Source organism: Leptinotarsa decemlineata, unplaced genomic scaffold (assembly GCF_025532065.1).
Source record: "Leptinotarsa decemlineata unplaced genomic scaffold, Ldec_3_MD MMD2_tig00078363_RagTag_RagTag, whole genome shotgun sequence".
NCBI lineage: Eukaryota > Metazoa > Arthropoda > Insecta > Coleoptera > Chrysomelidae > Leptinotarsa > Leptinotarsa decemlineata.
The window spans coordinates 2143331-2215419 of NW_027412728.1; the positions used below are offsets into that span (position 1 = coordinate 2143331).

The 72089-nt window shown below is 35.4% G+C and overlaps 1 long non-coding RNA gene across 1 annotated transcript; it reads right to left on the reverse strand.

Annotated features, from left to right (window-relative positions):
• Positions 1 to 13270: 13270 nt before the first annotated feature.
• On the reverse strand, positions 13271 to 15249 carry LOC141487087 (uncharacterized). The gene is made up of 2 exons (XR_012468192.1): positions 14740 to 15249; positions 13271 to 13972 (listed from the first exon to the last, which is right to left on the reverse strand). It is a non-coding gene; the product is annotated as an uncharacterized lncRNA (long non-coding RNA).
• Positions 15250 to 72089: the final 56840 nt, after the last annotated feature.

The following is a 72089-nucleotide window of genomic DNA, read 5'->3' on the forward strand; positions in this document are numbered from 1 at the left end:
AATGAACCGATATTCCACACCGATGCTATTATTCTTGATAAAATATGTGACAATCTTCCCAATTTCCGCATTGAATACAAATCATGGAATCATATTTTGAATTTGCAACTTGCTGATCCTAAATTTTATTGTCCAGGGAATATTGATATTCTTCTCGGGGCAGACGTCTTCTCTCAGATCATATTGAATGGAAAAATATCTGGGAAGTGTGATGAACCATATGCTCTGAATACAGTTTTAGGTTATATTTTAATAGGAAAGACCAATAACCACCCGCCTGCCATAACTTCTTCTTTTTTTTGTGAGGCTTATGCGCCTAACAATGTAGAAAAAATTCTCAAATCGTTTTGGGAAGTAGAGTCTGTTCCTGATACCCCACACAATATCTCTGATGATATTGCTTGCGAAAAAAGTTTTGTCGACAACGTAACTCGAGATGAAACCGGTCGATATATAGTTGCATTGCCCTTGAAGAATGAAACGGTCCAATACCAAGGTATTCGTGACCTTGTTGTCACTAGGTTTTTATCATTAGAACGCCGCTTAATCAAAAACTCGGAGTTATACCAGCAATATTCTGCGTTTATGAAAGAATATTTAGACCTTAATCATATGGAGCTGATCTCTAGTATGGACATTCCATCCACATGTTATTACATTCCACACCATTGTGTTTTGAAACCCGATAGCACGACTACAAAATTGCGAGTGGTATTCAATGCCTCAGCAAAGTCTTCGAATCAAATATCGCTCAATGATAATTTATACACTGGTCGAAAATTGCAACAAAATCTTTTCAATATTATCGTCAATTTCCGCATTCATCCTTACGTATTGTGTATGGATGTGACAAAAATGTATAGAATGATTCTTGTTAATCCTTCTCATCGAGATTTTCAAAGAATCATTTGGAGATTTGATCCCAAATTACCGCTACAAGATTATCGTCTTCGTACTGTAACTTACGGTATGAACTGCTCGCCCTTTCTTGCGCTCAGAACACTTGAACAATTAGTTAAAGATGAAGGTGGTACTTTTCCGCTCGCTTCACTCGCACTCAGTTCCACCGGCTATATTGACGACTTCGTGATGTCTATTCCTACCTTTGAAAAGGCTCACCAACTCAAAACTGAAATTATTACCTTATTACGAAGAGGAGGCTTCGAACTTCGAAAGTGGTCTAGCAATGACCTTTCTTTGCTCTCTGATTTGCCTCCCTCTTATTTGTCCAACGAACCGCACACGTTTTCTGAAGATATCGATTCTTGTCTGAAAATTTTGGGATTGCGTTGGAATCCTTCTGCTGATTGTTTTTCTTTTATTGTCTCTGCAATTCCAAATCGTCCTTGTACTAAACGAACAATTTTATCCGAATTAGCTCGCATATATGATCCCTTAGGATTCATTTCTCCAGTTACATTTTTTTGCAAACATCTCATTCAACAACTATGGTTGTCCGGTATTGGTTGGGATGATATTCCCAATAATGAAATTATTCGTATCTGGAATCAGTATCAAACTGATCTACCCGTTTTATCCAGTCTCAAAATTCCGCGGATGTTCACAAACTCCCAAGCAATCGCTTATGAAATTCACGGATTTAGCGATGCATCTGAGAAAGGATATGCTTGTGTTATTTATCTGCGTTCTTTTGATGCCAATGGACTTAATCATGTTAGCTTCGTATGTGGAAAGTCCAAAGTTGCACCAACTAAGAAAATTACTATTCCGCGTTTGGAGTTATGTGCAGCCGTTTTATTAACGAAGCTGATTTCATCAATCATTTATCTTATTACACCCCAATTAAATCTGAAACGTGTTTACTGTTGGTCCGACTCCCAAATAGTGTTATATTGGATTAAGGGTCATCCACACCGTTGGAAGACATTTGTATCAAATCGTGTGACATTCATCAGGGAGAAAGTCGCTCCTGAACATTGGTATTATGTAGATACCACCAATAATCCGGCGGATGCTGCTTCCAGAGGTTTGTTACCCCGTCAGATGATATCACATTCTATGTGGTTCACCGGTCCGCCTTTCCTTAAAAAACAAGATGAATGGCCTAATTCGCCTTCTCTGCCCCTGCACCCCCGGTGGAGGAGGAAAAATCAATTCCATTATTTTTAACCTCTAGTAATGACCATGTCATTGATATTTTATTAGAAACGCATTCTTGTTTCAGATCGCTACAAAATGTTCTAGTTTACTTGCTACGTTTCATCAACAATTCGAAAAAACCTTCTCAAAAATTGTTAGGCTCAATTTTGCCTTGCGAGCGCCACAACGCTCTTGTTAGACTTGTTCGACATGTCCAAAGTATCCATTTTTCTGTAGAAATCGAAAGTAAACGTTTTTCTAAACCTTTGAGAAAACTTCAAGTTTTTTTTGGATTCTGAGGGAATTTTACGTGTTGGAGGTCGTCTGAAACATGCCTCCCTCTCCCATTCTGCCAAATATCCTATGTTGCTTCCACGTTCAAGTCGTTTGACTATACTTTTGATCAAATATTTTCATGAGAAGTTTTTTCATGCAGGTTTTCGCACGACTCATTTCCTTCTGTCGCAACAATTTTGGATTTTATCTCCAAAAAGAGCTATCAATTCAGTTCTCTCTCAATGTATTCCATGCTGGAAACAAAATCCTAAGACTTTTCAACCCCTCATGGGGAATTTGCCTATTTCTCGAGTTTCTCAAGTTAAACCATTTTCTCACTCAGGTGTCGATTATGGGGGACCCTTTTCGATAACTCTCAGTCGCCATCGTGGTGTGAAAACAATAAAAGCATATTTATGCATTTTTGTTTGTTTCGCTACCAAGGCGGTTCATCTTGAACTTGCCAGCGATCTCTCTACTGACAGTTTTTTAGCAGCTTTGCAAAGGTTTATTGCACGTCGTGGACGTGTATCCCATATTTATAGCGACTGTGGCACCAATTTTTTAGGTGCCCAGCGTCAATTACTCCGTTTGCTCGAATCTTCAGCGTCTCACGAGAATATTGTTTTTCATCCTACTCCGGCAAGTGCACCTCATTTCAATGGGTTATGCGAAGCCGGAGTAAAGAGCGTTAAATCACATTTGGCTCGTGTTATCGGCCAACAAATCCTCACCTACGAAGAATTTTATACCGTGTTAACATTAATTGAATCCATCTTGAATTCGCGACCCTTAACGCCCATGAGCGCCGATGTTGATGATCTCAACACTCTCACTCCCGGCCATTTTTTAACTATGGAACCTGTCTCCAGTCTACCGCTGCCTGATTATTCTGATGTACCTCTGAATCGTTTAACGAGATGGCAACTATTACAACGCCTACATCGGGATTTCTGGCATAGGTGGCATAAAGAATATTTGCACACTTTGCAGCAAAGAGGTAGGTGGTTGAATGGCGGTACTTCCCCTCGCATCGGTACTCTTGTACTTATCAAAACTGATAACCTTCCCCCATGCAAGTGGTCGCTCGGTCGTATCTCCAAATTGCATTTTGGTGATGATCAAGTCGCGAGGGTAGCAACAATTAAAACAACGCATGGTACCTTGAAGCGCCCCCTGGTCAAGTTGTGTCCACTTCCACTTGAATAGTACACGACTTTTCACTTTTCTTTTCAGCATTTTTGTTTTATTTGATGTTTTGAATATTTATTATTAATTTTATTCAGTTATATATTAGAAAATGCCTTCTGCATTTTGCGGGCCAGTAAATGTTGCGGAACGGCTAACATACTCATTTTTATTTTCTTAATTTGCCTCACCCTGTACCCTCAAAACGACTTCATTATGATTGCGCCCTCTGTGGTGTGTTGGAGCGATGAAAAGGGACGAACAGTGTTGTTGTATTGTTCTTCTATGTGGTTGATTGTCCGCCATTCTCGACTGCCCAGTTCAACTGTGAATATTCGTTTTTTTTTGCTGATAATATTTATGTTTATCACACCGCATAATATCGTGCTTCTTGATACACGGACTAGCTTCGACCACAAGAACTGGTACCAATCTCAGGACTCTGATGAGACAGCCGCAATCCACTCAAGGTAAGTCGTCTTTGAGGGATTTAATTTAACATTTTGTTAAGTATCATAACGGTATACAGTCCCTACTGTTCCTATTACCGTTCCGTTACAACAGCCATAGAAAAAGCAAATCTACTAGCTGAACAATTTGCGTCCCACTCCACAGACGATTTTCTGGAAAAAACACCACTCATTATTCCCACACCAGAATCCACAATGCCGGAAATTACTTTTCAACAGCGTCTAGTAAGGCGAATTTTGAAACAGCTCAATATCAACTGCTGTGTATTTCTATTTATTTGAGAATAAAACCCGCATACTTAAGGACATACTTTTATTCCAAAATCTTGACTTCCCTAAGCCAGTTCACAAAACATCCACAGCCATGGAACACACACTCTCGAAAACTTAACACTTCCTTCCTTCTTGAAAAACAATGTTATACATAATTCACAGATCTAATCGGCTGGGTTGGTTTACTAATCTACCAGATCGTGTATTCAGACCCTTTTCAGGTCTCACAACTTCCGAAGGAGAACGGTCAGCAGAGAGTACTCTTTTTGGACTAGCACCAGCAACATTTACAGGTCTATTTGAAGAACTTCCAGCTATGTTTGTGTAATTACTACAACTTGAGTTGCTCAATAGATTAGGGTCAGGAACATTATTTTCTACAGGGATACAATTGGGTAAGATGGATTATTTCGTCATATTTGGTTGTGTTCCAGTGTTAGTAAGAAAATAAAGACTTGTTCAAATATTTCTTTACTCTCTGAACTAACTTTTCTGCAGAGCCATTACATTGGGGGTGGTAAGGAGGGGTTTTGTCTGTCTGTTCTGTTCAAAATCTGTTTTTCCGTTAATCAGCTGCCGCCCCCATACGAACGACAACTCTCATTGATACTCATTGATACTATCAATGCAATTAGCTTGACAAAAACTTACAAATTCATTCGCGTCATAGGGTGGACCATTATCTGATACTAATTCGAATGGCAGACCAATTGTGCAAAAAATCTCTTTCAACATTGAGATTGTTTCTTTAGCAGAAGTGCCGTTTTTCATGTATTTTATATCGAGCCATTTTGACTTTTGATCTAATAAAATCAAAAACGTTCGGCCGTTTTTTGTGAAGAAATCGATAAATACTCGATAAAAATAAGTTGGAGAAAAGGGCCATGAAACAAGAGGATTAGTATTAATCAGGTTTTGATTTCGTTGGCAAACATTACAGCAACTAATGAACTTTTCAATATCACAACTAATGCCTGGCCACCAACAATATGATCTTATCAACATTCTTGTGCGAACTATGCCAGTATGCTGTTCATGGAAAAGCTCCAGAACCCTGTTACGTAGTTTTTCTGGGATGACAATTCGACTACCCAACATTAGACAATTTTGTTCAATTGAGAGTTCTTGTCTTTTTCTAAAATAAGGTGTGAATTAATCTTCTACTTAGCTAGAAAATCCTATTCTGGTAAAATCTAAAATTTTAACTAAAATCCGCTCCTTCCTAGTCTCATAAGCAATATCACCTGCGTTGAGGGGTATTTCATCCAACAAGTTGAAAGAGAACAGAGAATCTGTGATATCGGTACTACTGTCCATAGGTAATCTGGACAACCCATCTGCGTTAGCTATTGAGGAACCTTTTCTGTACTCTATTGTGTAGTCATAACCAGCCAAAGTTATAGACCATCTGGTAATTCTGACTACCGCTGATATTGGAATTACTTTATTACGTCCAAAGATAAATTGAAGTGGCAGATGATCGGTGATTAAAACAAATTTTCTTGCAAAAATATACTTATGCTGCACTGTTTGGAACCTTTGGTGTAGTAATGAATATTACTCGTGTTAAAAATAACGATTTGGTGTTGGGAAAAAACTCCAGTAATATGCAAAAATATACTTGTGAAACTTTTTTAAGCCAAACATAATTGCTGAAGCCTCCCTTTCTAAATTTGAATATTTTTTTTCTGTTTGTGATTAAGTACTTGAAACAAACATAATACGTCTTTCTTCCTTGTTTATTCTATGACTAAGCACCGCATCCACTCCGTTTCCACTGCTATCACAAGTTTTGGGTCATAGTGAATCAGCACGCTATCAGATGCAACGAGTTCTTTGCCCAAGTTGAAAGCCTTCTGACATTCTGACCAGTTTGACTCAAAAATGTCTCCTTCTTTACATAAATCATATAAAGGCTTAACCTGTGTGGATAACATGAGTTTACATTTTTCATAGTTATTAAGTAGACCTAAATACGATTTGAGTTCTGTTACGTTGGTTGGTGTTGGCGCATTTTTTAAACACAAAATCTTTTCATCGGTAGGGTGGATTCCATGTTGATCTATAATATGCCCCAGAAACTCTACATGATCTTCAAAATATTTACATTTATTTTTGTTAACCTTAACGTTAAATTCTTGAAAACACTCAAGTACTTTGAATACATTTTTGTAACAATGTTCTAAAGTTTCTCCAAAAACCAGGACATCATCAAGATAAGCTTTACAGTTTGATAATTCTGCTAAGATGGTATCCATGACATTCTGAAAAATTCCTGAGGCCGCACTAATACCATAGGTCAACTTGTTATGAGAATAGAGAAGACCTACATCAGTGTTTGTAGTTAACTATTCTTTAGATTTTTCACTCGGAGCTGTTGATAAGCTCCTTTGAGATCTATTACACAAAAACATTTTTGCCCACTCAAACAAGCAAAAATATCCTCAGGGATGAGTAATGTACAATGATCTTTTTCCAAAATGGTATCTAGTGTTTTTTTAAAGTCTACACAAATTCTTATATCTTCTGAATATTTTTCAGGAACAATGACTATTGAAACTTACTTTTGAAATGACACCTTGTTTTTCCATTTTCAATAACTCAGCTTCCACTTTTGCATACAAGGCAAATGTTATAGGCCCGATGAAAGATAAGTTGGGTACCTTCCTTGACTTTTAACTCGACTAAAAACTTTCGTATATACAGTGTGTAACAACGAAAACTTAACACAGCCGTTTTTGAATATAAAAAGTAAGATTTTTGAAAAAAGCTCGGACACGTCGATTTCTAATTGAAGGGGGATACCTTTCAGACTAATCAGATTCTTTGTAGTATGCACCCCCTCGGAGGGGTATGTCCGACGACCCTTATTTTAGATAGAGAAAGTAGGTCGAGTGGCACCTTGTTTTGAAGATCTTTCGAATACCTTTACATCTCTGTTGAAAGAAAATTTTTTTTAACAATTAGTTTTCGAGATAATTTGAAGATTTGAAGGTATTTTTATTAAGTTCAACTCTTTTTAAAATAAATCAAATTGTTTTTAAGGTACAATTTACGTTCAGAACTTTCATAAAAAAAATAAATTTTTGCTTTTTATGATAACCTGCTAATACGTGTCCATTTGATTTCGTAAAAAAGTAAGAATTATTTATTTATTACGAGGATATTTTTTTGGGGGATGGGGTTGGTCACCAACCTTACATTTTAGGTGAATTGAATGGCGCTTCCTTATGAAGGTTGCTTTTTGACGTGGATATTTTATGCTTCTGATAAAAAAGTGAATCATACTAAAAGCTTACTTACACAATGAATACAACCTGCTAAATTTCTTGAATGCTGATGACACAGAAAATTTAAAAAAACTGTTTTAGAGTTAATAAATCCCAATAATTGTTTTTAAAGCACACACAAAAAAGTAACACCTAATAAGGATAACTCACATAGGAAATTTAGAGTAAATGTTCAAAATATGCGCTATTTTGCTTCATGCAACAATAAAGATTTTGTTCGAATTTTGCTCTCACATCATTCAACATCTCAGGAGTTATAGCTCGGCATTCATCAATAATTCTACGACGTAATTCATCCAAATTGGCTGTCTGTGTAGCATAAACTTTAGACTTTAAATATCCCCACAAAAAGTAGTCCAGTTGTGTTAAATCTGGTGATCGTACTGGCCATTCAATTGGACCTCTTCTGCCAATCCATTGTCCTTCAAAATGATAATTCAAAAAATTATGCTGGGCATAATGGGGTGGTGCACCGTCTTGTTGAAAATTAATAAATTCATCTTAACATCTTGGGTCCTGTTCAACAATTTCAACTATACGAGGTTGTATTGCCTCTTCAAGAAGTTGTAAATAATTATCATCGGTTAAATTTCCATCAATGAAAAATGGACCTATAATATGATTGCCTAATATTCCGGCCTAGACTTCCAACTTTTAGGGATGCTGGGTATGTATTTCTGCGTATTGTTTTGGTTTCATCCGACCAATAACGGCAATTGTGACGGTTCACGCAACCATTCAAATAAAATGAGCTTTCGTTCGAAAAACAGATGTTATAAAGCAGCTCGGGATTTTGCAATAATCTCAAAACTCCTGTCTTCGGTCAAAATCATCCTCATTGAGTTCATGAACAAGTTTAATTTTGTAAGGATGGAATTTGTGGTTTTTAAGGATTCTCCATGCGCTCATATGGCCATTGATGATAAACCTCTGGTACTTAACCTGAGATTGGCGATGACTTGACCAATCACTCCAATCACATTATCGTCATTAACTACCCTTCTGTGAACATTTCTTTTCTCATTTAAAACCGAACCTGTCTCCCTGAATTTTGTGACCAAATCCAGAACGTGATTTATGCTTAGGTGTTCATCAGGGTTTTGCTCGTTAAATAAAATTGATGTTCTATTAGCATTTTGGTCGTTACCAAAAAATAAAGCAATAACTGAAACCCTTTCAGCAGTAGTGTAAGGCATTTTTAAACAAATAACAATACACGACCCGTTTAAACAAAACAATCAAACGATGTACTAATGAAAACTGGAAGAAGAGGAGTGGGTATTGATTTTAAAAAAGGGATTTCATTCAACAAAAAACTGATAAGAAGAACTGCTCGAAAATTTGTTTATTTAGGCATACAAGTTACCGAGTGGTCTGTCTAATGTATTATTAGCATGCCAATTTTAACCTTAAATTATCTCGAAAACTAATCATTACAAACATTTTCTTTTAACAGAGTTGTAAAGGTATTCGAAAGACCTTTAAAATGAAGTGCCACTCGACCTACTTTCCCTCCGAGGGGGTGCGTACTACAAAAAATCTGATTAGTCTGAAAGGTGTCCCCCTTTAATTAGAAATCGACGTGTCCGAGCTTTTTTTAAAAATCTTACTTTTCATATTCAAAAACGGCTCTGTTAAGTTTTCCTTGTTACACACTGTATGAATTAGGTTGCTCTTCAAACACTTCTGAAAATTTACGTTTGATGTCAGCAACTAACTCATAGCATTTTTTACTCACTCGACTGGCACTGACCTGACTAATTCGTTTTTCTACTTTTATTGACTCGTTTTTATTTAGGACTATTTAGGACTTGATCACTGTCAATTTTTATTTGACGTGTGACTGGTGGACAAAACCTAGACTTACAAATTTGGTTATCTTGACTGACATGCCTTAGATTAAACATATTTTTCCAATTAGAACTGATAATATCAAGCCAATTTCTATCTAATAATGATGTGAACATTGTATCACCTTCCAATACTACAATAGGTAAGAAAACGTATTGCTTATTATATGAAACTTTGACAACAAATTCACCTACAATATTTACATTTTGGCCAGTTACAACCTTCATTTTATATTTAACAGGACATAATACATAAGAACTGAATAACTTTTTATATGTAGATACATGTATGACTGTTTTACACGCATCTGAGTCCACTTCAAAATTCAGAAGCTTGTCTTCAACATTCATGATTACCTTCAAACTGTTTCCTGCTCCTTTCTCCATTTTTGCAATAAATCCCAGTTCTTTGGAGTTTTCTTCGTTTTAAGACTCCTCACCTAACTCTACATCTTCATTAAATGATTTAACAACAGCACTGCGACAAACCCTACTTGTGTGACCTTTTTTGTGATATTTGAAGCACTCCCATACTTTCGCTGGACAATTTTCAGGGTCATGTTTCCCCCCACATCTGTAGCAAGGTTTTACTTCTTTGTACGACTGACCAGGTATTGCTTGTGACTGTGATTTCTTTTCAAATTTGACAGGACCTTTGCTTTGTAGCTTTTTGTAACTCATTTTATTGATGTGTACTGTTCCATTGCCCATAGCTTTCATTTGTCCTGCCTAGCTACATAGCTACCGCTGTTTTAAAGCATTTGCCCAGTTTAATCCATCTTCTGACAACAATTTACGCTTCATGGCCTCTGAACGCAAACCACATACAAATTTATCTCTCGATACCTCATTTAAAAAAGTGTTAAGCTCACAATATCGTGATGAGTTCTTTAATTTTGTGGCATCAGTCTTAATATCCTCTTCTTGCTCCTCCTGATGGGCACTATACAATTTATATCTTTCTGCAATGACTAACCTTCTCGGATTGAAATGGCTAACTAATGTTGTTTTCAATTCATTGAAAGACATCTTCAACCAGACTTTGATTTGACTACTCCTTGAGGTTATTGAACCGAGTAATGACTATGAGGACTGAACTTCCTGTTACTGACACGAAACTTCCGACTAGTGGATTCAACTTCTCTCGTCATCAATAATGCTGAGTATTTTCATTTATTTGACAATGAAAGACGCATTCTTAAGGACATAATTTTATTCCAAAATCTTGACTTCCATAAGCCAGTTCACAAAACATCCCCGGCCATGGAACACACACTCTCGAAAAATTAAGGTAGGTTCACAACATCAACAAGGCGTCTGGCCCTGATGGAGTGCCCGTCATCGTACTTGAAAGTGCGCCCATGAACACGCACCAGTATTTTGCAGACTTTTCTATCTTACAAGAAAGGGGTTTTTCCTTCTTATTGGAAGATTGCTCGCGTTCAGCCTATTCCAAAAAGAGGCAATAAAAATCTTCCAAATAACTATAGACCAGTCGCTTTGCTATCAGTGATATAAAAAGTCATGGAAAAAGTCGCAAACCAATATATCCCCAAATATTTGCAAGGCTTCATTATCTTGAGCGATCATCAATATGGCTTTCGGAAACAAAGATCAACAGGCGACCTTCTATCGTATGTCATTCATATTTGGAATAACGCAATCGAGAAACATGGAGAGTCAAGAGCTGTTGCGCTTGATATTTCTAAGGCCTTTGCCGTGTGTGGCATGAGGATTTGCTGGCCAAACTTCGATGATATGACTTGTCGGATCATTCGTGTATATGGCTCTCCAGCTTCTTGCTTTGCTGACAGCACACTTGTCTCGTTATTCCATTTGGATACCAGGAGATCTGCTACGGAGGCAAATCTTCAGTGGCAGTGGGAGGTTGAATATAATAATGCGGATCTAGAAATGATTTCGAATTGGGGTGAAAGTAACCAGGTTCAATGCAATGCCACAAAAACTCAGACATCGGTTTTCTCCAAGAAGATATATGTCTCCGAAGCGGATATAATATAGTCAGGTCAGACAACTCCGCTTCCTGCTTTGATAAGTTTGTTGGTTAAAATGGACCCCAATATGTCTTGGCACAATCATGTCGCTGGAAGTGCAGAGGCTGCTTCTCAAGAGCTTGGAACACTGTTCCAAACTAGAAAACTATACACACCTCAGCAACTTTTGATGTTTTATAAAGCTCAGGTCAGACCTTCTTTGGAGTATTGTTCTCATGTATGGAGCTCTGCCTCCAAACATACTCTGAAGTTGCTGAATTCCATCCAAAAAAGAGACATCCGCCTGATTGGAGACGTGAACATCACGTGCCACTTCGAAAGCCTGAAACATCGAAGGAAGGTTGGAAATTTGTATTTTCTATAGATACTACTTCCACGGGAGGTGTTCAAGTGACTTGGCACATTTGATTCCACCAAGAGCGGTACATATCAGAAATACGCGACGGACTGTGTCTGCTCATCGTTTTGAGGTTTAACACACTACACCTCGAACTTCACTGTTTAGGAACTCTGAGAGAACTGCGTTATGTGGAATAAACTTCCTAAGAACGTTTTTACAAATGAATTTAATCTCCAGCGATTCAAATCCAATGTGAATCGCTATTTTCCTGTAGTGTTTTGTATTAAAAAAAAACATTGTCTTCCAGCCGTCATTTGAAGGAAAATATATGACAGATTCACTTTTTAACATGCGACCCCTCAATGTGTACAAGGTGTCTCAAATACATCATTGAAGAAAAAAAAGCATAGGGGCAATGTAACTGATATTTAGTGGAGTATACAGGATACGTCAAAATACATCATTCAAGAAAAAAAATATGATAGTTCAACGAGGCTGTGACGTTTCTACGTGCTGTCCCTCAATTCCTGGCTCAAAACAATATGTGTATAGCGCTTCATTTTGGTCATTTTCAGAGCTCCGATCGGAACCGTCTGGAACAACCAACTCGAGGTAGGTGTGATGTGTGTAAGAGCGAGACGATGTATGTGTATATGAGAGGGAAGATGATGACGTCAATGACGTCAATAGCGAAAAATCAAAGATGGCGACATACCAAAAGGGCACTAAACCGTATCTTCGTTAATAATAGTTGGATCAAAGTGCAGCACTTCGATGAAAGAAAAAAATGCAGAACTCATCGATGAAAAGAAAAAAAAAATTGAGGCCAAGAGGGCACTGAGCTGTATCTTCGCTAATAATAATCGCATCGAAAAAAACAAAGATGGCGCAACATATCAGATGGGCACTAAGCCACATCTTCGTTAATGAGAGTTGGATCTCAAGGTAAAGCACATAAAATGAAAGGAAAACGAATGCAGAATTCATCGACAAAGAAAGAAAATACGGTGCCTCGGGGGCATTAAGTTATATCTTCGCTAATGATAGTCGCATTATCACATGTAATACATCAAATAAAAGAAAAAAGAAAGCAGAATTCATGGACAACGACGGTATGTCAAAAGGGCACTAGCTCACATCTTCGCTGGCATAATATGATGTAAAGCATATAAAGGGATCATGGATATTGTAATTAATAAAGAAACGTCATGGCGACATGTCACATAGGCAATAGGTGTTGTAACCTTACCAATCGATGACAAGGGTACAAGTCACCTGTCAACTTAACCCGAGACAGGTGGGTATTTGTGACTAGTCTCAGTGAAGACGGAGGGGGGGGGGTTCTTGGATGATATTTCAAGATTTAGATTTCAAAAAAATAAATAAATGGGCGCCAGGTAAATTGCCTCACAAACACCCTAAATGTGTCAATACCACTAACTTACCAAATGATATGAAACAACAGGTACCGGTTTAAAAATTTATTCCAAACTTGAAACCACTTGTATCTATATGAGGTATAAGTCTAAGCAATTCAGCAAGTAGATTATACACTTTAGACCAGACAAACAAATCATATATTTATATATAGTTCAAAGGATATCGTAGATCAATAATTATTTTTCGGGATTGTAAAAGATTATTCTAGAAATAGACAAGACATATATACATATAAGCACCAAACAGTAGGTACCACGGTTAGAAATGATCGGTAAATTAATGTGGATTCAGCAAAAAAAGAAAGGCATGTATCACAACCTATTCAAAATAACACACCAACCCGAATTTGATGCAGAAATTCAAATGTCGACAACAAGTTATAATGCGTCGCGAGAGCTCAAGCGTATGCGCAATTCAAAAATCATAATAAAAACATTTAATTTCCGCCTTACAATAAAAGAAACGAAAGCACTAAAATAAATCAACAGAAAGAAGCAATAACTTGCGTGAATTCCCACGGTGATTGTAGATGAGCAAAATGTTCTTGAATTGTAAGTGGACTAATGATGATATCGAAGTCTCCGAGTAGCTTCTTTCCTTTTGTGCTGATGACCGTGAACCGTTCCGTATGAAGGTGAGATTAACTCTTCGATAACCTCGTATATGGATTGATCTTCGATGACCAAAACGTCGAAAACTCTGGATTGAAGTTCCGTACAAAAAAAAAACCCTAGGAAAATAATCATCTGTCAAGAACAAAACTTGGACGATATTCCGATATTCTTTATTATGTAATCCCCGTATGGATAGCTATGGGTAGCACATGAATGAACTAATTTCAGCTATCTTCATTGTAAAATATGTACAACAAAATCATCAACAGTTTAATTTAAGGTGGGACAACCCGTATGTACCATCCTATTATAGAAGGACAAAAAAACTATGAGACGATTAGCACAATTAAAAAAAAAATAAAAGTTTTTATCCTTTCTAAACGTTTTTTAAAGCTAATTCACCCTGTATTTACATGACTGTTTTATTTTTTATTTCCTCTCAGAACGTGGCACCAATACTTGATAAACTATTTGAAAAAGAAACCACCTATATCATTCTCCTTGATTTTCATTATCACGTTCAGTTTTCCTTGCTTCCTAATTAGAAGAATTAAAAAAAAATATCTACAATATTAGAATAAAAAAATTATCCATGAGAACATTCCAGAGATCCAAGAAATTATAGAGCCAACTCGTTTGAATTAATTTCTTTCGAATCGAAATTCAGTATTTCGACTGGAAGTAAAAAGAAACATAAAAATACGCCACAAAAACATTACGTGACATTTGCTATATTTTGTTTCTGAAAAATCAAATCTCATGACGGACTTTTCTAGTGTCTCCACACTGATGTTAGTTAGAAGTCATTGATAATAGCCAAAAGAAATTATATCATTAAATCAGCACAACAACGAAATGGTTTATTTTTCGTAGTTCAACGTACCTTCTGAGTTGGAAGGGTTTTTTTCTCTCTTCTGCAACACGGTTGGCGACAGGAATCGTAGGTTTGACACAAATTTTGCCTTTTTGCTTTTCTTCGATCTCCCAAAAAAAACACTGAACAACTACTTTTTCTCTAATTTGGAATCGTTCCAGCAAAAATTCGATGGAATTTCAAGAATGAATTCCGAACTATGAAAATTTTCTAATCCTCAATAAGAGAGTGGAATGCCACAACCAACAATATCATAAGTTCAATATAGGGCATAATTTCCACTAATCTCGGGCCAAGGAATATAATCCTCCAACGGAGTTGTTATCACAAACTTTTTATTCCACGAGCCCTTTAAAATTTTCTTCAATGGCTGCCAGCTACGATCTTCGAGAACAAGGAATTTTGACCTCGACCGGGAGAAGGAATTGCGTTCTTGCCTATTTTGAAAAAGTCTAGTGATAAGCGCGCATGCCCCTCTGACACTTAAGTAGCCCGTTGGCCAATCCGAGATCGAAAATCGAAAATGCATCAATTCAAATAATTACCATAGTCCAGGTAAATTAGTCCAAAAGAAAACATTCGAAATTATGTTCAATATAAATTAGGAAATGTTTTTAACAAATCAGGGTATCATATATCCTCAAGTATTATAGGTTAGTTGGAAAATAAGATTCTTTATACCAAGAATTGGTTTCTTCGAATACTTACTGGGTGAGATGGTATGGTCGAATTGATAATTGAAGCGTGATTTCCGAATAAGGTATTATTTTCTCAAAGTTTCAAGGAGAAAACACTTACCGTACATTTAACCCGTTACAAACACCCCCCTAGCGTAAAGAAAATTTTCCGGGAAAATTTTCTCCAGCGCTAGCTGACTTAAGATCTTTAGCATTCCAGACTCCTTTATAGTTGCCATTCTCATCTCGAAGTTCGTATGTCCACGGAGACACTCTCTTCTTTATATAAAACGGTCCAACGAATTTCGGTGCCAACTTGGCACTATAATATTTTGCTGCATCTGAAAGAGCAAAGTTTTTCCTCCACACTATCTGATTCGGTAGAAATGGTTCATTTCTTCTACGAAGATTATAAACATTAGCATTTCTCTCTGCTGCCGACTGCAGTCTCTTCTGAACCTCTGCGAACAGTTTTTGAAATCCCTCATTTCTTGGCTCTGACGATACCTCGACATTGGTCATCAAATCTTGTGGCCTCTCGTGGTCCTCGCCGTTATGAATCATCGTCCTTCCAAAGTTTATGTATTATGGAGAGTACTGGGTTGTTTCATGTCTTCCAGTCCTCAGTGCACATGCCATCTTTGGTAGATTTACATCCCAAGTTCGATGATTGTCGGATACGTAGATGGACAACATTGTTTTCAGATTACGGTTTACTCTTTCTGTGGGATTTGCCTGGAGGTGATAGTGAGCATTGAATCTGATCCCAACGTTGTACCCTGCAGCCAGTTTCCGGAATTGACTAGATTTGAATTGAGGACCGTTGTCACAAAGTATAATACGAGGTACCCCATATACTAAAAATATCTCTTCCTCCAACTTCCTAACTACGATCTCAATGCGAAAACAAGTGAATATTTGCTGAAGTAGTCGCTCACCACCAATATGAATTTATGCCCCTTATTTGATCGTGGAAAAGGGCCCATTATGTCGATGGATATCATTTCCCAGGGCTTGTTCACAACAGGCTGCGCCGTCATTAAGCCATTTGGACCTCGCAAATCAGGCTTGTGTTCCAGACAAATCGTGCAGCTTCTCACATACCTAGAGACGTCAAACTTCATCTTGGGCCAGTAGTACCTATCGATAAGCCGGTTATACGTTTTAAATGTACCCATATGTCCTGACGTAGGAATGTCATGTGCCTCTCTCAGAACTTGGTTTCTATCTTCCTTGGGTACCACTAATTTCCAGTCATCTCCCCGCATTTCCTAAACCGCTTATTGTTCTTCCCACGTATTTATACAGTCTACCGTCAGCTATCCTCCAATTAGGAAATTTTAAGGGTTGTTCTGCTACCTTCTGTACCATGTTACGCCACCAAATGTCTTTCACTGTATCAACATTGATTTCTAAGGCATCTACAACTGGGACACTACGTGACAAAGCGTCTGGCACGACATGCTCCTTCCCTTTCCTGTGGATAATCTTAAAATCGTATTGCTGCATTCTCACAGCCCAACGAGCTAATCTACCAGAGGGATCTTTCAGATTTTGTAGCCAAACAAGTGAGTAGTGGTCAGTCACAACTGTAAATCTGACTCCTTCAAGGTACGGACGTAGCTTTTTCACTGCCCACAAAACTGCTAAACATTCCCTTTCGGTTGTAGAAAAATTTCTTTCTTGTTTAGACAGTGACCGACTGAGGTAGCATATCACTCGCTCTTCGTCCCCTTGGCTCTGCGTCAATACGGCGCCGATCCCGTATCCTGAGGCATCAGTCTGCAATGTAAAAGGGAGGGAGTAATCTGGACAATTCAAGACAGGAGCTGAGATGAGACTTTCCTTGATTTTTCGGAAAGATTCCGCACATACCTCGGTCCACTCAAACTTTTTACCTTTCTTGAGAAGTGCAGTGATCGGTGATACGATAGAAGCAAAGTCAGGAATGAACCTCCGGTACCAAGAGAACATGCCGACTATTCTCCTCACGTCTCTGATGGTCTGAGGAATAGGTAACTGTAGCATTGCCGATACTTTGTCAGGGTCTACGTGTAACCCTTTCCTGTCAACGACATATCCCAAATATTTCAGTTCGGGTCGACAGAACTGACACTTCTCTCTACTCACAGTGAGTTTTGCTTCCCGTAATCTCCTGAAAACTTCTTCTAAGATAAATAAGTGTTTCTCGAATGTCTGCGTGACGACTACCACATCGTCCAGATACACAAAAACATGTGGTTCTAATTCAGGGCCAAGTACTCGATCGATAAGCCTCTGCCAGGTAGCTGGAGAGTTATGGAGGCCGAAGGGCATCCTCTTGAACTGGAATAATCCGCGTCCAGGGACAGTAAAAGCAGTATACGGTCTAGAATTTTCCGCTACCGGAACCTGCCAATATGCCGATTTTAAATCCAAAGACGAGAGGTAGTGCGCATCACGCAACTTATCAAGAGTGCTCGATACATACGGAAGGGGGTAGCTATCTCTCTCTGTTACGGCGTTTAGCTTCCGATAATCAACACAGAACCTGTACGAGTTATCTTTTTTCTTGACTAATAAAACTGGAGATGACCAACCACTTTTTGACGCTTCGATGATTCCATTCTTCAACATCTCATCCAGTTCAGCATCAATATGTTTCTGTATTATCGGAGACACTGGGTAATAGCGTTGTTTTATTGGTGGAGATTGCGTAACTATAACATGTTCAGCCATATCGGTGCAGCCTAATTGCTCTCCCATCAACTCGAAATTCCGATCAACAACATCCTTCAACCTGACTTCCTCCGTAGGTGACAAAAGTGTTTGACTTCTCAGGTGATCTACTGCGTCTATATGATGTATTTCATTGGAGAAGAACCACTCATTATGGCGTAAATCCGGTACGATCCCCATGGCTTTCCAAAAATCCGTGCCAAGAATCAGAGTATGCTGTAGGCTGGGTACCACTAACACCTTCACTAATTTTACTCTCCCTCTTAAACAGAAAGGAACTTCACATTCTCCAATACTTTGACACACATCCCCATTCGCCACCGTACACGAAACCTTCTTTGCAGAATTCAACATCAATCCAAAATTCCTAATAGTATTCCAACCACTACTTCCCATGATCGTCGCTGAAGCACCCGAATCCAAAAGACCTAACAACTCCGTTGAAAAAACAATCACTTTCAAATAGGGGCGTTCATCATTTTCTGCGTGATCAAGGATGTAATCTAACACTGGTTTTAAGGGTCTGGTCGAATTTTTGGAGCGGACGTTCTCTCTTCGACCTCCTAAGAACGTCCTTGCCCGTTTCCCTTCGAAGAACAGCTCGGACAATTTCTCTTCGTATACCCCTCTCGATTGCAGCCAAAACACTTCAATAATTTTGGAATGGCACAGCCAATAGCTCGATGTCCTGGAGCCTTGCAACGGAAACAAATCACTTGTCGAGCTTGTTGTCCACTATCAGATGGTTCCGAAGCAGCCACATCCAATGCACTCCAATCTTCGGTAACCTCCACGTATGCCAGATCTTTCTCGATAATATTAGCTCTGCGAGATGAAGGTTCAACGTAACTATTGATGATGTCTCTCCTATTCTCAATTCGTCTACATACGTTGCGTAGTTCATCAATAGTGTTCGGTAATGGATCACCCAGACGTTCCTGATAAAAAGGATGGAGGTTCTTCAATAGAATAGCTAGTTTGGCGTCCTCAGTCATCGGACACTTGAGCCGTTTGAAGTAGCTGGACATAACAGCCAGATAAACTCCTATACTCTCCGAAGAATGTTGTGTTCTTCGCTGAAGTTCCTCAAATAAGGCATCCATGTGGTATGCTGAAAGATACTCCTCCCGAAACTCCTCAACAAGCTCCTTCCAGCTATTCACTCGATTACGGCAATCTTTGTAGAATTGGTACGCCTTATCTGCGAACAAATCCATGCCTGAATCAAGAAGTATAGTTTCTGGAACATTTCTTGCCTGGCGGTGTTCCTCAATAATTTCGAAAAAAGCAGTTATGGACATCCCTTTCGAGTCGCCGGTGAACTTCTTGATGTTCCATTTATGTGGGGGCACCATTTCATTCTGAAAATTGGCTGGATTTCCTGCTGATGTCGGATCTGGTGGAGGCCCTCCAGACATTGAAGAATGAGCTACTCCATGTAAGTTTGCGTTAAAAGACTGTATTGCTAGACGAGTCTCAAGTTGAGCTAAAGCTGGTGGAAGATTTGGAAAGTTTCCTGCAATTTTTGCGGCGTCGTCTGTTTTCCCCATGAAATCATTTATCAGCGTTAGTGCCTGAGCATATAAATCGGATTTGGTGGCCTTTTGAGGACCATCTTTTGGTTCCATCCTCTCCAATCTTCCTAATAAATGGGAAATCTTCGTTTGTATCTTCACTCCGTCATTACTATCTTTGGTGCCTTGGAAGTCCGTTAGGAGATTTCTCAGGGAACATAATGTCTTTTCAACAGCTGTCCCATCCTCAGCGAAATCAAATGGATGATCTGGGTAACGTAGACTGTCGCCACATTTTTCCATATTTAAAGCTGTCGTGAGCCTATGGCGCATTTCTTCCACAGTACCAGCTGCCACACCACGAATAGTCAGCTCATAGATGAGTTCATCTTTTTCCAGACGATTGATCACCACTTTCCGTGACATCTTGATCACAGTATATCAAAACGCAACACACCTCGAGAAATAAATTGTGTATGTGAAACACTCAAATGCAAGAAAAAAAGAAAAACTAGGGAATATAGGCGGAACTGAATAATGCAGTTCGCAAATATTATGAAATACTTTTTCAAAAAAAAGGTTTCACTCTAACATAAAAAATTGCAAAAAAAATATATAACGATATTTTATTCTATCAAGCCTTTGAACTAAAGGGCCCCACGTTGGGCGCCAAAAATGTAACCTTACCAATCGATGACAAGGGTACAAGTCACCTGTCAACTTAACCCGAGACAGGTGGGTATTTGTGTCTAGTCTCAGTGAAGACGGGGGGGGGTTCTTGGATGATATTTCAAGATTTAGATTTCAAAAACATAAATAAATGGGCGCCAGGTAAATTGCCTCACAAACACCCTAAATGTGTCAATACCACTAACTTACCAAATGATATGAAACAACAGGTACCGGTTTAAAAATTTATTCCAAACTTGAAACCACTTGTATCTATATGAGGTATAAGTCTAAGCAATTCAGCAAGTAGATTATACACTTTAGACCAGACAAACAAATCATATATTTATATATAGTTCAAAGGATATCGTAGATCAATAATTATTTTTCGGGATTGTAAAAGATTATTCTACAAATAGACAAGACATATATACATATAAGCACCAAACAGTAGGTACCACGGTTAGAAACGATCGGTAAATTAATGTGGATTCAGCAAAAAAAGAAAGGCATGTATCACAACCTATTCAAAATAACACACCAACCCGAATTTGATGCAGAAATTCAAATGTCGACAACAAGTTATAATGCGTCGCGAGAGCTCAAGCGTATGCGCAATTCAAAAATCATAATAAAAACATTTAATTTCCGCCTTACAATAAAAGAAACGAAAGCACTAAAATAAATCAACAGAAAGAAGCAATAACTTGCGTGAATTCCCACGGTGATTGTAGATGAGCAAAATGTTCTTGAATTGTAAGTGGACTAATGATGATATCGAAGTCTCCGAGTAGCTTCTTTCCTTTTGTGCTGATGACCGTGAACCGTTCCGTATGAAGGTGAGATTAACTCTTCAATAACCTCGTATATGGATTGATCTTCGATGACCAAAACGTCGAAAATAATCATCTGTCAAGAACAAAACTTGGACGATATTCCGATATTCTTTATTATGTAATCCCCGTATGGATAACTATGGGTAGCACATGAATGAACTAATTTCAGCTATCTTCATTGTAAAATATGTACAACAAAATCATCAACAGTTTAATTTAAGGTGGGACAACCCGTATGTACCATCCTATTATAGATGGACAAAAAAACTATGAGACGATTAGCACAATTAAAAAAATAAAAGTTTTTATCCTTTCTAAACGTTTTTTAAAGCTAATTCACCCTGTATTTACATGACTGTTTTATTTTTTATTTCCTCTCAGAACGTGGCACCAATACTTGATAAACTATTTGAAAAAGAAACCACCTATATCATTCTCCTTGATTTTCAGTATCACGTTCAGTTTTTCTTGCTTCCTAATCAGAAGAATTAAAAAAAATATCTACAATATTAGAATAAAAAAATTGTCCATGAGAACATTCCAGAGATCCAAGAAATTATAGAGCCAACTCGTTTGAATTAATTTCTTTCGAATCGAAATTCAGTATTTCGACTGGAAGTAAAAAGAAACATAAAAATACGCCACAAAAACATTACGTGACATTTGCTATATTTTGTTTCTGAAAAATCAAATCTCATGACGGACTTTTCTAGTGTCTCCACACTGATGTTAGTTAGAAGTCATTGATAATAGCCAAAAGAAATTATATCATTAAATCAGCACAACAACGAAATGGTTTATTTTTCGTAGTTCAACGTACCTTCTGAGTTGGAAGGGTTTATTTCTCTCCTCTGCAACACGGTTGGCGACAGGAATCGTAGGTTTGACACAAATTTTGCCTTTTTGCTTTTCTTCGATCTCCCAAAAAAAAACACTGAACAACTACTTTTTCTCTAATTTGGAATCGTTCCAGCAAAAATTCGATGGAATTTCAAGAATGAATTCCGAACTATGAAAATTTTCTAATCCTCAATAAGAGAGTGGAATGCCACAACCAACAATATCATAAGTTCAATATAGGGCATAATTTCCACTAATCTCGGGCCCAGGAATATAATCCTCCAACGGAGTTGTTGTCACAAACTTTTTCATTCCACGAGCCCTTCAAAATTTTTTTCAATTGCTGCCAGCTACGATCTTCGAGAACAAGGAATTTTGACCTCGACCGGGAGAAGGAATTGCGTTCTTGCCTATTTTGAAAAAGTCTAGTGATAAGCGCGCATGCCCCTCTGACACTTAAGTAGCCCGTTGGCCAATCCGAGATCGAAAATCGAAAATTCATCAATTCAAATAATTACCATAGTCCAGGTAAATTAGTCTAAAAGAAAACATTCGAAACCATGTTCAATATAAATTAGGAAATGTTTTTAACAAATCAGGGTATCATATATCCTCAAGTATTATAGGTTAGTTGGAAAATAAGATTCTTTATACTAAGAATTGGTTTCTTCGAATACTTACTGGGTGAGATGGTATGGTCGAATTGATAATTGAAGCGTGATTTCCGATTGATTCGTTTAGATGTCAGGAAACATAATTGATTATTTTCCGAAGCCAAGAGAGCCTCAAAACCTATTTCCGTTATATTAGCTCCAACAGGCCGATGTGGATACTCATTTCGAATGATTTCATTAAGTGAAATTCAATAGCAACAGTTTAAATCACAATCGAACCAGAAGGGGCCTTCAAGTTTTGGAGGCGAGAGATTCGGAAATTCACAAGACATGTTTTCACTATCACACTGTCACCACTAAACTGGCTAGGTTGGCGTGAAGTTGTGTGTAGTTGATTGTGGGGTGAAGTAGGGATGACAGATAAGAGATGATGTACAGACGAAAATACAAACATGGTAAACCAGGAGGATGCTGGGGAGAGAAATTTCATGAAACGTAGGCAAAATGATATAAGATTGTTTTACATGTGCAAGAGTGAGAGGCGAACGCCACGACATGTGTGTATGAGTGAGATAGTGGCATTGTTGAAGGTGGATGATGAGAAAGGTGGCGTATTATATGATGAAGCGCTCATTTCTGTCATGAACATCGCATAAAAAATTCACAAAACTATAACGCGCTGAGACGGTCATTTTGATCACTTTTACCGCAGCAAAAGACACGCATTTTTCAAACCCCATTCTTTCAAAAACCTATATGATTTGCAATGTAATATATCACGAAAAATGGTGTGAAAATAAGGACACCTTCATCTCATTACGTAACAGTTTGAAGAAGTAACCGTCCAGAGAAGTTAGAAATTTTCATCTAGTCGAACAATTGTAATTTAATTAATCAAAAAACATTTTCTGTAAAGACCAGAGATTTTTCACTAAGGATATTGAGAAAAATAAAAAATCCGTCTACTTTGGTTAAATCATAATGATTCGTAATAGAGCCATCACGTGAAGGAACAATTTTTTTTTTCGAAGAGATGAAAATTGCTTGAAGACTGTAATTGGCGTCACGTTACTTATGAGTGAGGGTTACAAGATCCGGGAAGGGGTATGGGTTTGAAAGATTCTAACGTAGGGAGAAATCATTCATGATTTCAATAAAAAGTATGGCAGAAATTTTTTATTATTATTTAATAATTCCATTAATATGTTCACAATTACGTATTACAAGTATAGAGACTTTTTACTGTCATCAAAGTTTTTTGAATCTCTATACCACAAATCTATTGATACTTACTTGAGCATTCAATAATTATATAAAAATCTTCTCTCAGCTGAACTTCAGCCAAATACATATCTACTAATAATCATCAAAAGAGGTTAATCGTCAATATCCATAGAGTTTGATGTATGAAGTATGTATAGAATAGTGACCTCAAGAAAACGTGTCGTGTGAATCTGGAAATATATAACGCTTATCATCTTCAGGGCTGAGTGCAATCTTATATTGGGCGATGGAATGTACTTGATGTTTATCGGATCGGATCAAATTTTGGGTGACACTCATATCCTTCCAATTATCTGAGCAATTCACATAATCATCGAACGTAATTTTATTCTGGTTTAATTTTGAGGATAGTCGTGTCACTGAGCATTCTGAATTCATGGAGTGAATTCATTGGAGCCTCTGGAGACACCCTACATTTTCTTTTATGGAAGAACAGGACATTGTCAGTTTGAAATCTTCAGATGATGTGTTTCTGCAGATATTTCAGGGTTTTCCTGCAGCTGAAAAAGCAAATGCGCCACTGGATCAATGAAATCACCCCGGAGTGTTGTTGTTTCATGATTTCATGATTTGTATTACTTTGTCGATGAATGGAATTTCTTCATCACAGAAGATTTGACCCCCTTTGCCTTTTTGGTAACCCCTAAGCATGAGATGATTTGAATAATTTCATCCTCATCATAGCCATCATCTATCAACTGATGCCGCTTCTCATTGATGATATCCGTCGTCACTAATACCCTAGTTGTATACAATTTCGATCTAAGGCCTACGTAATCAGTCATCGAAACTACGTTATTCTCATTTTTCATCATCCCGAGAACCTTTTCATTCACCAAAGAAACGTTGAAGTAATTGTTGTGAGGATAATCCGAAGTATTGAAAAATTTGTGACAATCTTGACATATAATATCATAAGGATTCTGAATGCATATTTCATAAATCGGGCTATCGTTATCGGTGTAGAGAATTACACATTTATTTGGTGCATATAACCGTAATGAAAATCGAATATGGCAGTCTCAGATAGCCTATCCTATTTGTATCGGTTTATTTAGATAAACTTGCAGTTTCCTCAGTTCGACTGCCAACAAAATCTCGTTGAAGATCATTAAATTTTTGAACTCTGGCTTAAAAATATAGACCTCGGCTGCGTAGCGACCATACCATTTGGTGAGGAGTTTGATCTTGACTCATTTTTTAATGTCTTCCATCGTTTTCCTGAATACTGCATTGTTCATGCGTTTGAGAAGGTTTTTCTCAAACTCATTCGTAGCTTTTTTTATGCAACTCTGTATTCAAATCAATAAATCAACCATGGTGATTGGTTGAATGGAAGTACTCGATAAATTTTTGAGTAGACAAGACCATTATCAATGGCCTGTTTGAGGGCGCGATAATGAATCACATATTTTGCTTTGTGATGGAGGGTAGCCATCAATTTGGTGAGCTTTTTCAGCGATTTAGGGGGCTTTTCCGTTTTTGAATTCATATGTTCAGGGCAGTATGGAAAATCCTTGTGCGAATCATGAAGACGTTCAGGATACTACAGATTCAACTTCAAGCATATATCTTACGTCGCTCTCTTCGGGTATTATTGAGACGTCAATATTGGTATCGAACCACTCAAACCTATCATTTGACAGATACTGAGACATCGCCCACCCATATTGGCCTTGTCAAAATACAAGATGTATATGTCAGAATTTTAAGAGTTATGATTTCATTAAAATATTTATTTTTCACATGAGCTCTTCTCATCGAACAAACTTGGTTGAGTCTACCTTGAATCCCTCATTCAACGAATAGAAACATGTTAGGATCGGTGAGTAGTTCCAACTCAACATTGGTGTATTTGAGCATCGCATCCCACTTGAGACCTGGTAGCGTAAAGTAGTGGGCAGGGTCCAGATTATGAGTCCTGAGGCAGCTTGCATGAAATTGTTTGAATACGTCGGTCGGTAACCGGTCGGTTCGACATGGGTGCTTTGTTCACTCACTCAAATCGACCGCTGTGTTGGTCGGTGGTTCAAGCCCCAGGCTGAACGATCTTCTAATTTGTTGTAGAAAACATCAATAGGGGACAATCAAGCTTCACCAAATATATCGCAGAAATCAATATTACCCCCTTCTCAGTAGGTAATTTAACCAAGTCTTCAGGTAACTCAGAGAACTGAACCTTAACAGTAGGAAACTTGTCAAGTATAATGATAACATTCACATATAGCCAGTCTTCAAGTATGCCCACTGACTATGAAAATCTATTGCGGCAGTTGTATCGCCAACAGCATATGCAGGAATAACTTCTGTGAAGGATCCTGCTCTGACACCTGTCGGATATAATCCAACGCCCTTCGTGGTATCAGCCAGGGGAGTAGTTGTTTTCTGATAGGTGTCAGTCCATTAACCTACTGTGTAGGGAAATGAGACTGGCCTGAACGAATATTTCTTAGATAATTCCGTATAATGATAACATATCCGGAGATGAATTCATAAAGTGGAAAGAACAGATGAATCGAAACTGCATTGAAGTATCGTCCACATGTTTCCTGAACGAGATGTACTTTTTTTTGTGATGAGGAGCAGGTCAATCGTACCCCTTATTCCAGATACAATATCTGTGATGACAAAATATGCATCATAGCCACTCAAATTGTGGCTACAGGAACTACATGGTTTCTTTGTAGTTTATATTACACCCTTCGTGCGCGAGGCCGCGATGGGTGTATCTCATACCATGTGATAACATGGTATGAGATACACTATCTCATACCATGTGATAACATGGTATGAGATAGTTATTGTCGCGTACTTTCATGTCTTCAGGAGTGAAGGGCTCTTCGCAGATGTGGCAATGTGTAGCTCTTTGAAACTCAACTTCTTGCTCTGCAATCATATCGATGTCTTAAGGACACCAAAACACTATAGCTATATTTTCAGCTAGTTAACCCATCTCATCAGCGAACCATTGCATACAATTCTCTCCACGATATGCCCTATATGTGGATAGGCTGTCATTGTATGAGCACTTCAAGTAGTAACCCACAACTGCTGATCATCATCAGTGGGCTTCAAAATGAATTCCAAATCGGCGTATACGAAGAAAGTAGCTTTTTTTTAAAAAACGTTTTCATTAGCTTCACCTGTATGTATGTATTTTTGTTTATAACTCTCAAGCTCGGGATCTATATTTGACAGAATAAACATTATTGCTTGATCTATTCGCGGGCAGATGGCGCTGTACGTAACCTCCTTGATATAATTCAAAATCACCTCACATCACTTCATTTGAAAAAAGTATTTTTTCATCAACATGCGCGCCTGCTGCCTCATTTGTAACCCTCCTTTGCACGCGTGCTGCCTTGGGCTTGATAGCTTCCTCTCCGGAATCGGAAAATATAAGTGATAATTTTTCCAAACAATTTACGCCTGATTGATCCCAAAGTTTAGATAAAATAAATATAGTTTGGAAAGACTGCAAAACACGCTTTTATAGCATACGAAACTAAAAAATGAAAAATAAATATAGTTTAAAAAACTAAAGAACAAGCTTTTAAAAAACATCGAACTAAAACGTTGAGAATATTTTTTTAATAAGTTTGAAACAATAACGAACGGAAAATACTTGTATTATTGTGGAAATTTTAAGTTTGCGAAGTCTTCAAAGGTTTTTCTTCCAGTATTGCGTATCCAATTCTGTGTGTAAAATTGTGAAAGCTTCTGAGTCTTTATGGTTTTTGAAATAAACGATTATCCATCCTAAGTAATAGAAGTACATTATGTTCTAAATTGTCTCGCCGCGCGTCTATGCCTGTTACCTCGCCAGTATGTGTTCTCACAAGAATCAAATTGAGCAGAGTTTTTCTTTCGTTGCTGCAGATCACTGATATCCTCATGGATATGAATTGTCATAAAAGAAATTTGGGAGAAATTGACGCCATCGCCAGTACCATCGGTATTCTGCAGATATCGTCAATAATATCAACCAAATTGTACGCCACATTCAACAAAGTATGTATATCAACAGTGTTGTCTCTTTTTCCATCTAAAGTTTCTGGAAGTCTTCTGGTGAGTCTCCTGTCCCACAGCCTACGCAGTACTACATCTTCAGTAGCTAGGTCGACGAGACCGTCAAGGCAGAAGAGGAACTTTGACGTTTTTCGGTGAGTTAGTTTTTATTTCTCGACTTTAGACGATTTTAACTGACTTAAAACCATCTTGAGTTTGGAATAGGATTGCTCCACCGGAATGCGTACTATCTCGGGCAAAGTTCTGGATCATACTGTATAAACGGAGATAATTCAAGTAGGAAATTTTTGTTAAAAAAACTATCGCTGCTGAATGATTTATGAACAAACATGATTTCTGATCTTGTGATATACTGTTTGGAACCTTTGGTGCAGTAATGAATATTACTGGAGTTTTTTCCCAACACCAAATCGTTATTTTTAGAAATCGATCATCTGTACACTAACCGTAGTCTCTTAGAATTAGATAGCTATAGTCTATATAAAAAACTAACATACAGACTAGACGAAAATGATTACGTACAATGGAATGACTTTCAGAGAGCAATATTCCGGATGATTGAATCAAAATATATCAAAAAAATGTGTTCACTGAATAATAAACTCAAAACCCTCATATCTAAGAATAAACCGAAAGAAGCCACTCCGAAAGTCATAAATATTGTTGAAAATCATTCATCACAATCGTTTGATGAGGAAGAGATCAACCTTTTGAACAACGGTTTGAAATTTGGCATCTCGCCTTCCGAGAAAGTTCTTGAGGATATCGTTGCTAGTGTTGAAAGTTCGATTCAATATATGCCCGATTCCTCGAAGGGACTAGTTCGAGAAAAGGTCAGGAATCAAATCTCTAAGAACATGATAACAGATAAACGGAAGCATTCAATAAACAACGAGAAAAACCAAAAGAAACTTATCAAACGATTGAAAGACAAGAACGTTTTTCACTTGAAAGCCGACAAAGGTAACAAAGTAGTAATTCTGGATAAATCGGACTACTACGAAAGGGTCAATACTCTCATTACCAATGGACCGTATGCAAAATTGTCCAGAAACCCGTTACCAAAGATGATTGCAGAAGTAAAAGACGTCCTAAAGAAATGCGACAACATACTTACCCCTCAACTGAAACGAAAGTTACAAGTTTCCAACCCAACGGTGTCGAAACTATATTGCCTCCCAAAAATCCATAAACCGGGAAAATCAATGCGCCCCATCGTGTCAGCTATTGGAGCTCCTACCTACCAAATAGCGAAGTGGCTCACTAAGGAATTTGAAACCTTGTCTATTGCGGAACCAGATTTTAGATTAAAAAACTCTTTAGAGTTCATACACCATACAAAAAACATGGTTCTGCAAGAAGGTGAGATTTTGGTTTCTTTTGATGTTAGTTCATTATTTCCTAGCGTCCCAATTCCACAGACCTCGCAATACCTCAGGGAACTACTAGAGAAAAATAATTTCAATAATAACGACATCGATGAATTCGTTTCTCTTACCAATTTGTGTATGAAACAAAATCATTTCCAGGTAGAAGGTTGCTTTTATGAACAACAAGAAGGGCCATGGGAAATCCCCTGTCCCCCTACCTGGCAGACCTGTTCATGAGCAGATTCGAAATGGAAACTAAAGAAAAGTCAAAGTATTTTCCTAGAATTTGGCTAAAGTATGTGGATGATATTTTCGCGGTATTCGATACCAAAAAATCGAATATCGAGGACTTTGTTTCCTTTTTAAATAATAGATGTTCATCAATAAAATTCACGTATGAAGTAGAAAATGAGGGACAACTATTTCTTGACGTTTTGGTAATGAAGAGCAAAGATGGAGGGTTAGAATACGATATATTCAGAAAAGAAACGAGCACGTACATATATTCCTGACAGTTCACATCACTGTGGACAGCACAAACGTGCTGGGTTGAATTTTTTGGTGCATCGTCTTTTGACTTTCCCTCTAACACATGATAGGTTCACAAAAGGAAAACGTACAATACAGGAAATAGCAGCCACTAACGGTTTCCCGAAGGGTATTGTAGATGACATAATTAGGAAAAAGAAGTTTAGGTTAAGAATGAACGAAATCTCGACTTTCAGAAAGGACAAAAACCAAGATAAATACATCTCAGTTCCATACCACCAATATACGAAGAACTTTGGAAATATTTTCAAGGAACTAGGTATGAAGGTGATTTTTAAAACAAGTCATACACTGCAGAACCTTTTGGGAAGTCCAAAAGACAAAGTCGAGAATTCGGAAAAGTCTGGAATTTACGAAATTGAATGTAAGGACTGCGATGCAAAATATTATGGACAGACAAAAAGATCTATTAAAGTGAGATATAAGGAACACATAGCACACTTAAAATATGAAAGATTTGAAAAATCAGCAGTCGCCCATCATATTTTGCAACAAAACCATTCCATAGACTTCAGTTCTTTAAGATTAGTTAGACAAGTTAATAACAACAGGCAACTAGATGCCTATGAGAGTGTGGAAATAAGTAAACATAATAATATTATGAATAACGACAACGGACCAATACCAAATAGCATACTATATAGCTTGTTGAAATAATATTGTTGGGTTTACTGATTACTACAAAAAGACACATTGTAAATATATTTAGATAGGCAATATTGTGAAACTAATTTTATATAGCTGAAAATTGTTCTATATATAGCTGTAACATTTAAACATACATAAGGACATATTGTAAATAATAGAAAGGCCAATTGTAAAATTAATTTAGGGTGGTTCACTTGTATGGGTGGTATTACTGATTACCTACCTGTATGATGTACCTGATTAGTATAAGTAGCTTTAGTTTTGAGTAGATATTAGTTTTATCTTCCTCTTGAAGATGATCACTTGGTGATCGAAACACGTGTCGAGGTGTAAAAATAACGATTAGGTGTTGGGAAAAAAAACTCCAGTAATATTCATGATTTCTGATATATTTACGTCTCATTTTCTCTGTCAAATATATTTTCTAAAACTGTTTATGTTTATAACACTTTGTGAACTAATTATTGCGCAATTATCTAACAGTATTATATATGAGATATTCTTTAGGGGAAGTAAATGTGAACTGATACCTGATACAGGTGGTTTGTCATTTTAAAGGCGAAACAGGTATATTCAGGCAATTATTGAGGTAAGACAACTCAACAGGTAACCTGGTAATTTGATTACCGTGTGAAAGGATTCATTATTCAAAGAATTTTTCTCAAATATTCAGAATTACTTTTTCGTCAAAACTCTGTTATCCAGCTTTCATATTGAGAAATGAAAAAAATCATAATACACAGTGTGGTCATTTAAGTGTGCAACATATGGGACTTTATTTAATCAATTACACAACCAAAAGACAGATAATGCCGCAAGTTGGTGCATGTTCGGTAATTATTTTAGGTGCACTTAAAATGGTTGTGAGTCAAACAGCATACAGAGTAGGTCAAAAAATAAAAACACCCCGGTTTCGGGGTGATTGCCCTATCATCAGTACCAGGCATGGTCTCTTCAAAACGAAGTGAACCGTCTGAGTATCACGACCAAATGGAAATATTTCCAGCTAGTCATAGAATTTCTCTGCCGTTGATTCGATGGGACGTCCACTGCGCCACCTGCAGATAGAGCCAGGAAACAATTCCACAAGCATACTCCATATATATATATATACATATATATATATGGAGTATATATATATATGGAGTATATATATATATATATATATATACGGCGGCTGCACCGCGCTGATGAGGCCAATAGCCAGAAACACGTGTCCGCGGTTTGCCCCACTTTTGGAGTGTTGTGTCCACTAATTGTTTCATTTTTTGATTTTTATATCATACCCACTCAATAAAATCTCTCTTTGTATATATATATATATATATATATATATATATATATATATATATATATATATATATATATATATATATATATATATATATTATATATATATATATATATATATATATATCTATATATATATATTGTGAAGTTGCAGTCGATAGCTGGGCTGTTACAAAAAAAATCTTTGTTATATGTCAAGCATTCGGTATATTTTACACCTTCGTTAGGAAGGACAACTACAAAGGATATCTTCTATCAATTATCTGCGAGCGCTTTCGACAGCTGGTCGTACTGTCATCTTCTAGGCACTCCTCAAACTGAACTTGTCATCCTGTCTGCCTCTTTATACGGTCAGAACGTCTCAACTCAGGTATTTCAGATACTTTAGGTGAATTTGCCTTTATTTGTACTTCATCAGGTACTATTATTTATGTTAGATCTTCTCTAGGAATGTGTATGGATTTGTTTAATATACTGAATGTGAGGTCTTGTTGTGTTTTGATTTGTACTTGTTCCTCGATAAGTAATTTATGACTGTTAAATTTATGGATGTTCAAGTTTAACCAAATGTCCATGCGGTTTCCCTTGTTGATGGGGAAATTATGTTCATTTTGTATGGCGTGTGTTGCGTGGTTTGATTTATATACTATTGGATTTATGTATGCCTTTTCGTGTTCATTGTCCCTTTGGATCAGTTTTTTCTTGGTTTGGCTGATATAGAATTTGTTGCAGTCCGAGAATTCTATACTGTATATCCCGTTTTGGTCTTTGTCTTCTTCTTTTTCATAGTTGTTCATCTTCGTGTTTGGCTTGTATGTGATGTTGATGTTCAGTGGTATGAAGACGTTTGTTAGTTTTTTGGTTTGGTGTCCTACGTACGTGAATGCTGTCCATCGTTGTGTTGTTTTGTCTGTTGGGCTGGCTTGATCCTTGTTCTGTATTTTTTGTTTGATTTTGTTTTCTAGTTTATCTATTGTCTTTTGGGTGTATCCGTTTTCGTTCGCTATTTGGTATATGACTTTCCGTTCTTTGTTTCAGGGTCCGTCGCTGAGTGGTATCCTTAACATTCTATATATGAATGCGTTACAGGCAGCCATTTTGTGTGATGGTGGATGGTTTGAACTTGCGGGTATGGTGGAGCTTGTTTGTGTAGGTTTCCTATGGTTATGTCCAAGTAGTTAAATTTTGAGTTGTGTTCTTCCTCAATGCTGGAACATAGTTTTTGATTTATTTCGTTAATTTCTTTTTTTATTTGATCTATTTTTATTCCATTGTTTTGTGATATGTATAGTCCATCGTCAACGTATCTGAACCATTCTCCTTTTTCATCATGTGTTTTTATTATTGTTAAGATTTTCTCATCTATGGTTTGCAGGTATATTTCGGATATAATGCTAGATAGTGGGGATCCCATCGGTAGTCCATCTGTTTGTTTATAAATTTTCCCTTCAGATTCGAAATAATTTTGATTAAGTATTGTATTTGATTAATGTAGGTTTTGTCTACGTTTTGGTGTTTTAGTTTCTCAGATATGATGTTTATACTTTCGTTGACTGGTATGTTGAAGTACATGTTTTTAATGTCGAACGAGAACAATTTAGTGTTCGAGATGACATTTGTAGTTAAGATTCTGTCTGTGAGATTCATTGAATTTTTGATGCTGTAGTCGTCGTTCCTGTTGATTTTTGTTTTTCAGTTCGTCGGCTATGATTTTTGCAATTTTGTATGAAGGTGCTTTGGTGAAATTGATAACCGGTCTTATAGATAAACAACTATGAAAAAGAAGGAGACTAAGACCAAAACGGGATATACAGTATAGAATGCTCGGACTGCAACAAATTCTATATCGGCCAAACCAAGAAAAAACTGATCCAAAGGTACAATTAACACAAAAAGGCATACATAAATCCAATAGTATATAAATCAAACCTCGCAACACACGCCATACAAAACAAACATAATTTCCCGCCACCAGAGAATATAAAACTCATAAAACAAGTCAACAAGGAAAACCGCATGGACATTTGGTTAAACTTGAACATCCATAAATTTAACAGTCATAAATTACTTATCGAGGAACAAGTACAAATCAAAACACAACAAGACCAGTATATTAAACAAAACCATACACATTCCTAGAGAAGATCTAACACAAATAATAGTACCTGATGAAGTACAAATACAGGCAAATTCACCTAAAGTATCTGAAATACCTGAGTTAAGACGTATAGTATTTTCTCGTCTTCATCTCTTCATATATACGATAGGTGGCACAGTGGTCTCCTCAAAAGCGTTCTGGTTCAAACAAGTGTTCGAGACTATTTCGTACTGTTTTAGATTTTTTGTTTGTACGCACCATGTCTTGCGCAGTTTCCAAACGTTTTGGGATGTTAGAACCAGAACAAACCTTTAACCTCAATCGTTAATTGAATTATATTCATTTATTATATTTAAATAAATTTATTTCATTACCATCTATATTCGATTCATATTTCACTCGGAAATTAATCTGAAATTCATAATTATTTTGAATTTCTTTTATTACAGTTTGAATAAACCGCTACTCTTATACTAGAGTCTGTATACGAACCTGTCTATTTATTCACTTTTTTTCCAGTTACTTTCAAATTACGGCATGTCAGCCAACGCTTTAATGTTAGAACATTGTTATCCGTTACACTTGAAAATTTTAGTTTTGCCCCAGGAACATTTTATTCTGTTAAAAACATTATTTTCAATTGTACTCTACCATATGTTTTTACACCGAAAAATCACTAACTAGCGCTGCTAGTTAGTGATTTTTCGTACCTCAGGAAAAAGGTTCATTCATTGAATAGAAAATGATACATTTCACTATTCAAATTCTCATCATGAAAGAAAGGGCCAAGGATGTTTGTTCCCACAATTCCCAACCGAACATTTCATGTTCATTTGTATTATTCCACCTATAATGGACATTTCTGTTAAACCAACTATTGTTGGTGAATTTTGATTCCTCCGTCCATATTATTTTTTACAAATATTTCCAACTTCCCTATTTTCACGTCTTAAACACTTCGCAAATTGTATTCTCCTTCAGTAGTCTTTCATTGAGGTGATGAACTTTGCGTATTCTGTAGCATTTATATTTGTTTTTCTTTTTAAAATGGTTCTGGCGGATTTTACAGAAATCCTCATTTCGAGGGCAATTTCTCGTAAACAACAATCTTGATTAGCATAATTTTTGTAACTGGCCAATCATAAATAAAAAAAAATGTGTTCACTGTGTAAATCTTCGTGTGGTAAAATTTGCTAACCCATAACATTTATTTGATTTCTTACACTTCTAGTAACCACACATTTTCTTGTTTTGTTTCTGTCAAATGCACCATAAAGTCCGGTCAAATTAGACCAAACAATAAGAGTAAAGCTACCTAAATTCCCACCAAGCTGAAAACCAGTAAGATTGGTTTGAAATATGGATAAAAATAAGAAGTTCCCTATCTTTCCCCTGTATGGGAAAAATTTTATTCGAAGTCAAAGGTAAAAAAACGAGTTTTTCGCTATTTTCAGCAAAGCAGATCAAAAAATTATCTACACCGTTTTTTAGATATAACGATTCAAAAAGTTGTAAAAGTTGTAATCGTCTTAATATGCATGAGTACGCCACATACATACATGTCTATAGTTGTAATATATGTTAAAATATTTTTCTATCGGTCATTGTATATGAATCATTTTCCTACCCTTTATCGTTGTTTGATGACATCGGGATACGTAAAACACAGAAGTCTGTCATTTACGATTGTTTCGACAAGGTAGATTTTGATATTAACAACACAAATGCGACATACATCATTGACGGAGGATACTAACTACATCGCGTTGTGTGGGATAGCGAAGAAACATTTAACATTATCTTAAATAAATACGTATAGTAGGTATGTACGTCGACATTTTGGTTACAGAGTGACTGAGAGATTCGAGGGCTATAATGATTACACGACAAATACATTTGCAACATCTATATCAATTGATATTTTATTTGACGAAAATATGACAGTTCCAAACAGTCAACAAAATTTCTTATGAATACTCGCAACAAGTCTCGGTTCATTTCAATGTTGAAAAAAAAATGACTGCTGAAAATATATTGGTACAACAATTTTTTGCAACTGCAAAAGGGGTGTACTTCTAAATGTGGTTGCAAACAAGCCGGATTGTTTTGTTCTCTGGCATGTACTCATTGTCAAGGCCGGTCGTGCTCTAATATTGAATCACCAACAGTGGTGGATCCGTTTGATTCCAACAAGGCGACATGCGACATGCGCAGTTTACATGTACTCAGGAAGACGAACAAGAAGATGAAGAAGAAGAACAAGAAGAAGAATCTGAAATTTACGACTCGAACGATTAAATTTCAGTAGGTATTTTTTTTTAACTTAAATTGCTTTTATCTTTTTAATCTCTGCTAATATCCATTATTTTGCAATAGTTTCAGATTGAACAGGATCACAACTGACCCATGGAATAGGCCTGATGGGGAAACCACGTTAAAAAAAAACGCGCTAAGTACACCACCTCATAGGTGGCGTGGAAACGTATGCATATTATGACGATTACAACTTTTACAACTTTTAGAATCGTTATATCTCAAAAATATATTCTTTGTAGATAATTTTATGATCTACAATTTTTGTCTGAAGTATTTTTAAGATATCGTTTTGCTGAAAATCGCAAAAAACCCGTTTTTTGACCTTTGATCTTGAATACATTTTTTTCCATAATTTCATAAGCTCAACATACATATTCCTTGCCAAAAAAAGATTTCAATTTGAGTTTGCATAACTAAATAGCATATCCGTCCTTTCATCATTTGAATACATCTTTGATATGTTCAGAATCGTCCGACAGTTCTGAACAGATATCAACAACGCATTCATTTTTCCTGCCATTGAAACCAAGCAAAGCCTACGCGTTTAAGATGGTGAATGAATTGAGATGCTATTTGATCATACCAAATTATACAACAATGGAATTTTGACCAAAAAATTACATTTTCGTCACTTCCAGGATTGAGAATTATACAAATATCATGAATTAGCTATAATTGCTTAGGGAGAAATAGGCCTTTAAAGAAAGTTTACGGCAATACAAAAAATTCCAAAACGAAAAAGTACGAATTCTCATTGTGTTAGGGTACCTACCTGTCGAATTTATTGGGTTGTCTCAATTATATTCTGAAGAAATCGAAACAATTTGCAAAAGAAGTAACGACAGTCACTGTTTTTTGATATTCTCCGAAATAACAATTCCATTCGATAAAAACGAAAAACAGCATGTTTTGTTTTCCCGGTATAACTCTAGAAGGGCGAGAGTTCCCATAAATTTTCTTCGACCATTGTAATGTTCCCGATGAAATTTACCTTTTTTCTTATTTAATCGTTTTCGTATCTGTTACGGTTTAGAATATAGCAATGTTACCACATGATAAAAGAAACGACCTGTATACACATTCTGTTATTGAAAATTCTGAACGAGAAAAGTTTGTTTCAAGGGCTAGTTGTGGTTTGGGGTTCTTGCATTATTTCGCTTGATATTTCTTCGTTTATCGTATTCAGCCGTTCGATTCAACCTTATTTCCAATTATTCTGAGTACGAACCTGCCTTCAAATAAGTGAGACAGCTGGTTACTTTCTGCAACAAACAAATTCCTTTTCGAAAAGTGTGTTGAATTTCACTGAATATAAATAAAGTTAAACACAGAGATACGATAAGTTTTTAAAAAGCGGTTAACACTTTTTACAACAATACTGCGGACAAATCGACCGATTAGCACAACTGCCAGTAGCAGTTTGATTTTGTTTGTTATTTTTGTTATTTTGTCATTATTTTTCCTAATAAATATCATAATTTGAAATACGGACAGTTATTTTTCCCGCAAAAGAGCGCCAAAATAGATAGTTACGTACTGAACGATGACCTGGATAAACTACTCACCTTTTTAATGATGTGCCATATTTCCCTATTTGAATTCTGAAAGTGATACTCACCAAGCGGGATAAGAGGAGCTTCAGCAGTTAAGGTTATTACAGAAATATATTTCCCTCGTATTGAAAAACGATCCAATTCTTTATTTTTTATTCTCTACAAATGGATATATTGGATCTGTTTTTTTTTTCAGTGCCACAGTCTATCTTAAAACAGACATTATACAGTGTGTAACAACAAAAAAAGCTCGGACATGTAGATTTCTAATTGAAGGGGGACACCTTTTAGACTAATCAGATTTTTTGTAGTACTCACCCCCTCTGAGGGGTGCGTCCGACGACCCTTATTTAGATAGGGAAAGTAGGTCGAGTGGCACCTTGTTTTAAAGGTCTTTCGAATACCTTCAAATTTCTGTTGAAAGGAAATTTTTGTAACGATTAGTTTTCGAGATAATTTGAAGATATAAAGGTATTTTTATTGAGTTCAACTCTTTTTAAAATAAATCAAATTGTTTTTAAGGTACAATTTACGTTCAGAACTTTCATAAAAAAATGTTTGCTTTTTATGACAACCTGCTAATACGTGTCCATTTGATTTCGTAAAAAAGTAAGAATTATTTGTTTATTACGAGGAGATTTTTTCGGGGGATGGGGTTGGTTACCACCCTTACATTTCAGGTAAATTGAGTGGCACCTCCTTATGAAGGTTGCCTTTTGACGTGGATATTTTATGCTTCTGATAAAAAAGTTAATCATACTAAAAACTTCCTACACAACGAATACAACCTGCTGATTCCATTGAATGCTGATGATACAGAAAAGTTTAAAAAACTGTTTCAGGGTTAATAAATCTCAATAATTGTTTTTGAAGCAAACACAAAAAGTAACACCTAATAAGGGTAACTCACATAGAAAATTTAGAGTAAATGTTCAAAATGTGCGCCATTTTGCTCCATGCAACAATAAAGATTTTGTTCGAATTTTGCTCTTACATTATTCAACATCTCAGGAGTTATAGCTCGGCATTCATCAATAATTCTACGACGTAATTCATCCAAATTGGCTGGCTGTGTAGCATAAACTTTAGACTTTAAATATCCTCACAGTGGTGTTAAATCTGGTAATCGTGCTGGCCATTCAATTGGATCTCTTCTACCAATCCAATGTCCTTCAAAATGATTATTCCAAAAATTTCGAACCTGCTGGGCATAATGGAGTGGTGCACCGTCTTGTTGAAAATGGATGAATTCATCTTGATATCTTGGATCCTGTTCAATTATTTCAACTATACTAGGTTGTATTGCCTCTTCAAGAAGTTATAAATAAGAATCACCAGTTACATTTCCATCAATGAAAAATGGACCTATAATATGATTGCCTAATATTCCGGCCCAGACATTCAACTTTTGGGGATGTAGGGTATGTATTTCTGCGTATTGTCTTGGGTTTTCATCCGACCAATAACGGCAATTGTGACGGTTCACGCAACCATTTAAATAAAATAAGCTTTCGTTCGAAAAACAGATGTTATAAAGCAGCTCAGGATTTTGCATTAATATCTCACTCATGCCCTCACAAAACTCCTGTCTTCGGTCAAAATCATCCTCATTGAGTTCATGAACAAGTTTAATTTTGTAAGGATGAAATTTGTGGTTTTTAAGGATTCTCCATGCGCTCATATGGCTTATTCCAGCCATTGATGATAAACCTCTGGTACTTAACCTGGGATTGGCGATGACTTGACCAATCACTCCAATCGCATCATCGTCATTCACTACCCTTCTCTGAACATTTCTTTACTTATTTTAAACCGAACCTGTCTCCCTGAATTTTGTGACCAAATCCAGAACGTGATTTCTGGATTTGGTTCTGGTTCTGTTTACCAGGGTTTTACTCGTTGAATAAAATAAATGTTCCATTAGCATTTTGGTCGTTTCCAAAAAAAAAGCAATAACTGAAACCCTTTCAGCAGTAGTGTAAGGCATTTATAAACAAATAACAATACACGACCTTTTCACCAGTAGTGTAAGGCGTTTTTAAACAAATAACAATACACGACCCGTTTAAACAAAACAATCGAACGATGTACTAATGAAAACTGGAAGAAGGGGAGTAGATATTGGTTTTAAAAAAGCGATTTTATCTAACAAAAAACCGCTCGATTTTTTTTTTTTTGGTTACCGAGTGGCCTGTCTAATGTATTTTTAACATGGTAATTTTTACTTCAAATTATCTCTAAAACAAATCGTTACAAAAATTTTCTTTCAACAGAGTTGTGAAGGTATTCGAAAAACCTTTTAAACAAAGTACCACTCAACCTACTTTCCCTATCTAAATAAGGGTCGTCAGACGCAGCCCTCCGAGGGGGTGTAGTCTGAAAGGTGTCCCCCTTCAATTAGAAATCGACGTGTCCGAGCTTTTTTTTTTAAATTTTACTTTTTATATTCAAAAACGGCTCTGTTGAGTTTTCGTTGTTACACACTCTATTTATTGTTACATCTAGTGCGATGATTCTGAAATTCCTGAAAACGGTAACTCTTCACCACATAAAGCCCAAGAATGCGTTACTCACCAAATAATGTAGACAAATATTATTTGCTTATTGGACAGTTGCTGAACAGTAATAATTTGTTTTAACTTTGTTTTCTCCCCAATGTTACAGTTATTCACAACAAGTTCCTCCAATAACACCATTTTCCCCAACTTTCGTCGATCACCATTGCCTTATTTGATTGGTCTAAAACGTTGAACGGTTGGAGGCGATGGACGCCGAGCGTCGGTACGTCCTCACAGCTTTTTAGCGTCGCTCTTCAGTGTTCATTAGAGTATCATCGCATCGGGGAGTCGAACTTCGACGTGTTCTGTATATCAACACGTGTTTCACGTGAATGCTGAATGTAAACTATATTATTTCTCCACCAAACATACGACGCTTTTAAGCAAGTTGAATGAACTTGACTGGACTTGAGTTTTTCAGAAGATAAATATTCGTGAGTAGTCCTTCTTTTGTTTTGTTTACAGGATGGCACTGGGCATCTGGGTGAAAGATATTCGTGACAATGATTATGATAACGAAAGCAAGTTTCAATTAAGACAATTTTTTATAAATCTTGATCATATATTTATGTTCAAGAGAGAAATGAAAACTTGTGAGTTTTTAAGTTTTATATAAAATTTTATTCATGATAATTATTATAGAATTTCCATAATAAATTTTATTGAGGACGCATTTCACTATACGGTAGCTTTATCAAACAGACAACACTTATTTAATAAATGAATAAATCTGGTAAAACAGGTAGATATTAAAAAAATGAGTACAATACAATATTACCTCTAGATGTAAGATTGATCATTTATCTAATTGATTCTTGTAGTTACCTACAATATAATATAAGTATATACAATAATAATAATACAATATAATACAATGTATACAGCGTGAATCACGGTAGTTGATAGGTTAGACGTTTCTGGAAAACGCAAAGCATGATTTTTCTGAAAATTTCACCTCTCACATTTCCTTACCTGTTCTATCGATCTGAAATATTGTGGCATTTCCACTTCCATCAAAAAGTCCTAGCAACTTTTTTTTTTAATGAAACACCCCGTATATTAATACATTTTTGGAATCGCTCTGGTATTTTAATACTTTTTTGTTGATAATGTTCTATACCTATCTCTATCTGTTTTCGAGATAAAAAAATAAATTGTGCTAAATATGGTCCAAAACATAACCTTAATTGAAATTAAGTACATTAGTACTCTCAATTCATGAAAAGTTGATATTTTGATGATAGTTTGGACAAACTCGAAATATTCAAATAACACCAAGAAATCGACTCCATATCATACAGGGCGTGCTAAAATTACTATTATTTCCATTGTGCATAAAAGTAGTCAAAAGTTCATTTTTCTAAAAGAAACCCCCTATATATTACTCGATAATTTAGAAGATGGTGAAAAATGCTTCAAGATGATATATCATGTCCCTATACCTAAATCGTCAAGTTTTCTCAATAAAGTCGCTTTTTCTAGAAACATTATTTTTTTTTAGAATTTGGATTTAGGTAGCAGTGGAATTATCAAGCTTATAGCAGTTCGGTTACTTTTATAAGTAATTTACAAAGAGTTATCGATGGTGTTTCGAATCATCTTCCAAAATGAATGCAAATATCGATTATTCAAACGAAGTTCTTATGAAATTATTTATTATACACATGAACAAAGTGATCAAATCATTATCAGAACGTGTAAAAAATTCAACCAAATGTATCCTGAATTAACACCAATGAACGAGAGGAAGTTTGTAAGGTTACAAAATAATTTCCTTAACTAAGGCTGAAAGTTTCCAGGGAACAACTGTACCAAAAATCAGTCATTTCTAGGAAAAAAATAAGATTTTGTGGGCTAAAACATGTGAAAGTACAGACAATAACAGAATAGGATGATTCAAAATAACAAAATTGTAAACAAAATAACACATTTTCACAATAAATGCTGAAAATGTTGTCCATTACATTCCAAACACTTCAAAATGTTTTTTTGTAAGCGACTTGTGGTTGCTTTTTCAATTTCCTGGGGATCCAGATCTTCAATACTCCGCACTATTCGCCGTCGCAATTCTTCTTTGGTAGGCACTGGAGTACTGTATAGCCTTTCTTTTGAAACACCTCATAAAAAAAGTCAAGTGACGTGAGATCGGATGATCTCAGTGGCCAATCCCACGGCCCTAAACGCCTAAACCAACGATCGTCGAAGAGTTCGTCAAGTTTCCTGGAAACTTCCTGGATGGAATGAGCTGGCGCTCCGTCCAGTTGAAACCACGAATTCCTATATTCCTCTAAAGGCAAATTTTCAAGAAAATCGGTTACAGTCGTCCTTAATATTTGGAGATATCTCTCTGCATTCAGTGTGTCTTCATAAATAAAAAAGCTAATTTTATTGATCTTCAGAAAACAGAAAACATTCAGGTCAAATTTTTCTTGAAAACCCATTTCTTTTGTAACATGATGATTATGATCAGCTCAAAAATGTTTATTCCTTCTATTGAAAATACCATCCCTTGTAAATTTTGATTCGACGCTCCAAATTACTTTTTACAAAAATTCCCGATCTTCCTGTGTATGAATGAATCAAAAGGGATTCAGAAAAATGCATTCTACGTTCGGAGTCTGCTGCTTTTAGAGCTTGAACTTTGGTAAATTTATACTGATGCATTCCGTGATTTTTCAAAATTCGTTGTACTGAAGCATGTGATACACCTAAATCTTTTTCTGCACTGCGAATGGAAGCTTCTGGATATGCATAAAAATATGCCAAAACGTTAACAGTATTGTCCTCATTTGAAGTAACAGGTTTTGGTAATGTTGAAGGCGCTTTTAACATGGAGCCATAGTTAAGGAAATTATTTGATAATCTTACAAACTTCCTCTCGTTCATTGGTGTTAATTCAGGATACATTTGGTTGAATTTTCTACAAGTTCTGGCAATGATTTGATCACACTGTCCGTGTATAATAAATAATTTCATAAGAACTTCGTTTGAATAATCAATATTTGCATTCATTTTTGGCGATTTTTTGAAACACCGTCAATAACCATTCATCAATTACTTATAAAAGTCACCAAAATGTCATAAGCTTGATATTCCCACGGCTACCTAGGAATCAATTTTTTTTTAAATTATTTTTTGTACAACTGTTATTGAAAATCTCTTTGATAGAAACACTTCAATCAGAACACCTACCAAAAAATCATTTAGAAAAGTTCACACATGCAGTTCGTGCTATTAGTAATATTAAATCCCTGAGAAGTAACTGACGATGACGAATTAGTATTCAGTCCAACTGTAGAAAGTTCTTCATGACTAACCAATAATCCGCCTCAAAATACCGGGAGTTGGCTATGTTTTGGACCATATTTAGCACAATTTATTTTTAATCTCGAAAACAGATAGAGATAGGTATAGGACATCATTAACAAAAAAGTATTAAAATACTAGAGCGATTCCATAAATGTATTGATATACGGAGTGTTCTATTTAAAAAAATATAATTGCTAGGACTTTTTGATAGAAGTGGCAACGCCGCAATGCTGAAAATATTTTAGATCGATAGAACAGGTAAGGAAATGTGAGAGGTAAAATTTTCAAAAAAAAGATGCTTTGCGTTTTCCAGAAACGTCTAACCTACCATCGACCGTGAGTCACGCTGGCATTCATTTCACAGAAAAAAGTATTGAGAGCAATTTTCAGAGCTCATCCACGAGAAACCTGTAAACCTCTATTTCATCAGATTCAAGTGCTGACACTTCCATGCCTTTACATATTCCAATTGATAATGTATGTGAAAGAAATGAATTTATGTTTGTCACGAATAGTGACATTCATGGACATAATACACGTCGAAAAGATAACATTCATGAATTATTTTCAGGATTACCGACGGGCAAAAACTCACCAAATTATATTGGCATGAAATGTTTCAATAAAATAAAAACTTTCTTTGATACGAATACTAGTAAAATGAGGTTTAAATCTGATTTGCATTCATTTCTCTACAGCAATATGTTCTACACGGTGGATGAATTCCTTCAATTCTAAGATGATTTCATATTAATATAATGGCTGTGGTATACATTTTATTTACTTTATACATTCTATACATTTTATTGTACTATGACAAAACTTTACATTTGTATTTTGTATTACTTTTTTATGTAGCTGACTAGTCCGATATATTTCTTGCAGGATGTAAGTGATTTCTATTGTTTACATTTGTGTCTGAATTGTGTATGATTATGATTATGATATAACTCTTCATGAAACAAGTGAAATATTGGCATTTCGTGTCAAACCTCAATTAGATATAAAAGAGGTAGATTACGGAAGAACAATCAATACAATATTGTTTCTAGGAAAACTAGTGATTTGTAAATATGTTAATGATTGACACATGGAAACAAGTGTTTCTATGATAGAATGAATATAGAAAAACGATTGTTCCAACAGCGATATTGACCACCATAGAAAAAAAAATTATCTGTATCTCTGCAACTAACAGCAAACAGCAGTGCATGGGGAATCGATAACCTTTTTCAATAAAGTATCATTTAACTCTCCTCAAAATCAAGAACAAATGTATAGTTTACACCTCCAAAGGCAGATGCAATGATTTTGATTTTTGGAGAAAAACCTAAGCAGAATTTTTCTGCGGCGTTTTGTCTTATAGAAAACATCATCAACTTTGTATTTTTATATGGGCTGAAACTAAAGTATATCCTGTAAACGACTTCATTCTTCATTGTGAATATACCAACGTATCACACAATATGATATAATAACCATTTCTCGTACAAAATGAACAGTGATTACTTAACCAGCTTTTCTTCAATTTTAGATAGTACGCGCTGGAAAAAAATTGTATATTTTGATACATGAAGTAAATTGATTAGTCGGAATTTTCAAAAGTTTACTTTATAAAATGTAATTGTAATGTAATACCAAGGAGCTAATATGTATCATAGTAAATGAACAGAAACTTTTTTAACAAGTGTTCAAATAACTCGCCGTTATTTTCTAAGCACAAGACGTCTCACAGACGAATTTGAAACTTGAGTTAACATATTCGGAACAATATTGTTAAAGGATGCAGTAACGAATCTTAGCAAATCTTCTTCATTTTGAAAAAAATAATGAGAGTACACTTGATTCTTGATATATCCTCCAAGGAAAAAGTCTAGTGGTGTTAGGTCGGGGGACCTTGCAGGCCAGGATGTATCACTATGAGTACTAATCCACTGTCCTGGGAAGCAACTGTTCAAATAATCACAAACGATTGTAGCGTTATGTGCTGGAGCACCATCTTGTTGGAACCAGCAGCTGTGAGTAACCGCTTGAGACAAATTATCTAGAGCGTCTTCCAATTTATTTACCAACTAATTTATGTACCGCTCTTTTGTTTTGGTAGATATGTACCGCTCTTTTGTTTTGGTAGATAAAGGGCCCAAATACATTCGTACCGAGATTCCCAACCCACATGTATAAATCGAAACGATGTTAATGTCTGGACACTTTGTGTGCATGCGGATTTTGTTATGACCAATAATTACATTCCGCCTATTAAAAATGGCATTGTTGGTGGTCTTAGTTTCATCAGACCAAATTATTTTGAAAGGGAAATTTTCATCGTCTTGGCATTTTCTAGTGTACCATTTATAAGAGGTTGTTCGCCTTTCATCGTCACCTGGTCACCTGGTCCATGACTAATCCTAAATTTATATAAATGATATTTTTTTTCTTAAAATGAAGTGAGCTGTGGATTTGGTCACTCCGGTATTATGTTCAATGGTGCGAGTGGATATCTGAGGATTTTCAACAACGGCCTGTAACATATCACGCTGACTTTCTTCATTAGATTGCTTTTGTCGGGTAACCACAGGTTTTTAAAATGATCCGCATTCTTTTAAATTAAGAACTGAACGTTTTAATATTGAATTACCAGGTTGTCGAGTATGCACGTTCAGCATCAACAAAATTTCTCTGGCACAAAATGTAACATGACAACATATAAAATTTTTCATTATTCGAAAAGCTGTCGTTTTCCATTTTCAACACAAATTAGGTAGGTAACGAGATGTAAAAGTTAGAAGGGTAATATGTCAAAAATTCTACCAAACAACAATATTATTATGACAACATAATATTATGTGTCATTTTTTCCAGCGCGTACTATCTAAAATTGAAGAAAAGCACGTTAAGTAATCACTTTTCATTTTGCGTGAGAAATGTTTATGAAATTATATTGTGTGATACATTGCTGTATTCACAATGAAAAATGAAGTCGTATACAGTGTATACTTGTTTCGGCTCATATAAAAATACAAAGTTGATGATGTTTTCTAAAAGCAGAAACGTCGCAGAAAAATTCTGCTTGAGTTATCGTGTAGTCCTTAGATTGTGCCTATGTCATAGAGCTGTTTGTTTCACAAAGTAAAAGTTAAGTAAAGTTAAGATAAAATCAAAACGAAATTCTCAAATTTCGGTTTTTCCCGGATATCTCCAAAACTACTCGGAAAATTGAAACTTTCTAAATGGTATATTATTAGTCACATAAATACACTACTTCTCTCTTATTCAATCGACCCCGTATCAGTTACCGTTTCCGATATCCCCATGCTGTTCTTTCTTATCTTGGACACAGTGTATAGTCCATCGCATACATTATCGTAAGCTGATTCGTTATAATTCCACTTTTCTGATATTCAACTTCATTACTGTTATTCATATTTTTTTCTTATCCCGTTAGCAATACTTCTGTTCAATTATTGTACCAACTAATTGTAAAAAAAAGATTGTTGATGGAGGATTAGAGGATTATAGAGCAATATGGTGGAGCAATTACGTGAAAATGAAAGCATCAAGAGTTCTTCAGATTATTGAAATGAGAGGTACTGAAAGAAAAGAGTCATATTACTCTAGTTAACGTCGTTAATATCTACAAATATCAGTAATGACAGAATTATATTCAATTTCCACAAGACCAGAACACAAATATGTTAGTATCGATTTTGAAGGTAGAATCTTCGAAAATATTAAAAATTATCTTTCAAAATTCAATACCCAAACATCCTACACATCCAACGGAAATTTAGAAAACAGATTATTCAATGCCAAAACTAAATTAGACAAAGGGAAGAGATCTCGTGTATATCGACTAGAATGTGGTTAATGCCCCGCCATGTATACAGGCCAAACTGGTGGAAATTTTGATATAAGGTGCCATGAACATGTCATTTCCGATAAAAAGTCATTAACGTATGAACATCTTCAAAATTCGAAACATGAAATAAATGAAGATAATTTAAAAATCCTCCACACATGCGGAATAGGAAAGAATTAAGAATTTGTTGGAATCTATGGAAATAAACAATTTAAAGAAAAATCCTGATTCTATCATCCTCAACGAACAACTTGATCTCGACAATAGTCCTGTTCTGAACCTATAACCCAGTTCCCAAAACCTACATTTTATCAAAATTTTTGTTATGTTCATCGGAATACTACTATTAATTGAGGTTATGCTAGGTATAGACAATATAGGTATCAAATTATTTATGCTAGGTATTATAGGCACTGTAGGTATAAATACTCAGATTTGAATAAATTCTAGTTAGTTTCGAAAATGGTGTGATGACCGAAACTAGTCAACAAATATAAAACTATCGTGGAAAATAGACAAAAGTATACCGTACTACTGAATCAGTTGGCTTTGAAGTTATAAGAGTATTTCTCAAAATCAATAGTACCTTCCTTTTACCATTACGAGAAATGCTCAAAAGTCTTCGAGTTTTATTTTCAACCTAATATCTCAATTATTGAGAACGAGTGTAGATACATGCAAAAACCATCGAACAGTCTCTATTGTGTTTGATGGTTCAATTGATAAATGATATGTTTGTTTAGTTCCGACTTCCATTGTCTAATATGATATAAATAAATTTGAAATCCCTGGAAGAATCTATAAATAATTTAAAAAAATAGCTGGAAAATAACAATTATACAGGGTCCTGCAACAGTAGCGCGGTGTTCCATATCTCTATTTAGAAAACAGATAGGAATCTGAATTTCTATAGTATTACCTTATTACTCGAGCTCGACAAAATAAAAATATTGGCAGTCACACAGGGTGTTCAATTTTTCCTGGGCGGATCCCAACTGTGTTTTTTCAAAAGGCAACCTATATTTTTTATCGTTTTTTCGGGTTCTACATAGAAAATAAAACACACTTTATGTATATCTTCATTTCGAAAATATTGACGGTTTTCGAGATATCTAGCATGACAGTTTTTTTTCCAATATTCGTCACTCAGAATATTTGAAATTATAAAGTTGTGCCAAGTCCAATTGAATTTTTTTTTGGTCAAATATTCTACATTGGTAAGTCTCTCAAACGATATATCTGAAGTCGACCTGTGATATACAGGGTATGAAAAACCGCTTGCCATATATTGTAAATAAAAATTTGCAGAATCTTCCTTATTTTAAATGGAACACCCTATATATTATTGATCCATAAGGAGCGCCAACGAAACCTCTACAAATTTCATCCAGTATTCCCTATGGCTAGATTCAATAGTTTTTCTTAAAAAAGCATTTTTTTCTAAAAATGGTCGTTCTTCCTATTTCTACGTCATAAACTTGACTTTTTTCAAAGCGAAATCCATTAGACGACTGAAGAGTGTACGAAAGATATCTTGTTTCAATTTTGTACATGATAGCGTGTCCTATAGTTTTTCTTATTTTTTTTTTCTAAAAATGACAACTCTCTATTGTATCGCCATAATATCAATGATTTTTTTACTGTGAAATCCATATGTGACGACTGTGATCGAGATATATGTTATGTTTGCAACACATTTATTCCCTAAATAGAACACCGTGCAATTTCTTCATTTGATGCATAGTTTTTGTCGAAGCCTTTCCTTAAAATATCGCCCCATACCTAAAATTATCTGTTGCTAGATAAACAAGTTTTGAATTACACCGCAAAATGTACGTACTTGAATAATTACAATAATTTCAATAATCGAAATTTGTGCCATATTTTTTCGGTCTAAAACAACCTCAGCAAATAAAATAAAATTAAACGATTTGTTGAAACCGGATGTGTCAATTATTCTAAACATGAGCACATCAAGCCAACTACTAATGAAGATAATGAATTGCAAGTTCTTCTTGCTGTTGAAGAAGATCCTAGTAGGAGTCAACGGCAAATTGATGAAATAGTGGATATAAGTGAGAGATCAGTGCAACGAGTTTTGAAGAAACATCGCTTTCATCCATCTCATACTACTGTATGCCGATTTTGAGGAAAGAGTGAGATTTTGCAATTGGGCCATGGGAAATATGGGTCGAAACAAATATTTTTTCAATAACATTTTATGGTCGGATGAATCGATATTCCATAAAAATGGATTTGTGAATCGACATAATTACCATTATTATTCGACAGAAAATCCCCATTTATTGAAACAGGTGGACTATGAATATAGGTGGTCGATAAATGTCTGGGGAGGCATCATTGGAGAATATGTAACTGGTCCATACTTTTTTCAGGGGCATATGAATGGAACAATGTATGTGCTCCTGCTCACTATTCGGCAGAAGTGAGAGATCATCTAAATGAAGTATTTCCCAATAAATGTATAGGACGGAATGAGCCTGTACGTTGGCCCGCTAGATCACCAGATTTACCAAAACTGGATTCTTTCTTATGGGGATACATGAAAAATATGGTTTACGTCGAGCCACCGAGCCACCAGCTTTTTCCGAAAATATGTAACTTAGAATAACAAATGCCTTTGGCAGAATTACACCAGCTGTCTTGCGCAAGATAGAACAGTCTTTCAAACATAGACTTCAGCTCTGCATTCAAGAAAATGGAAGGCATGTCGAACATATTTTATAAAAGTTTCATTAGCAACCTCCATTAAACTCTTCCTTTTTTAGTTTTGTAGTTTGTCAGTTGAAAAATTTAAATATCTAGAACTCAAGCCCTGAATTCATGATTATACACCATAACATAAAAAAAAATCAGTAATATTCACAATGTTTTTTCATTTAATCTTGTTTGGTTTGATATTGCATGATTTATGGGAAAAATTCTGCATCCAATGAAAAAAATAATTTTACATTTAGAAAAATGTGATAGGTACATACCTACATTTATTTCGTAAAAAAATGTTTGTTTGGACACGCTATAATGTACAAAGATATCTTTCGTATATTCTTATCAGTCGTCAAATGAATTTCGATTTGAAAAAAGTCTTTCATCAAGTTTATGGCGTAGAAATAGGAAGAATGACCATTTTTCGAAAAAAATGCTTTTTCAAGAAAAACTATTGAACCTAGGCATAGGGAAAACTCAATAAAATTTTTAGAGGTTTCGTTGGCGCTCCTTACGGTTCAATAATATACAGGGTGTTCCATTTAAAATAAGGAAGAATAAGCAAATGTTTATTTACAATATGTGGTAGGCGGTTTTCCATACCCTGTATATCACAGGTCGACTTCAGATATATCGTTTAAGAGAGTTACCACTGTAGAATATTTTACCAAAAAATAAATACAATTGGATTTGGCACAACTTTATAATTTCAAATATTCTGAGTGATGAATATTGGAAAAAAACCTGTCATGCTAGATATCTCGAAAATCGTCAAAATTTTCGAAGTGAAGATATACATGAAGTGTCTTTTATTTTCTATGTAGAAACCGAAAAAGCGATGAAAAATATAGGTTGCCATTTAAAAAAACACAGTTGGAATCCGCCCAGAAAAAATTGAACACCCTGTGTGACCGCCAATATTTTCATTTTGTCGGGCTCGTGCAATGAGGTAATATTATAGAAATTTAGATTTCTATCTGTTTCCTAAATTGAGATATGGAACACCGTGTTAGTATCCACAATCGTCTTCGGATAATTTTCAATTTTCATTTCTTGTTGATAATTTTCAATTTCCATCTCGTGTTAATAGTTCAATTTTATTATTATTGTTTCTTGTTTTTTATTCCATTGTAATTTCAGTATTTTTTGCTTGATATAATTGTTATTATTTAGCTAATCTTTCTAATTTTTTATAGATTCTTTCAGGAATTTCAAATCAATTTATATCATATCAGACAATGGAAGTCGGAACTAAAGAAATAATAGATGATGTAATAAAAAGGCATTATTTCAAACATTAAGAAGAATGCAGAATTAGAAAGAGTATTCTTAGGAAAAAATGACTCCCTATAGTTCTATAAAAATAAACTTTAGGATTGTCTAGACCCAGAAACACTGGAATCAATGTTGACAAACTATAAAAACTATAATCAATCAATTTAAAACTCAATTACCGTTTCATTTATATGATTTCGAGGTTATTCTTCAGTATTTTATTGTTTAGTTTCCTTGAAAGGAAGCTATTTCTATGGAATCTATATTTGTTGTTTTATTCTTAGGACTACAGAAGTCCTAAGTAATTACTTCATGTTGCCTGCTTATTACTTAAGATTGAATAGTTTCCAGTTTTCCAACTTGGATAATGATCCTTCGTTTGTTTTTCCCCGAAACTCATATAATCAGAATGAAATTTTGTCTCCATAGGAATTCCACAAGCAAATTGTTACTTACATCCTTCTCAACTGAATTGCCTAAGTTTGTAATCAGATTCAGGTTACTGAAGTTTGAATTACATTTCATAACTTATTACGGTCGGCTCCTCCATACTTGATGAGATTATTTATATCTGTGCATAAAGTGTGTAACAAATATTGACAAGTTATACTGAGAAGTCAACGTCAAATGGTTATTCATGAACACATCCTGAAATTTGAGAAATATCCAAAGAAAGGAAAGAAGCCATAGAGTTCAGAATAAACTCTTTGCAGAAATATACATAGAAGTTACTTTCAGATATAAACTTGAAGCGCTTTCGAAACAACTACTTCCACATGGTTATTGAAGAAAGAAATAAGGAAAGAAATAAGTGCTTGCTCTGTCTGTGCCCAAAACGGTGCTGATGAGGTAATGAAGTAGGTGTCTCGTTCCGAAACTTCGAACCACACTATTGAGGATGATAATGTTCCATGTATGTATGTTCCATATATATATATATATATATATATATATATATATATATATATATATATATATATATATATATATATATATATATATATATATATATATATATATATATATATGTTGCCGTCGAAAAAGAATGGTCCAATTATCCTTTCATTCAGTATTCCACACCAAACGTTCACTTTTTCTGAATACTGCCTTTTACAGTTTATCACCCAGTTAGGATTTTCAGTGGCCCAATAGCGAATATTTTGTGATGAAACCACTCCATTTGTTGTGAAACTAGCTTCATCACTAAATAAAATTTTCTTTAAAAATTGCCTGTCATTAAGATACTCGCCCTGGGCCCATAAGCAGAATTCCAATCGTTTTTCTTGATCACCTAGTTCCAAAGTATGTAAAAACTTTGGTTTAAATGGCCTCAATTTATTTTTCTTCAGACATCGCCTAACATTCTCCCTAGGTAAGTTTAAATCTAAGCTGGCATCCCTCAAACTACTATTTGGATTATTTCTGAAGTAATCTAATATAGTCTGGTTATTTTCGTTCCTTCTTCGTATATTGTTCTTTAAAATATATGTGGTTACTGCTCCAGTCCGATTGAAAACTTGGTTTATTTTATGTACCGTGCTGTTACTCATGGCTGGACGATTTGGGTGTCTTTCATTGAATATTCTAGTTACTTCTCTTTCACTCCGATAATCATCACCGGAAAGACGTATAATTTCGATTTTTTCTTGAATTGACAATTGAGCCATTATCTGTTTTTATTTTGAAACACAAATTATTCAGTTCACTAATGGTGCGTAACAAAATGACAATTTAACAAAATGACAATTCATGCGCAAATAAATAAATGAGAAACTGTAAGTCACAGCTAACTTGTTTATTTCATTAATGCATTCTGAATAACAGGCAGTTAAAATTGCAAATCTCATTTTTTGCTATTCAACAAAAGGAAGAAATCACAGCTGATGTTACCTACTGGAATGATAATAATTATTATCCATTGCATATTTTTTTCGTTATAATTTCTATTGGGAGTACATTAGACTTGTCTTATATTGTTGAAATTGTTTTCATGAAGATTAACCAGGAGTTCTCTCCTGATTGTACTTGTTTATGTATCCACTCCACTTCGAGAAATACCTATAGACTATTTTTACCATCATGATTTTCAGATGTTATAATTGTACGACATTGCAATAATCACCCCAATAATTTTTTCAATAATCAACAGTGGTGTAGTAAGAACGTTGTTAAAATTTCATTTTACAACATATTTTTCAAATTTCATTCCCTTATAACTTTTTTATTACTGAACAGATTTCGATGAAACTGTGACCAGTGATATTTCAAGACATCCTGAATCCAGTGGTGTATTCAGAATTTTCATAAAATTCCTGAACATGAATTGGTGGGTTGATTAAACGGCATATTTTTCAAATTTCATTCCTTTATAACTTTTTTATTGATTGACGCATTTCAACGTAATTTACATGTTACCCATTTGAAAATGTCACAAATCCAGTGGTGTAGTTAGAGTTTTTCTAAAAAAATCGCTAGTAATTTTTTTAGATTTTTAACCTTGAAAAATAAGATTAGTTGGCCCTGGAAATTGAGATTTATCCATGATATTTGGTGTCCTAATAGACTTTTTCAATATCTACCTAACAAAAAAAAACATTCCAATCGGTTGAAAAATGTAAGTTTTATAAGGGTGCTTCCATCTTAAATGGGTCACACTGTATATATATATATACACATCGGAAAAGTCTAGGGATATTTTTATAACATACTAAATATCATAAAAATAAATGCATGAGGTCGTTTAATTTCGATTAAATTGGTACACTCGACCACCCTATAGATGGGTTGAACAAAGCCTGCAAAAACGGTAACTAATCTTTTATCAAGTTTTTTACAAACTGTAGGTTTTCGTATATATATATATATATATATATATATATATATATATATATATATATATATATATATATATATATATATATATATATATATATATATATATATATATATATATATATATATATATATATATATATATATATATAAAATATGTAAATATATGGAATCAAAATGTAGAACTCATGTGAATGATATCTGATTTTTATTCCACAACGAATGTTTGAAATACAAACTGAGTAGAGAAGAGTATCTTCTGTATAATTCATATAGAAGTATTTGTTTCGAAAGAATTTTTTCTTATATGTTCTTATATGTTTATATGAAAGTAGCTGTTTCAGAAGGACTTTCTTTCAGTTTGTGTCTGAAAGTTACTTCTTTGCATGATCTACACATCCATGTATAGAGTTACTTCCTTCCTTTCTTTGGAAGACTCCCTCATCCTTCTTTTTTTTGTATCAAGATGGAGTAGTAGAAAACCAAAAACTTTATTTCCCAAAAATACTCTCTGTATTTCAATATTCGAATGCATCCGAATCTTGTTCACTGGTATCTCTTCTTCACATTGTTCACCATTGCTATTGTAAACATTACACGGGAAAAAGTCTGCGTTCTTATCACACTCGTTATTACTATTAGTACTTGTCCAAGGACGCCACATTTTAAACAGCTAACAAAAATTTTAGGTGATTATAACAGCTTAAATGTCTAGTTTCGATACTCAAATCGCGACCAGTTTCTGAACTGTACACGACGGCGATAACCTTCCCCGATTTCTATTCGTCACCGTTACATGACTTCAAAAATTAAATTTTGTGACTCTTCAGCAAATCATGAAACTCGGTTAGTAAAAATTATCCAATACAAACCGCCAAGTCTACTGACCACGTGGACTACTTCGTTGCCGGTTCATTTCTATGTATTGGTTTTTTTGGCCTTTGAGAGTGCCGCCACTTCTAAATGTACCCACACAATATCGTGTACTTCGACTATACTAATGATTTGATTGATTCTAGTGATTTGTCATGAAATGCGTGGATATAGAAAATATGATTGTTTACATTTATTAATTTCCAGGGATTCCAGCAGTTTAAATTTTTGTTTTTTTTTATATGTAGTAGGGGAGATATGCCTGAGATGGCACACTTCATTTCCATACTTAATTACTGGTAGCACCTTGAAGTAATAGAATTGGTAAGGAGTGAAATGAACACTTAAGACACTTAAAAAACTTCATACTTTTTTTGTACAAATTTTTCAAGAAAACTCTTCATGTGCCATCTCATCAACACAATTGTTCGTGAGATGACATAGTGTAAAACTGCTTACTAAAGTTGGCATATATCGCAAACAAATACTTCTGTTGCTTTAGATACGCCAGCGCATTCGGTCTCGGTCCATTTCAAACAAGTCTGACATCGTACCCATATGTATCTCCTGCACGGAAACGGGAATATAATTCGTTACAAAATATACAAGCAACATCATCCTCCGAATCGCTACTATCCTTTTCAGCGGTATTACGACCTTTTTTGCAGCTCGGGTGGATTTCCTTAGTGCTGGTGCTTTCTTGTCAGCAACTAGCTGCTTGGCTAAGTCAATATCTGGCGTGGTATTAATAACTCCATATTTTATTCTCTGTGAAGCTGACACTTTAGGTAATGGTGGTATTTCTGCCACATAAATACTCCCAACTTCTCTATTTTCATCAAAATCATCCTTGTTACTCATTACACGTGATGGTCCTGGAGCAATGGAAACAACTTCTTTCGTCCGTTCTCGCTGGATACTTCGGCAGTAATATTAGCAGGGCAAAACATACAGTCTGGAAAGACATTTGCATCAAAGGGGCAAATGAATGTTGAAGAAAAACCATTTGTTGCGTTCTTAACAGTGGCTGCTTCCATATATGCTGGGCTGCAATTTGGAAATGTGTTACAGTCCGGTCTCGATGATTCTTCAACCATGTGGTGAGCTCTTGATTATAGTATGAACGAAAAGCCGAATAAAAACTCACGCCCAGAGGCTGTACCCGATGGGTACAGTGTGGGGGGAAGCAAAACAGAACTATGCCACTTTTGCGTATAATATAACTTCCAAAAAGAAACATTGTATGCTTTTGATGCCATTAGCCATCCCTTTTTTTTGTTTAACAGCATCGATGGCTTGCTGCATATTTTGGTCAAGTCAGTTTTTTTTTGGATGATTTTCTCTCGTACCGACTTATCACTGTAATAATTAATAACTATGTTTGGAAAGAAGCCATCAAATTAACAAAATAAATATAATTGTATGAGATGCATACATACTTGTATGAGAAGGCATACCCGGCCATCTCATCCACACGAATAGTATGCCATCTCACACAGAAATACAGGAAGATCCTTTTGCTAACCTATATTTTAGTAGTTATGTTTTGAAGACACCGTAATATACTAATCAAGCCACCAAAGAACATAAATACATATTGGGACTTACCTTAATTTCAAATAACCATCAATAATGAGTCAACTTCTAATCAGTTCATAAAAACTTTTATGAGGCAAAAATCGACTGACTAGCCTACTGCCTCCAAAACGAATCTGTCGCATGGCTTTTGCACACTGTTGCTAAATGTTCGAGCATTGATGATAGTTTTCGGTCAGAACAGCGCCAAATTTCTAATAGATGTAGATTGAAGACGTGTTATGCCGTCTCAGCCAGTATGCCATCTCAGGCATATCTCCCCTACGTCGTAGATTATATCAATATCGTGGTTGTGTATCCTCACATCAGAGGTAATACTAACACTTTCAAAACATTGACACATACAGGAAAGGCATCATTGAAGGTAAGTAGACTACTAACTGAACAGAATATCAACATAGCATACAGGTACTAATACCACTTCAGGTTCATTTCGAAAAATCATCTAAAAATTTCCAAACCAGAAATCCGGACAAAAAAAATTTGAATGGGTCAAAACTGAATTGATTCAATTCAGATACTGCCTGGAACTTGAGTATGAAAATATGGAAAACTTGCCATGCCATAGTAAACAGTCTTCAACACTTCGCTAGATAGTACTTCCCTGATATTTCTCAAAACAAATATATCCTTGGATAGCTTTTTTTGAGTTTCATTTATATGTATTTTCCAATTCAGTTGAGCATCAACATGAACTCAATTAGAGTTCAAAGATAACAAAGATATGTAGATCATACATGTTACTTATACAAACAACATTTTTGAAAAAGCTCTTTGAAAACAACTAATTTTACATCAACATTAAATTACATGAAAGCAAAACTACTTTCGAGGAAAATACTTTGATATGAACACACAAGAATTATTTTTTCCTATGCCCTTTGTACTCCAAATATTTGTTATGAAATTAAAACAGAAGAACGCTATACTATATACTTTCCACCACCAACCAATTTCAGATATCATTCACATGAGTTCTATATTTTTATTCCACAACGAATGTTTGAAATACAAACTGAGTAGAGAAAAGTATCTTCTGTATAATTCAGTGTTCATATAGAAGTATTTGTTTCGAAAGAATTTTTTCTTTCGTATAATTCAATGTTTGTATGACAGTAGCTGTTTCAGAAGGACTTTCTTTCAGTTTGTGTCTAAAAGTTACTTCTTTGCATGATCTACACATCCATGTATAGAGTTACTTCCTTCCTTTCTTTGGAAGACTCCCTCATCCTTCTTTTTTTTTGTATCAAGATGGAGTAGTAGAAAGCCAAAAACTTTTTTTCCCAAAAATTAATCACTCCTAAAAAATATGGCCCCAACAATTCAAATAAGATTCCTCTTGGCTGGGATTAAATCAAATAGGTGAATGAATGTCATTACGATGTTATCGATGACATAAGCAGATCAAGCTTATTCCGTGACATTAAAAAATCGTAATTCATGAATTAAGTGTGTGTATTCTCTATAATGTTATCCAATTTGGTACTGAAGAGCCTTAGGGCAAGTGTCTTAAGGAGGAACATCGGTGTATACCAGTGAGGATGGCAGTGTTCTATGTAAGTGCAATTTGTTACCATTCATTCAAAGTAGAACTCATGTGAATGATATCTGATTTTTATTACACAACGAATGTTTGAAATACAAACAGAGTAGAGAAAAGTATCTTCTGTATAATTCAGTGTTCATATAGAAGTATTTGTTTCGAAACAATTTTTTCTTTCGTATAATTCAATGTTTGTATGAAAGTAGCTGTTTCAGTAGGACTTTCTTTCAGTTTGTGTCTGAAAGTTACTTCTTTGCATGATCTACACATCCATGTATAGAGTTACTTCCTTCCTTTCTTTGGAAGACTCCCTCATCCTTCTTTTTTTTTGTATCAAGATGGAGTAGTAGAAAGCCAAAAACTTTCTTTCCCAAAAATTAATCACTCCTAAAAAATATAACCCCTTCAATTCACAGAGAGTATGTTTCAATGTATATAAGAATCTACATCTCAAGTCTGGTTTCGAGGAAAACAAACTATTATAAGCAGCATCAGATTTCACCGAAATTCCTTTCTCAACTGTACGTAAAATAGTCAACAACAAACCTTATGAACGCAAGACGCGATGTGATGCGGGATTACCAAAACCTTTAGATGTTCATCTAAAAAAATCAATCAATATACGACTGTTACGAAGCAATAAGATTCCTACAAGGAACAAATTCATAAGAAAGTGATTGAATACGTCTGGCCATGACGTGAACTGCTGTAACAACACTTTTTAGCTAATTAAAGAAGAAGTATCTAACATTACCGAAAAAGACTGGCAGAAAAGGATTAAAAAGTAATTTAATTTGAAAAAGACTATATGGAGATTAGACACTATATTGATGGTAGAAATAAATTCATTATTGATTTAAATGACGACAGTGACAGTGAAACAGAGAATATGGAAGATGAATTATCAGAAGCTTTCGAAGAAAGCTTTGTAAATGTCATTAAATGTAAATTTGTCATAATCGTAGATAGATATGAGTAATAACCAGGTAAACAATTCAATATTGTATATTTCATCCATTATCTCACCATCTTTGACAATGATTACTGCAGTCAAAGACAAAATGTGTAACCGAAACAATCAAATTTCAAATAATTTGATTCTGGAAATTTAATGAATATTTCCGAAAAAATACTGAAAAAACTGAATGCCTATTCCAAATTGCATGTTAGTTCCATATTGCTCTTCGAAAAATAATATATTTTCATGACATTGGAATATTCAAATGAACTGATTGATCACGTTTTCTCTATTAACCATTCGATCTATTTTCGAGTTAATTGATTCTGGATCGTTGCCAATAACAGTATTCAAACATTGTACGCTCCGCTTGTGTCGACGTTTCTGTTTAATGCTGAGCGGAAGAGTCTGGCCACTGTTGTCTAAAAAGACAATGAATAGGGCGCACATGAAATCCAATCCCTATATGGTCATCAACTTTGAGAGAACTGTTAGTTATACAGAAGAGCTGGCCTAGAAAACTCTATTATTCATACCCACATTTCAAAAGTCGCTAAAGTATTCATCACTTTTATCATTTCTCGAACTTTTTTCATGGCCTTCGTATAATACATAAAATTTGTATAACAATTTTTTTCACAAGCACTGAAAAAGTTACAACATTGAAATTAACCTGACGTTTTGTACTACCAGAAAGACACTCGGCCAGTAATTTATTTGGTTCACCCCCTGGTTGTAAGGGGTGGAAAACGCAACCCCTAAAATTTATTTCCAATGTAACTTTTCGTCTTATTTGTTTATCATTTAAAAATCTAACTTCCGATAGCCTGTTTCATTATAAACAAAAAATGTCTCTTGGGTTTTTTGCCAAAATGAACCAGTTCGCAGCAAAAAAATATTTTACGAACAACTACAGAGATACATCGCCATAAATGCGAACTGGATTTATTGATATTTTGTAGTAAGTACCTGCATTAAACGATTAAAGGGTAATATACAAAACTAATTTATTGATGACAAAACACACAACATGTAGAAATCATAGTAAAAGTTCAATATGTCTACCTTCAGACATTACGAATGCGTCTAGACGTTGGCGCATTGAGCCACGTATTCGCTCAAATATTCGTGGAGTCTCTCTGATTACCCTGAACGCATCGTTGATGCGGTTTCTCAAGTCATCTACATCACAAACAGGAGTACGATGAACCAAATGCTGTAAATGGTCCCAAATAGAGAAATCGAGAGGATTGATCTCCAGGGATCGAGCGAGCCAGTTCTGTGGTCCTCCTCGACCTATCCACTGATTTGCATATGTTTCAGTTAAATGCTCACGTGCTACTTGACTAAAATGGGCGGGAGCCCCATCATGCATAGAAAACATATGCCTTCTGACGCCCAAAGGAACTCCTTCAGCAGTACTGGATGCACTTCTCTTAAAAATTGAACGTATGCCTCACCATTTAATCGAGGAGGTAGAAAATGAGGCCCAAATAAATCATCCTCAATAACTCTGAGCCACACGTTAAGAGAAAACTGTTCTTGATGATTAGTTTCGACAATAGCGTGAGGGTTTTCATCAGCCCATATGTGGTAATCATGAAAATTAATATTCTACATTACAAAAACTACATTCGTCTGTGAATTCTATCGTCCTCAGGAAGTCATAATTTCTTCTAACCATTTCCAGCATCCAATTGCAAAATTCAAGACGGTTCGGAAAGTCTCGCGGTAACAGTGCCTGTACTCGTTGCAGATGGTAAGGGTATAAGAGTTGTTCCTTTAAAATTCGAAATACCGGCATATGATCAACATTTAGCTGGAAAGCAATCTTTCTAGTACTGGTAGTAGGTTGTTCTTCAATCAAATCAAGTACTGCTTCCTTAAGCTGTGGTGTTCGTAATTTTCGATGGCGACCACAATCCTGCGGTCTTTTGTCGAATGAACCATATTCTCGTAATCGTTGATGAAGTCGGGCGAATATTCTATGTGAAGTATGCTGCCGTTGAGAATACACTTCAGCATGTCTTCTAGAAGCTTCTTACCCATTCTCCTGCGACAGACCGTGAACGTAATGCATATCAGCCATTTCCTCATTTGTATATGCCATTTTAATAACAAATGAATTATTAAAGCAACAAATTAAAAAAAGAACAACAACACAGAATTAGTATTAATTCGATTTCGAAAATTCGAAAACTGACAGCGTCATACCAATTTAATTGTCACTATCGCTAATAGCGACCTACTAGATAGATTAGTTTCGTATTTATGACGATGTATCTCTGTAGTTGTTCCTAAAATAATTGTTTGCTGCGAACTGGTTTATTTTTGGCAAAAAAGCCCAAGAGACATTTTTTGTTCAGAATGAAACAGGCTATCGGAAATAAATTTTTAAATAGTAAACAAATAATAACAGAAAAAGTTACATTGAAAATAAATTTTAGGGGTTGCGTTTTCCACCCCTTACAGCCATGGTGTAAACCAAATGAATTTTTGGCTAAGTGTGTTTTTGGTAGTACAAAAGGTCAGGTTAATTTCAATATTGTAACTTTTTTAGTGCTTGTGAAAAAAATTGTTATACAAATTTTATGTACCCCCTTCAAGGGGCTGTACCTTAACAAGGGATACTCCAATGAATTTTTTTATATGAAAGATCCTATCTTTTTTTCGATGAGGAATCACCTCCCTAAATGTTTTACACTTATTTAGTTACACCCTGTATATGTATGATATGAAGAAGAGAATAAAAAGATCAACTTTGGAGAATCAGCAAGTATATAAAGAAATATTGAGCCCTGATCTACTCCCTGAGTATAAAATAACCTTGATTTTCCAATCGTTTTCAATTCTAAAGGAAACTAAAGAATGGCTTCAAAATTCTGAAGGGTTTGACCGATACTATTTCAATTAACGTTCGCATTCAATTTAATATTCCACAATATCTTACCCGTTTTACCAATAGTTCAATATATTTTTTACGAATACAAATTACTTCATAAATTCACCTCTGCATCGTTGTCTGAAAAGTTAAAACTCTATCTGAAATGTGATAGACATTGAAATTTCTTCTAATTTTCTCAATATCTTTGTGTTTGAAGTGAAGAAATATGTTTTCTCCCTACATAATTCAAATACGTAATTCGTGCCGTACTGTCATCATTACTTGCACTATTTATTTTTGTTCCTTAGAGTAGCATTTGTAATTGATATGTGAATACTGTCTTTGGGTTCGCCTGTTTGTTTACCTTTGAAACTAAATGAATAAATTAATAAATGCTTCTCGAGTCAATTGGCAAATGATACTATTTATAAATACTTTCATTAAACAGTGATTGATGTAAGTTACTAGAAAAAAAAATATATTTGGAAGAAATTAAATTCCATAAAGAACCTTTGTAAAGAGAAAGACAGTCGAGTCAAAAGAGCTTCCAATTCCCAAGTCCATAACTGCTTTGCTTTGCACCACAATTAGGTGATCCAAACTCAGAAAACGGAATCGTGAGAAATGAGCGACTTATAGAAAACACTGATGATATTAAAAAACATTCAGGACAGGATCAACCACCGAAATTGTATTTCATGTGGTTTTGAAACTAATTATTTCCAAACCATTTTGGCAGGATCAGATCTCATTCATTCAATAATGAACATATAACAAAAGAAGAGAAGGTATCCAAAAAAGTCAGTATACAGGATACAAATTTGAATAAATCTAAAGCAAATGAACTATAAACGTTCAGGCCAGTCTCCATATACCTACACAGTAGGTTTAATGTACTGACGCCTATCAGAAAACAACTACTCCCCAAGCTAATACCACGAAGGGCGTTGGATTATATCCGACAGGCGTCAGTGCAGGAATCTTCACAGAAAATTTCCTGCATATGCAATTGGCAATACAACTGAAAGAGTCGACCCTCAATTTTGGAAGGGGACACTTGTAGACCGGTTTCGGGGTCATTAGCCACTCGTCAGTTCAAGATAGTGACCATAATCGACCTAAAGTCAATGATATTCCAGAATTGAAAATCCCCCCCCATGCCCCCTCCCGGGTTGTGTGCCCAGGTCGCAAGCTCCCTCCTTACGGAATCGCTTCCGCTTCCGCAGGTTTGGACCTGGCGACCCTTTCCTTCCACCCCCGTTTCTTAAGGAAACGGTTCTCAATCCAGCTGCTAGGCACTTCAGCAAGATTGATATCTAACCTCTTTTGGTTGGAAACCAGCCTTTAGGTGCTTTTATTTCCCTATCTAACTTCTCGTTTTAAATTTTATTTGGCTCTTGTTTGTCGCGGTATTCCTAATTGAATTTTTGCATGGGGGCCCCCAAAACTAACGGCGGCCAGAATTATGATTGACGGGCGTTTCTCAGTGAAGCTGAGAAATGTGATTTGAAAGTGAATCGCGGTTTTCCTGGAAGAGATTATATGGTTAGTACACTTTAAAATGTTATATTTGCCGGAGCCGCCTGACGGCGACTCGTGGGGGCGGTGTCTTGTTTTGTTTAGTCGGCCTTGGATGTTTGTCCCTTTCTCGGAACCTGGGGTCATCCATGTTCAACGCCTCGTGTAGATCGCGAAACGCTGGATTTAAGTGCGATCTGATTCTATCGAACGTGCTTTCTGCATGTTCTCTCATATACACGTCCACATATTGCGTGTCCAGGTCTAGATCTCTGTATATGTATCTGTTTGGAATATAGTAAGGTGCATTTACGGCGGCTCTTACGCTCGTATTCATAAATGCTTGGATCTTCTTTCTGTATGTCTGCGCACACTGGCCCCAGGCAGTGCATGCATACAGTATTATTGGCATTAGGATCGTTCTGATCATCAGTAGCTTGACTTCCAGTGCCATGTTGCTACTTCTTCCTATGATCGGCGCCAGGCGTCTTCTGGCCTGTTTGGCCATTCCTATTCTCTGCTGTACGTGGTCCTGGAATGTTAGCTTCTTGTCTAGGATGACCCCGAGATATGTCGCTTTGTTTGTCCACGGAATCTCTTGTCCGTTGAAGATGACGTTGCCTTCCGGTTGTACGAACCTGCGGGTGAACAGTATCGCCTGACTCTTGTCAGGGTTGATACTGATCTTCCACAGGTTAGCCCACTCCTCTAATCTGTCTGCCTGTTGTTGTAGGTATCTCGTAACGAGTGCTTGACTCCTAGATCTCGCCAGTAGGGCCGTGTCGTCCGCGTAGAGTGCCAACTTGTTAAAGTTGTTCTCTGGCTTGGGCACGTCTGCCGTGTATACGGAATAGAGGTGTGGTGAAAGGACTGCACCTTGCGGGACTCCTGCCTCCAGTAGTCGAACTGTTGATAATTCGTCTCCTACTTTGCAGCGGCATCGCCTGTCAGCTAGAAAAGACTGAATTAATCTTACCATTGGTTTTGAGTATCCAAAGTCGCTCATCTTGGCTAGAAGCCCGTCGTGCCAAACTCTGTCGAACGCCTTGGAGACGTCTAAGAAGATAGCTCCGGTGTTGTGTCCTTTGCCAAGGTTGACGCCTTCTGTCGCAAAGTCCACTACCCTCAGGACTTGTAGCTCTGTTGAGTGTTCTGATCTAAAACCGAATTGTTCGTCGGGGAGGATCCCTAACTCTCTGGTTTGTTCTTCTAGTCTCTTCAGGATGACGCGTTCCGCCACTTTGCTTACGGATGGCAGTAAGCTTATTGGCCGGTGGTTCGCTGGAAACAGGTGGTTCTTCTTGGGCTTAGGTATGTGGATTACCGTTGCCTCTTTGAACTGGTACGGGAAGTGTTGCAGTCTGAGTATAGCATTTATGATGTTGGTTATGGCTGCTATACCCTCTCGTGGCAGCACTTTCAGTGCTCGATTTGTTATATGTCTCAGAATGTCCTTCACTTCCTCAGGCGATGTCGGGGCCAGGGGTTGCGCATTATCTGTCCGTCGGTTGAGCCTCCGTACCGTTCTTTCCACCTGGTTTTCTATTTCTTCTACCTCGTCTGTGAACGGGACGTCATTCTCTTTGCACTGCCTTTCGAAGTTGTCCGCGAATGCTTCCGCCTTCTCATGGTCAGTGTAGACAATTCCTTGCTCGCCATGTATTGGTGGGCAGGGTTGTCGAGGTCCGTTTCTGAGTTTTTTCTGCATTTGCCACGCAGATCTATCTTCTGTGCTCAGTTCTTCCAGACGGGAATTGAAAATCGGAATTGTTTCAGAGTATTCCATTCCTCTTCCGAAGTTGGAGCGAACATCACAAAATGTCACTCCATCTAGTGGACGAGGTACTAACCAACTGCATATTCGTAGTTTGCCTGATTCCTCTTAATAAGGAAGAAAAACTTTCTTAATAGTCAGTGGGCTATGCTTGAAGACTGGCAGTCAAGAAAATTTAAATAATACCAGTTTGCTTCCTGGTGCAAGAACCGTGAGTGAACCAAATTCTTCTCTTCAGTCAGTGGAAATAAAAAAATCTTCAAGGAATTCAAAGAGGTACATCTCTGGAATTTTCAGGTGCATACCTGAGGATTTTTGCCATCTCACAATATACAAATCATAGATTCTCATTGGCACGATATTGTGGACCCCAACATTGCTAGAGAGACCACGAATCGAAACGTACTCAACGTTAATCATCAAGGTGAACTTTAAGAAATGTTGAAACAATCTATCAAAATAGTTTCACGTTTTTTTGTGACCTGAAAGATTAGAAATCACTTATTTCCATAGAGGAGTTTAATGTACTGAGTAATTCACTTTTATGATTGTTTTCAACTACAGGGAAAGTTTATTGAAAAAGTTGGATAAAATGGAGACCATCACTTCGTGATGATCCCCCGAACTGAGTAGACGTTTTGTGTCCGTTCCGATACATTTAACAAGTTTATTAGTTTGTCAGTGCTCATACATAACTGTTTAGTAACTGTGGAATATTTGGAGGTTTCGTTAGTGGAAACTAAACTACTAGTCTGATTCACATGTACTCGATTTATCTCTTTTTGGTGACATTTCTCAACCATGTCCAAAAATTACGACCAAGGTGTCATTCGATTCGTATTTTTGCCTAGAAAGTTTGAGGAAAGGTCCGAAAACGCGCCGATAAAAATTACAAAAGTTATAAACAATTAAGTGAAAAAAAAGGGGCTTTAGTTTTTTCTTAATATCTCGGAAAATTTCCAAAATTTTGGAAATTTGAAATAAGATTTGAAAAGAACAATGAATTTGCGTGAAAAAAAGTCCCGACTCCCGAAACTGTATCTCGATTATTTATAATTTTTACTGAGCCCTGAAAATAGAGCCAAAAGCGGGTAGTCTGGCTTCCGCGCGCTTTTCGTCACTCTGACATAAAAACAAAAAAAATTATTCAAACATATTAAATGTAAATATTAAGGAATGAAAAAATTCATGTGATGTTGGGATACATCAATAAACAATAATCCGCAGTAAAAAAATGTTTATCCCAATTTTAACGTCAATTATAAATTTGTTAATCAATAACTTTTTCTGAATTGAAAATTAATATAAAAATCCCTATAATTATTAAACCAAAATCCTGGCATTTTTTTCCTTTGATGAAGTTATCCTTAATAGGCAAAAAAATAGGTTACCGTTGCCAAAATAAAAAAAATATTATTTTCTATTTTTTTATTAACAATTGAAAATTATAATTTTATAAAAAATACATTACAATTTTTTTTTATTTTTTATTGCTTCAATGTCTCATAGCTAAAAACTAATTAATATTTTTTTTCAATTTTTCACAGATATTGTTAATGAATTTATTATAAACTAATACACTGTTTATAAGCAATTCGAAAATTTTTTTTGCATTATGTTAATTGAAAAAAATCATGATATAAAAAAAATGATTTGTTAAAAAAATTTCTTTGTTGCTAAAAAATGCGTTTGTTAATTAACAATCGTTTTTTGCAACTAAATATTGAAATTAAGGAACCGTTTTTTTTTTCAATCATAAATTCTATTGTTCTTTAAGGTTTTGAGAACTTTTTTTTATTCTTTCTTAATTGTTTATTTAAAAAAAATTGTTATGAACAATTTTTTTTAATTTTTTTTCAATACTTGGTTCTATAATAAAAGTAACTGTGTTTTTTTTCCATTCATTCTATTTTTTATAAAACTTTTAATATTGTGATACCTTGATGCTTGTCTTTTTCATTCGCTTCTTCACTTTTATAATTATAATAACTCTCAAACTATTGCAGTTATGATAAATATGCTTCATTGTTCATTATGAATTTATTAACAATTATATAATTATAAAAGCGAAGCAGCGAATGAAAAAGACAAGTATCAAGGTATCACAATATTAAAAGTTTTATAAAAAATGGAATAAATTTAAAAAAAAACACATAGTTACTTTTATTATAGAACAAAGTATTGAAAATAAAAATAAAAAAATATTTGTTCATAACAAAAATGTTTTTAAATAAACAATTAAAAAGAAAATAAAAAAAAGTTTCTTCAAAACCTCAAAGAGCAATAAAATTTATGATTAAAAAAAAACGTTTCCTTAATTTTAATATTTAGTTGCAAAAAACGATTGTTAATCAACACACGCATTTTTTAGCAACAAAGAAATTTCTTTAAGAAACCATTTTTTTTCTGAAAATCATGATTTTTTTTCAATTAACATAATGCAAAAAAAAATTTTCGAATTGCTTGTAAACAATGTATTTGTTTATAATAAATTTGTTAAAAAAAGCTGTAAAAAATTAAAAAAATATATTATTGATTAGTTTTTAGCCATGAGACATTGAAACAATAAGAAATAAAAATAAAAATATAATGTATTATTTATAAAATTATAATTTTCAATTGTTAATAAAAAAATAGAAAATAACAATTTTTTTATTTGGCAACGGAAATATATTTTTTGCCTATTAAGGATAACTTCACCAAAGGAAAAAATGCCAGGGTTTTAGTTTAATAATTATAGGGATTTTTATATTAACTTTCAATTCAGAAAAAGTTATTAATTAATTTATAATTAACGGTAAAATTGGGATAAACATTTTTTGACTGCGGATTATTGTTCATTGATGTATCCCAACATAACCTAAATTTTTTCATTCCTTAATATTCACATTTAATATGTTTAAATAATTTTTTTTGTTTTTATGTCAGAGTGACGAAAGGCGCGCGGAAGCCAGACTACCCGCTTTTGGCTCTATTTTCAGGGCTCTGTAAAAATTATAAATAATCGAGATACAGTTTCGGGAGTTGGGACTTTTTTTACGCAAATTCATTGATCTTTTCAAATCTTTTTTCAAATTTCCTAAATTTTGAAAATTTTTCGAGATATTGAGAAAAAACTAAAGCCCCATTTTTTTTCACTTAATTGTTTATAACTTTTGTAATTTTTATCGGCGCGTTTTCGGACCGTTCCTCAAACTTTCTAGGCAAAATTACGAATCGAATGACTATACCGTATTGTATATAAGTTTAGTGAACAGTTCCAGAAGGGATTTCAGATCAGAGATAATATCCCAAAAACACAAACAACAAGTTGAACTTATCTTTAAAAAGCTTAGAAAAAAAAATATTAATAGTTTCGTCATGGAGGTGAAAAATAACCTGGAGTCTGGGCGTAATAGAGTCAGGAGTCAATAGATTGGAAATCCAAAGGAACTATAATTATTCTGTTATTCACGGCTTTTCTTGGCTAAAATGGGAACTGATATCACTATACACGATATCAGTCAGATATATAGACTAGGGGAAAAATGCCTCAAACAAAGAAACCAAGGCGGGTATAACTGTTTTGCAGGTCTGCAGGTCAGCAAATTGTTCTCAGTAGACATTGCTCTCGTAATCTTGAAGGACATAAATTCTTGCAGGTCGGGTCTGCCAGACATGAATCTCGACCAGGTTAATCATTTTCAATAAAAAAAAAAGTCGAACTCCCACCCAAAAATTTCACAATTCTCAAAAAATTGGAAATACATTTTGCAGGTCGGGTCTGCCAGTTATCGATTCCAACTGAATTACTCATTTTAGATAGAAAAAAAATTCCAACCTCCACTTAATAATTTCATAATTCTCAAACAACTACATTTTGCAGGTCGACGAAAATTCTTACCGGTCGGGTCTCTCAGACATAAACCTCGACCAGGTTGATGATTTTCGACAAAAAAAATCCAACCCCTACCCAAAAGTTTCACAATTCTTAACAAATTCAAAATACATTTTGCAGGTCGGCGAAAATTCATGCAGGTCAGGTCTCCCAGTCCAAAATGATTAGCCTGGTTGTAATTTATATGTGGGAGACTTTTGGATAGAGGTTGGAAATTTTTTTTCGTCGAAAATTATTAACCGGGTCGTGATTCATATCTGGGAGACTCGACCTGTAAGAATTTCCGCCAACCTGCAAAATGTATTTCCAATTTTTTTAAAATTGTGATACTTTTTGGTGGGGGATGGAAAATCCCACTGTCGAAAATGATTAACTGGGTCATGACTCATGTCTGGCAGACCCGACTTGCAAGGTTTATTTTCAGTTTGATGGGGAATGTGGAATTTTCCCACAATGAAAGGGTGTGGGTTTGAATTGTTTTGTCGAAAATGGTTAATCTGGTCGAGATTCATGTCTAGGAGACCCAACCTGCAACAATTTCCGCCGACCTGCAAGGTTTATTTTCAGTTTAATGAGGAATGTGGAATTTTTCGATAGTAAAAGGGTGGGGGTAGAAATGCTTCCTGATAGTTTGGTGCTAAGCCACTTTATAGCCGATTTATAGAAGATTTATTTCTTTTTCAGCTATAGACACATTTAAGGGCGTCCTTGAATGTTTCGACTGGAGTATTTTCGAAAACACGGATCGTTCTCCGGATGCTTTGGGTGAACTTCTTGTGGAGGTCTTGAATGGCTATGTGGTCAAGATGTTTCCTTTGAGGAGGGCGAGACATCATCGCGATCAAAGACCTCCAGTCAGTTGGTTCGTTGATGAATTGCGCTATAAGAGGAAAATCCTCTCAAACATCAGGGTTGTCCAAAACGCTAGAAAAGATTTGGTAACCGAAAAAATCTTCAAAACATTACGCAAAGATTACAAAAAGTCTATACAACTGGCAAAACGAGAATCGTATGAAAGTTTTCTGGCATGTTCTCCAAATATCAGTAGAGATACTTGGAGGATCATCGATTATGAATGTAATAGGAGACCTTCAAGGAAGGTTGATACACCGCATTCGGAGAACGACTTCAATGATTATTTTGTTGACATTGTAGATTATCTCATTTCTTCTCTTCCTGAAGTAAATTATGAAGCGACAGATTTCTTGAGAAATCTTAAAACACCAGTTAACTCCTTCGTATTGTTCCCCACGACCCCGAGGAAAGTAATGGAAAGTATCCAGTCTCTCAAGAACTCCAATTGTTCGGACTATTTTGAGCTTAATAGTAGAATCATCAAAAGTATTGCCAATATGATTGCGTACCCATTATCCCTATTAATAAATGAGTGTTTTTCTCATGGGGTTTTTCCTGCAATATTAAAAAAATCTGTAGTCCTACCTCTTTTTAAAAAAGGAGACCCTCATATTATCGACAACTTTAGACCTATTTCAATAATACCTATACTTGGAAAAGTTATCGAGGTAATTGTCAAAAGCAGATTAATAGCATACTTAGAAGCTAATTCTCTTTTCTGCCCTGGACAATTTGCGTATAGAAAGGATAAGTCCACAATCGATGCTCTTTTGAATATCATATCCAGTATAGTGATAGGTTTTGAGGAGGGCAAACATTCATTCATAACGTTGTGCGATCTATCGAAGGCATTTGATTGTGTTTCGCATGATATTTTGCTTAAGAAACTTTCCTATTATGGTATCCGCGGACTGTTCCTTAAATTCTTTGAATCCTATTTGCACAATAGATCACAGTGTGTATCATTACATGGGATTAAATCGAATGTGAAATCTGTCAAACATGGTGTGCCCCAGGGTTCTGTACTGGGACCAATCTTGTTTATATTATATATAAATGACCCATACTACCACATACTACCTAAAAAATGTTTTCTTTTTGCGGATGATACTACTTTGGTGGACTGTCACGGTAGTTTTAATGATTTGAGTGTTTTTGCCAACGCCACCATGAAGTCTGCAAGTAACTGGTTTGTTTCAAATAGACTTCTTCTTAATGAGGCTAAAAATCAAAATCTTATAATTTCCACAAATACGTATTTAACATCGGGTAAAAGTGTTAAGCTACTGGGGGTTCATATAGACGACAGATTGAACTGGTCATGTCATGTTGACAAACTGGCCAAGAAATTATCAAGTGCAATATTTATGATTCGTAGACTGAAGGATTTCGCCGGTATAAGAGCGGTCAAATCTTCGTACTTCGGACTCTTCCATAGTCACATGGTATATGGCATAGTGTTGTGGGGGGATTCTTGTCATTCCAAAAAAATTTTTATAATGCAAAAAAGAGTCATACGTCTAATATCTGATGCCAACTTTAAAGATCATTGTCGCCCACTTTTTATTCATCTCAAAATAATGCCGCTTCCTACAGCTTTTGTATATGAAACATTGATTGAAATTCATAAAAATAAATCAAAATACATTTTACAATCGCGACAACATGAATATCCTACAAGATCAGGAAATCTGATAAGAACTGAGAGATTCAGACTGAGCACCTCACAAAATAATTCATTGAATTTGAAATTCTATAATAAGTTACCATGTCACATAAAACAACTCAGTTTCCACTGTTTCGAGCAAAAACTCAAATCATTTTTTTGAATCACTGTTTTTATTCTACAGATGAATACATGTTATACAACATAGATGATTCATGTGACTTTGAGTGAGTAACAATTGTTCTCATTTTTA